At 42.0% G+C, this 71,135-nt stretch overlaps 3 protein-coding genes and 2 long non-coding RNA genes across 9 annotated transcripts in view; 3 read left to right on the top strand and 2 right to left on the bottom strand.

Annotated features, from left to right (window-relative positions):
- The window catches only part of txnrd2.2 (thioredoxin reductase 2, tandem duplicate 2), a 20,590-nt gene extending 10,696 nt beyond the window's left edge, over nt 1-9,894 (top strand). Inside the window, exons 12-17 of the mRNA XM_037098799.1 lie at nt 2,880-3,016; nt 4,092-4,187; nt 5,052-5,144; nt 6,488-6,559; nt 6,946-7,043; nt 7,539-9,894. Coding sequence (XP_036954694.1) covers nt 2,880-3,016; nt 4,092-4,187; nt 5,052-5,144; nt 6,488-6,559; nt 6,946-7,043; nt 7,539-7,662 — 620 coding nt within the window. The 3' untranslated portion in view covers nt 7,663-9,894. The remainder of the gene's footprint in view (nt 1-2,879; nt 3,017-4,091; nt 4,188-5,051; nt 5,145-6,487; nt 6,560-6,945; nt 7,044-7,538) is intronic.
- Nucleotides 9,895-20,157: 10,263 nt separating this feature from the next.
- gnb1l (guanine nucleotide binding protein (G protein), beta polypeptide 1-like) lies at nt 20,158-45,176 on the top strand. 4 transcript variants are annotated; one of them, XM_037098389.1, is made up of 9 exons: nt 20,181-20,293; nt 23,269-23,331; nt 26,271-26,418; nt 26,880-27,051; nt 27,428-27,553; nt 27,904-28,066; nt 31,405-31,497; nt 36,879-37,094; nt 44,325-45,176. In XM_037098389.1, the coding sequence occupies exons 4-9, from the start codon at nt 26,942-26,944 to the stop codon at nt 44,601-44,603; spliced, it is 987 nt and encodes a 328-aa protein (XP_036954284.1). In that variant the 5' UTR covers nt 20,181-20,293; nt 23,269-23,331; nt 26,271-26,418; nt 26,880-26,941; the 3' UTR covers nt 44,604-45,176. The 4 variants fall into 4 exon arrangements, with proteins under 4 accessions (XP_036954283.1, XP_036954284.1, XP_036954281.1 ...); XM_037098386.1 differs by having other exon boundaries at nt 20,183-20,293; nt 26,271-26,407; XM_037098388.1 differs by lacking the exon at nt 23,269-23,331 and having other exon boundaries at nt 20,158-20,293; nt 26,271-26,407.
- Nucleotides 45,177-45,179: 3 nt separating this feature from the next.
- On the bottom strand, nt 45,180-50,128 carry LOC119019619. Its single transcript, XR_005075108.1, has 3 exons — nt 49,653-50,128; nt 48,514-48,600; nt 45,180-47,449 (listed from the first exon to the last, which is right to left on the bottom strand). It is a non-coding gene; the product is annotated as an uncharacterized LOC119019619 (long non-coding RNA).
- Nucleotides 48,922-63,835, top strand: LOC119019618. Its single transcript, XR_005075107.1, has 3 exons — nt 48,922-49,445; nt 50,642-50,778; nt 62,920-63,835. It is a non-coding gene; the product is annotated as an uncharacterized LOC119019618 (long non-coding RNA).
- On the bottom strand, nt 50,761-60,986 carry tbx1 (T-box transcription factor 1). 2 transcript variants are annotated; one of them, XM_037098384.1, is made up of 8 exons: nt 60,463-60,986; nt 58,858-59,248; nt 56,548-56,649; nt 55,919-56,090; nt 54,679-54,834; nt 53,557-53,624; nt 52,872-52,972; nt 50,761-51,920 (listed from the first exon to the last, which is right to left on the bottom strand). In XM_037098384.1, exons 1-8 carry the CDS (start codon nt 60,644-60,646, stop codon nt 51,538-51,540), a joined length of 1,557 nt encoding a protein of 518 aa, XP_036954279.1. In that variant the 5' UTR covers nt 60,647-60,986; the 3' UTR covers nt 50,761-51,537. The 2 variants fall into 2 exon arrangements, with proteins under 2 accessions (XP_036954279.1, XP_036954280.1); XM_037098385.1 differs by having other exon boundaries at nt 58,858-59,197; nt 60,463-60,983.
- Nucleotides 63,836-71,135: the final 7,300 nt, after the last annotated feature.

Genomic DNA, 71,135 nt, shown 5'->3' with positions numbered 1-71,135 from the left:
CATATTCAGAATAATAGTGGAATATTAGCGTGTGAGTAAACCTAGTCAGTGTTTAGATTTAAAATAGTTTTTGGAAATTGTTGTAACACCAGCAGCAGTATCCCCTGTTTTAGTGCTACCAGCTAAAACCTGGGAAGACCCAGCTCTATTCCTGATAGCTTTTGTTCCCATACCGTTTAGTAAGGACCAGTAAGAACATGGCCTCTGCTCTTTGATGTGAACATGCAGGAGTTATGAGTACAAGGCCACTTCCCTTTACTGTGACCTTACACCAGGGGACAGGCAGCGTCCCAGGTCTCTGTGGAGTTATTAAAGGCCAGAGGGGACCGGGGGACAGTATCACCACTGTCTGCCACATCCTTCTCCACGGCCCTGCCTCCCTCCACCTTTCCCCTGCGCCTTCCTGGCCTCATGGCCGCTCCCCTGTCCAGGTGTGCCTGCAGAAACACACCAGGAAACAGAGCATTTCCACACTTCCTGTCTGCATGCGGACAGTGTGCACATTAGTCTTCCTCCTCACTGCAATCTACAGTACTTATTCAAAAACATTTCCTACTTCTTTTAAAAGGACATTTGTCTGTCTCAGTTTTATCAGTTACGTCCCAAATGTTGCTCTTCTGTCTCTAGATCTGATCGCATGACCCTGTGGGTTTGCAGTTGTTGAATGGGGAGATAGCTTTTAAAGTGACAGATGATAGTCCAATATTATAAGAATGATAGAGACAGTTTCTGGGCAAGAGCATGACGACTGTTAGTCATAGAATATCTGCTATAGAATACTAACGCAGTATAGGCATTAAAAACTAAACTGTAATTTATTTTTTGCATCCTGTACAATCTCTTCAGCCAAGAGAAACAGTGCCCTTTGTCTTTATTCATTTGATTGATCAGATAAGTGTCCAGCTCTCATTCCACAGCTTCAGGAGTGTTGTTGTGGCTAATTAGCCTAGCGGTTTAGAGGCTTCCGCTTGATGTCACAGCATACTTTGTTCAGATTGGTCCACAGTGTGTGCCTATCTTATCAGCTGGCCAACTGTTGTTGTGTCCTCGCCCTACAATTGAGTTCTGGTCACTGCTACAGTAGATAGGAAGGCCACATATGTAAAGAAAAAGACCATACTTACAGTCAGATCCTACTGCTACTTTTTTTTGTCAGCCACTACTGATATGATGTTTCAGCTTGAGAAATATATTCTTATCAATGTATTTATCATCATGTGAAGTAGTTGTATCTGGTGTATAAGGGTAATAAATAATTGAGATTAAATAAATAATGTGTTATAAATACATTACAGTTACAGCTGTATTGCTCCTTTTCTCAGTCATTGAGAAGTAAGTAAGTTAAATTTCACTGCAAAAGCGCAAAGCAGAATACCTAAATTTCACTATGATGCTCTTATGCCATTTAGAGAAGGTCATGTGTATGTGAACTGTTCCAGTGGACATACAGGAGAAGAAAATAGTCCCTCCTTTGGGAATTGATCAGGACTGCCTAACTTCCCCTCTCCCCTCTATCTCTGTGCTCCCCATGGCCTTCAGCCACCCATGCTGTGGAGCACTCGAGCACTAGTCCCTGTAGCCCCCCTGGTCTGAGAGCAACAGTGGGGGGGGGTTGTTCTTCGGCTCCAGCCAGGAAAAAGGGTCTCGGGGTTTGTTATTTTTGCTGTCCGATAGCATCTACATGGGTAGCTCAGGGCTGGGTGTTTATTATCCTACCCAGGCAGGTTGTGTGGAGCTATGGAAAGGAGGGGAGGGGGGAAAGCGGTCCACGCACCATCACCATAGAGACTCAGTGTCGACAGCATCAGTCAGCTGTCCCCCAGGAAGTGTCAAAAATCACACCTTCGAGTGTCCCTGGGGTCGATGGGATGCTGTTTCCCAGCTGCTCATCCGTTTCCCCTCCTTTCGAGCTCTCTCTCTCAGCTGGCCAGATGTTGTTGTTTTCTAATTTAAGAGTTCTAAATTAGGATTTGACCTTCATTTTTTATTTCAAGGCCAATTTTTATTTAAAGGCCAATTCACCTATACTGGTGGTTTAAGATTTCAGCTGGGAATTGTTGATAGTTAATTTCTAAAAATACTAAGAAAAGTAGCAACTTCTCACATTTCAGTCGCTGGTATCTGCCAGTGTTTTTCTTTTCTAGCTGTGCTAGTGGTAAAACTCTAGATATAGTAATGACCACCACTTTTGCTCACATAAAACCTGTTGAACCTCTGACTTTTACTGATCACCACCATCAGGTCAAAATTTCTGTTTCTTATACATGCAACCAAACATGCAGCACTAATGACATTCCCATCAGTGTCAGCTCAGTTTTGTACTAAATTGCAAATGTGCCAAAGGCTGAAATAAGCTAGTGACCATAGTAAACATTCCTCCTGCTAAGCATTAGCTTGTTAGCATTTGTTCAAAGCACCGCTGTGCTCAAGTGCGACATCATAGAGCTGCTAGGATGAATGTAGAGCCAAAGTCTTGTTGCTTGATATGTGGAAATTAATTTATGATTAGAATAGATGGCAGTTAATCTTTTTGTATCAGTAATGGTTAGGTTGTCCCCAGGATTTCAACATCAGGCTGGAAAAGCTATTATGCAAGACAGTCTGATGAAACTGTGGAGTTTGGAAGGTTTAAGTCTTAGTTCTCTAGTTGCATTCTACCATAGGGGTTAGGAACAGTGTACTGAGCTCCTCTTTGCAGTCTACCAGGCTTTTGATAACCCTTCTTTATTTGAATAAGGTTTTCTGCGTTGGATCAGCAATGGTGACCTAAAAAACCTCAGGCAGACCGTATAGAGAGCCTCCCTCCTCTTCTATACCTCTTTCTCTCCTGACTTGTAATGTAATATTCTCCTTGTGTTGTTTCCTCCCATTGAACTCAGGCAGAGCCCCTGAAACCAAAGCCCTGGGCCTCGACAAGCTTGGCGTGCAACTCGACAAGGAGACAGGGAAAATAGTTGTGGGCGCTGACGAATCCACCTCGGTGCCAAACATCTATGCTTTCGGTGACATCGGCGAGGTAGGCATTATGAACACCACAGTGACGGCAGAATCTGCCCTGATAACATCACTGGTAAAATATGGAAAAATGCTCCAAAAAAGCTGGCTAAACAAATGTTAATAATTACTTTAAAGCTAGGTTTCATATTTGCGTGCACATAAAAGACATCTAACAGCGAGTGCTTGGCAGACGACTGAGTACTAAGTGAGGTTAACCCAGCCTGCTGTCATGTAATCACTGGCATTGTCAATGAACCAGCCATGTTAATACTAGTTCTACCTGCTGCATGTAACGTCACTGTTGTTTTTGTTCACAGCGACCAGCTGTGTGCTTCCTTCCTGCCTTCCAGGCCTCATGACACACACATACACGTTTTGACTGACAGTTCGCTTTGATGAGTCGTTCCTCGCCCCGATCTGTCTGTCAGCTTTTCGCAGCTCAGACGAGGATTTTTTCTACTCTTTTTTTTTTAAGTAGGAGGGTTGATAACTCAATTTGTCCAATGCTTTGTTGTTGGGTTTTTTTTCATCTCAGAAAAGTGTGCCAAGTAATGCATTATTATAATGACGACTGACATTTACTGGAATACCAGAATACACATCCACTTACGTACATGCAGAGGTGCAGGAGATGTTTTGGACAACAGGATGTGTGGCGGTAATTTCACAGATTTTAGTCATGCCTTTAGAATTGCCCTGCAGCCCTGCTGTTTCCTGCACCACTCAGTTGAATATGTGTGTGTGCATGCATTTGTGTCTAAGTGGATGTGTTTGTCTGTTTTTGAAGTCATCCAAAACAATGAAGGTAAAAACAAAGTAGCAGAGCATTTTTCTAAGTGAGCCGGATGGATTAAATGTTTAGCCATCAGTCAGACAGTCACTGACTCACCTTGTCTGTTGTGTGTTTACATGTACACTGTTTCTGCACCGGCAATTAATGTGGCTGTCAGAAAAAGATGACGAAATGGTTTATACTTCAGACTTCCGTTATAACAAAGCCAACACATCTTTATAATGATTTGCTGTTTCACAAAGTAGACCTAGATCTTGTGTGTTTGATTCACAGAATTAATTAGTAATGTTTCTTGTTTTAGGGTCGTCCTGAATTGACCCCAACAGCCATTAAAGCAGGAAAGCTTCTTGCTCGTCGACTGGCTCGCCACAGCGCCGAGCTCATGAACTATGACAGCGTAAGTCACAGACTCACATGCACACACAGAAGCCGATCATTCCCCCCCATATTTCCACAGCTTTTGTTTATGCTGCTTTTTGAACCTTTTGTTTTCATATTTGAAGCTAATTATAAGGATCCATTGTGTAGAGTGGTTGGAGTCTCTGATGTTCCCTCATATCTCTAGGATGAGTCATGACATAAACATACCAGCACTTTCCTAATGTCATTTTTTATCCTTTCCTTTTTCTTCTGAGTTAAGTGTTAAAAGAGATTTCATCATATTGATAAGTGTGTTTATATCCACATATTGTCAGGGGGGTTTCTACATACTGATATTCTGATATTTCTTTGATAGAGTTTGGATTTTAAATTATTATAACTACGTTTGAAAAAGTAGCATCATTTGTATGGTGTATTTTGTGTTTCCCCCATTTTGTTGAAATGCAAAGCAAAAGTAATCATTACTCCATAACACATGACAATGTTCAGACCTGAAAAAGGCCCAGAAAAGGTCAGAACCTTGTTAGACTTAATAGTAGGGTTCCAATTGACAATCGTTTACAATATCCTCCCCTCAGCTGATTGTTTTCTCGATTAGTCAATAATTATTTGGTTAGTAAAAGAATTGTGAAAATTGTCAATCATAATTAATTACACTGCTTTACACTGTTGGCCCGAACAACAGTCTAAAACTCAGTCCAAATATTTACCATCACCTAAGACAACAAAGGGGGCAAAATCCTCACAATTCAGAAACTGGAACAAAAAAATGTTTTGGACTTTTTGCTTGAAAAGTGACTGAGGGAAGATTAAATCATGGTTCATCAATGGTTGCCAAATGTTCTGTCAAACATCGAATGTGTCTCTGTGTATGTATCAGGTGCCCACCACAGTGTTCACCCCCCTCGAGTATGGCTGTGTGGGTCTATCCGAGGAGGAGGCTGAGAAGAGGCTTGGTAAAGATGGCATAGAGGTAAGATGTGGACAGATGTGGTGGATGTGCTGCTGTAATAATCATTGAATTTCCAACTGAAAATATAATATTTCCAGAACGCAGTATTTTGGAAAAAAAGCCCCTCACGTGTCCACATTTCAAATTTATATACCATCGCAAATGGTGATATTTTTGGTCAGTTTTTAATATTGAACTTTGATATAGATTTACTTGTAGAAATGTGTTGTGGTAAAAAAAAAAAAAAAAAATGAATAAAAAATACAATATTTTTGTAACATTTATACTGTACATCCTGTCAAGAAAGCTAAAATTTATACTGTAGGCCTTTGTGAGACCTGAACCGATAACCTTATAAATTTAATTTTGAAATGCAAAATGTTTGATGTGTGTACTTTTGATAGTTGCTCAAAATGTAATTATTTAAACATGAAATTTCATGATACATAGAGGAAAAATATTTTCTTAATTAGAAATTGCTGATTGCTTTAAGTATTCTCTATTGTATTACAACACAGAACTGCTGTAGCATTGGTCCACACTTGTTACTTGTTCTATTATAGCTTTTGTTTCTCCTCCATTAAATGAATGACTACATGCACAATGAAAGGTACACAGGCAGTGTTGGTGGCTTGTTACTGTCATCAAGCTGTATAAAAGAAACAATGTTCCATAACCCATAAACAAACACTGACACAAGCATACAGTGCAACAGCAAACAGCTTCGTATTTTACGTGCTTGCATACATGAGCGGTGTGCCAGATGCTAGCCAACACCTGCGCGAGGCCGCTGATAAATGGTTTAGCCGACGAGGTGGGGCTCCTCGCCGTGACTGACAGGCGAGCAGGAGGCCTGATTGAGGTGTGTATGGGGTGATGACAGGCGCGCCGAGATCTGAGGAGGAGCTCTAGCACCGGCCCCCGACAGCTGCACGGCTCTCACAACTTGTGTCGGCACGTTCGCCAAAAGAATACAACACACTATACACACTTTTTAGGTGTGGAGTTTGAAATCAATCGCAATCATGAGCAAGCAAGAGATTTTTATTCTGTTTTTATGCAGTGTTTGAATCACTGCCATTAGTCAAACTGTTATCTACTACTATTATCCTATTTGGCATGATGTATAGTCTGCAGAATATTTTTGATTGCATTTTCCAGGAAGTGTGAATACTTTTGCAAAACATTTTGCATAATGTGCTCAACAAGAGATCATCATCATCGCAGAAAACTGTGAAGTCATAAGTGGCTGTTAGCAGAACACTAAATTAAACTGCTCAGTTTTGAGGACCACAATAGTTCTTTCTATATTTAAATATATGTCTCTTATTGATATGGTGTGTCCTGTTTGTATGTCTTTGTAGGTTTACCACGCTTTCTACAAGCCTCTGGAATTCACTGTGGCAGAGCGCGATGCCAGCCAGTGTTACTTAAAGGTACAGTTGCAAACCTGAGGTGTTTTTTGTTTGTTTGATAATTTTTCTGTGTTGGTATTTTGGAGAAGATATTGATGTCACTCAATACACCACCAAAGTTAGATCTTTGCTACTAGATTTTCAGAGGAACTGACTCAAGAAATGGTCTGAATGATCTGGCCATTAAGTAATCCTGCTCACCTTTAATTGTCAACCTGTGCTCTTGTTTATAAGCTTTGAGACCCATTTGTCCTGCTTTATCATTCCAAAAGCTACAGAAATCTCAAAATGTGATGGTTAGTTATATATGTTAAGCTATAGCCAGAAGCAGATGAGGAAGCCATTGAAAGGGTGCACAACAACCACCAACACCTTCTTTGCTTAAATTCAGTTTTCTCCCTCCTCAGGTGGTCTGTGCAAGAGATGATGACCAGAAGATCCTGGGTCTCCACTTCACTGGTCCAAATGCTGGAGAAGTCACACAGGGCTTTGCTTTAGGCTTGCAGTAAGTTTAATAAATCCTATATTATTTAGTTAAGGTAAAGTTGGCATTTTGTTTCTCCATTGCTTACAGCAAATCATGTTGGACACCAATGATTTATATTCATTTTACTCCTTTTGTCGGTTTTATTTGAACATAATGACTAAGAACACATGACTAATGGGAGTTTGTTCTGACCTCCAGTTCTGGCCCATAGGTTCTTTAAAATCAAGAATTAATAACACCTTACTGACAAGGTGCGTGTGCAAACAATGAACTGCTTCAATGGAAATACACAACACTTCACAGATACAGTTTATCACTGTGTCCTTCCTAAAGTCCTCAAGAGACAAAGGCAATTGTTTTAAAATAAAATACACAGCATACGGAGGACAAACTGATTACAGACAACTAGAGGAAAATACAGATTTATTAAATAATTATTATAAAGTTATCAGTCACAAGTGAGTAAGTAAAATCAACTTGAATGACCTCTGTGTGTGTCTGTGTTTGTCTTAGGTGTGGAGCAACATATTCCCACTTGTTGCAGACAGTAGGCATCCACCCAACCTGTGCTGAGGAGCTGACCAAGGTCAACATCACAAAGCGTTCCGGCTTGGATGCCACAGTCACTGGCTGCTGAGGTTAAGCACCTCGGTCTCTGAACATTAGTTAGCACGCAGGGTCCCTCTGTGGTAGAAAGAAGTTAGCCTGGGTTAATCCTGCTCGCTCTCCTCATCCCTCTCCTTCTAAATGACCCCAGTTTCAAAATGCACTTCCTGTGCTACAGGGTCTCCTCACAGGCCATCACTGGCTGCCCAGGTTAGTGTCACTAATATGTCATGTAATAACGTGACCATGATTATCCCATATACATTCAGGCTGTGGGTGTATGCTCTTAAAGCATGGAGCTATAGATCAGGTTTGTGAGAGCTCTGGCTGCAGAGCGAGTGTCTTTTAAATAAACAGGCTCATCAATCAAGATTAAAGCCTGCGCTCATGGTTTTGTTGAAATTGTACAAGAACCGTGGACCGAGCCCGAACGTTTTTCTGAATATATATTCTGCAAATATTGTTGTTTCTCCGGCTGTACTTCCTGTCCATTAGTCTTGGAGGTGACACATACCATACACCCCCCCACAAACCCTCTCCATGACACTGATGGATAGCCCCAGGGCCGTCGCCACAGCGACACCGCCCCATTTCCCATGGACACACACAAACAGTTGGCAGGCAGCCTGTCAGTCAGCCAGCTCAGACCTGGCCAGGGGGCCCTGGCTTGTTTAGGGCCCAGCAGACCCTTTCCTTTCCCTCCCATGCCCTTCTCCATCCCAGTGTATGAAACTACATGGGACTACAAACATGTGCTGTCAAAAGCGGTGCGGATGCCACAGCCCAGACACAGGATAACCCACTGATAACAGAGCTCTGCCATAACTGTACTACTCAGCCTCACCCAAAGGTGGCACTATTGCCCTCCAGTTCTTCCCTTTTTTTCTTAGCCAGAATAGAAGACAGGATAAGGTAGTCACTGGATAAAACATAAGCCTGAATGCATTCAGGTTGCACATTTAATCTCTTTAATCCCTATAAAAGATATGTGCTTTTGGAAGAAGTTTGACAGCAGACTGGCTTTATTGGTGCCAAACTGATAAGGGTTATCTGTTGTGTATTTTCACGGATGGCAGGTTAGGCCTTAAGAGTCATCACCCTTGGAGATAAGGTGAGTTGTTTATATCAATAAAGCAGTAATCGACCCTAACAGTTGGCCAAAGTGCCCAGATGTTCAACCTGTTGGCTGTACTGGACATCTTGGCCTTATTAAGTAGAGGATGAGGGAGGAGGAGGAGTGTCAAAAAGTGGGTTGCTACAGAAATTGGGGGACCTAAGAGGAGGCTGCTGGGTGTAGTTTATTTTATTTTGTACGTCTAATCTGCCCAGTCTGATTAATGATTTCGATGAGGGGACTGACAGTGTGCCAGGAGATGGGGAGAGGAAAAAGAGAGAGCGAGCGAGGTACCAGGTTTGTTTGGGCCAGGGCCAGCAGAGAGAGGGAGAGAGAGCTGAGTTTCAGCTCTGGTTAGGGAGGGAAGTGGGATTCCTGTGTGCTCTGTTCAGGGCCGAGGTGCTGACTGAAGGACCCTGACCTCCGCTCAGCAGGAACAGCTTGACTCTATCACTCGGAGCACAGAGGGCTCACATGCTGCAGCGCTGCACGGCAGGGGCCTGGGGGGCACAGGGCGGAGCGGAGGGGGTGGATGGCCAGGGGACGGACAGAGCCGACCAACCAGCCAACCAACACAACACTGAGCGGTAGCAGCGTGTTTGCCCAGGGTAATTGAGTCTATGTTCCTGTGCTTAACGAGCCACTTCAGAGACCTCAGGGTGGGCCCAAGGCTACGTGAGGGAAGTTATTGAGGCCATTAGTGTAACTGTAATGTCTGTTTGCTTTTTACCCTCTACTTCCCTTCTCCTTTCTCTCATCTGCCGTTATTTATGCACGGTATTGCTGCACACACGCACATAATCAAAGTCATTATTTGATTTGTTTTATTTATTCATTCATCTGTTTGAATGATATCTGTTCATTGTTGGTGATCAGTCGATCCAGGCCCAAGACTTAACCATTTAGCCTCAGCTGTGCCCCACGGAGGGGGTCAGGGTTCAACTTTCAGGTCGGCCAGCTAATGATGACCTGCACTAAAACCCAAAACTGGGGAGTGCAAGCCTGATGTCACCTGGCTGCCAACTTTAGTCATTGTAAATAGATAAGTTTAATTTTCATGAAAGCTTTGTATACATAATTTATATGTAAAGCAATAACATATTGGAATTCACAGTGTCACCATTAAAGTAATGATGCCTACTAACTGACTGTTCTGTTTCACATGAATAACTGTGTGGTTTCATTTTATAGTGTTCACCCAATGTGTATTAATTTGTGCAAATCCACAGTAGGCATACAGTACATTTCTGTTCCTTTCTCAGTTTCCACTGAGTTCTGCTCATTTGTAAAAACAAAACATAAGAGAGGATGGAACCAATAGTTGTGTTGCGGAAAGAAAAATGTGACATGCAGGAATTTGGAAAAAAAAAAACAGATATATCTAAAATAGAAATGTAACAAATATATTTTTGAGGCTCAATCCAAACTCATCAAATACTGACACTTTGGGATGGTAGGTCAGGAAGGTCGCCACCCCAAAGCGCCAGAGCTAGGAATGAGCCTCAAAAATAATCTTTATTTATTTATTTATTTTTTAATTTTACAAAGAAGACTTTTTTTAAAGTATAGTCAGTATTTTAAAAATATGTTCATTAACTTTATTGCCAAGAATTGGATAAGAAGAACAACACCTGGACGCTAACTATGAAGCGTCAACCTGCAGCCGGTTAGCTTAGTTTAGTTTAGCTTAGCATAAAGACTACAAATGCGAGAACAGCTAGCTTTGCTCCGTCCCAACTTAACATAATCAAATTAAATATATTCTTTCAATTAGTTCATTTGTTCAGTAATTCTCAAAATATTGAATTATTATTATAAGAAAATGAAATGGTATTGTTAAATTGTCCCTGTCATTTTCACAGTATTATTCAAAGAAAAGAATCCAGGGAACAACTGATGGTGTCGCTGTAAATATGCATCTCTGTGGTCTTGTACAGGTTTATCTTGAAATATGCTACATGGCTCAATCTGAATATTGAGTGGCGTAAGGGGTGGTCACACTTTGACCTGGAGTTGTTTCTGCTGACAGGCACCTCTGCTATGCAGCCCTGTCACTCAACCCTCTGCACCAACAATGGCAGAAATTCCACTGTGTTTGTTTGGTTAAGGACGGAGCTCTCTGAAACCCCTGAACCTCCTCAGGATCCACAGCAGCCTCACTCACCCTGAGAGAGAAGCTGGTGTCAGTCCTGGCCCAGACAGCGGGAGTAAAGTTCACCCATCTCAAGAATAGTCGGTCCCATTTAGCAATTGTGTCTCCTCTGTCCCTCCACAATGGAGCAAACAAGCTAAATCCACCTTGAAATGCACTTAGTAGAACATGTCAACATGTCAGGGTGCGCTCAGTTCTGCGCTCCGTCTTAATCCAGCCTATTGAACGCTGACAGTTGTCTGTGAGTCAGACATTCACGAGGCCTTTGTGACTTCGCGTCTTGAGCTCTAGCAGCCACGCTGGAGGAGAAGAGCGCTCAGACACGCGTTAAAACACACATGCGGGGTATACAGCCGGAGCAAAAGCCTCAGGAGGAGGAGAAACCGATACATACCTTGTGTAAACATTAGCAAGAAAATGAGGCTAGGAACAGAAAAGGCTCAACCTAGGCGAGGATTATCCCTGAGAAATGAATAGGGGCCAATTATGACTGCTCTGTTGTACTGCTGGTGTCTGGCTCAAGAACTGTCAGCCTGAGATGCCTGCAGGGCCGGGATGGGGTGCAGTGGCTGGGAGGGGGTCCTCAGGAGACTTGACGTTAGGAAAAGGGGCCCTTAGACCGGTAAGCCAAGGTGAGTCTCCGAACTGGATGTCGGTGCTCTCTCCCTCATCTGGCGTCCCAAGTTCAAGACGATTAGCTCAAAGAATCCACTGAAGCCGTGTACTAAGCCTAATGGAAGGCCCATAAAAACAACCTAGGAACAAGGGTGTTGAGATGAAGTTCTATGCTTTTCCTGACATCTGCCACTGAAATTTACCTAGGCTACAGACACTAAAGGCACATTTGAATCTTGAAGCTGGACGGTGACAGAGCCTGCAGTCTCAACACTCCCCATCAGGAATGTCAAGGTTGACCTGTTTGTTCCAAGGATCTAAAGATGACATATTTGATTTTGCTACAACTGTAGCTCCCAGAAAGTTTCAGTCAACAAGTTACCTCCCTTTTCAACCACAAACATTGAGGAAAAGTTTGATGATGTCAGCTGTTGTCAGAGCAGGTTCCTGTTGGTAGCCCGGCAGAGGTGAGGGGCTGTGAAATGAGCTTATCTGACCCCTGATAAGAACAGGATACCCGCAGGAATGGTCCAAACTCAATCCACATGGCTGCTGCAGCAGCGACCTTTATCTTGAGGAGACGTGGGCGTTTGAAAAGGAACTGCATATATAGAGCTGCGGTTAAGGTTTGGCCTTTCTCGACCGGTCCAGTCGACCACAGCCTTACGCAGAACACCAGTGCCTGTGGCTCGCAATAACAAGGATGTACAACAATGTCATAGTTTGTGGTTCCGATCCCCAGGCGACGCAGAGAGAGCAATTATGATCAGCAACCTCAAACCCTAAATCATTTAGTCGGCCACACAGGAAGCCGTCTTATCTTGAAGCTACACAGAGATTAATTGAGCTGAAGTCTGATGACGGCACACAACAAAGGGACAGTATTTGTTTGTGAGTGCATGCCAAACCACACTGATGGGGACAATAGCAGTCTGCTATCAAGACCAACACAACAAACTCTGATGTTTGGAAACAAACAAAATGTGTCTGGTGCTCTGCCTTTGGACTTGCAGGAATTATGACTGCGTTGTTGCACCTCTTACTTCCTTCCTCTTAATCATTGTCTGCACGACCAGCTACACTTAAATTCATCAGAACTGATGACAGGTAGATTAATTGCTTAATTAATTCCACAGTGCTGCATCGCTTTGTTGCTTTATGTAGGTGGGACTGAACATGGCAGCAGGGCTTGACATGAAAAGTCAGACATGAGCCTAAGAAACTGAGCCAAGATTGCGCCAGTTCAAAGCGAGATCAAGCAAACCAAAGAAATTCTACTGTCACTGCAAGGCTGTCACAACAGATCAAATAACCTGCTCTGGAAAACCTGAGAGAGTGACTTTACATTCAAAAAACAATTTGAAATCACCTCAAAATGACCAGAGTTGTCAAAACATTGCAGCTTGTTCCACTTTAATTAACAGTCTACTTTACTTCTGAGGTAATCGGTTTCCTGACTTGTTTTCTTTTTTTTCAAAGTAAATTTAATTTTCAAAGTTTACAGTGTAGGGCAAAAATCAATTTTTCAAGTACATGTGGAACTACATATGTGGATTATGACAAAACAGTGATTGACAAAGGTCTTTGCACTGCATTTGCAGGTTGGCAATAACTGCAGCTCTGTCAAATTGTGATGAATTAGATTTGTGCTGCAGTATGACTTCATTCCTGTTTCTGATCAGTACTTAGGAACTGCATGATTTATTGTCGAAGTGGTTAAGCCTTAAGTGAAGTTAAGCCTGGAAACCAGGCTGAATGGGAACAGGATAGTCTTGAGGGATGTGTTTCCATTATATAAGAATTATTTAAAGGAGACATACATTGCTCATTTTCAGGTGCATAGTTTCATTTTGGGTTACTACACAAATCGGTTTTACGTGTTTTAATATTTCTCATACTGTCCAGTGCCTCCTAAATTCCCAGCCTCCTCTGATTGGTCAGCTCACACATGTCTGACCCAGCACTGCTATCATCACGACAGCATTTCACGCCAAACTGTCTGCTAGGCATACATTCTGCTAATGTGCGACTCTGTGACACAGTGTGATTTCTGTGGGAGAGAAGAGCATCTGTTGGTGCTGACTTTGGCCTTTTGTTAACGTTAAAGATTAATATGCATTAAAACATATAAAAATTAAAAAAATTTAAAAAACACACAGAAGGAAAGGGAAAATGAAAAAGCTTGTCTACTTAGTTATTATAAAATTGGTGCCGATGTCTCATTAAATGTAATAAAACAAAACAGAACAAAACAAAAAAATCAGATGGCAAACATCAGCCTTTGATGGCTGAATTTGAAACATCAGCATTAACATTTAAAAGCTCCACCTGGATCAAACCTTGATCTTGATGGAGGCAGTTAGCTTAACAAGCCTCTGCACGGGAAATAACAGACTACTTCATTACACTTCCTAAAGGGTTTCCCAAACACTAGCAGAGAGCAGAGAGCGCATCAGTATAAACACCAACTTGACAGTTTCCTTCTGAATGTGTCTGCTCTGGGGCTCTGGTGTTATCAGTGTGAGTCACATCACATAAATCAAAGTAGCTTCTAGTGCCATGATAGCTTCCCACTGTGCAGCCAGAACATCTGGCTGCAGCGGTAAGGAACTGTCTGGGCCTGAGCTGAGCATGTCACTGGCACAGATTGCAAGTGCTGTCGATGGCCCTGTCCATAAACATGCACGTAGTAAGAATACACACACGCAGGCTGAGCTGCAGAGACAGTCTTGTCATGTGATACCGAAGGACTACATGCTGGGCTCGCCCTCGGGCTGCTGTCGATGCCCCTCTGATTGATTCTGTCTCTTCTGTTTAGCCAATAAAACCTCTGGGTAGTTTGGATGAGCGGCGTCTGAATGAATCACAAACATGCGCACATACACATTCTGCACGCAGTGTGTATCTGCTAGTTTTTCTTCTGGAGGTCAACGTTATGCCTGCCTGTGTTTATTTGTTGGTCACTGATCCGATGAGAGACGGCTCGCATGGTATGTTTTGTGTGTGTGTGTGTGTGGTGGGGGGGTGTAGGCGTGTCAGCAACGCAGCTCTCTTGTATATATGGCCTGTATTTGAAAGTCCACACATACTGCCTGTTTGAATGGCACGGTGTGGGTATACTGTAAGCCTGCATTCAGTACACATCAACGTTCCCTATAAATAAAGCTGTGGAGAGCTGTGCGTCTGCTGTGTCTCTCCAAAACAAATTTAACATTTTCAGACGGTTCTATAACAGGAGTGTCGCTGTCAAAAGCCAAACTACGGTATACACACATGCACAGAGACCAATGTATATATACCCAGCTTAGTAATTAGCCTTCACAAAGTAACCTTTGCCCTGAATGTTATCCCCGAATGACAAATGAAGTAGCAGGGGCAACGTGAAGAGTGGTCATTAGCGTATGTCGAGGCGTATGCTGGAAGAGGAGGCATGGCATGTCTCGACTCACTGATCTGGGTTCTGTCCAACCCAATGGCATTTTAAGACCGTCTTTATCTTTTTGTTTCTTTAGTGTTTCAGTGGTACAAAGATGTACATGTTACCATTACCAAACATTTTCTTCAATAATGAGTAAACCCTTTTCTCAATCAACTTTAGGACCAAAAATAAATAAAGACAGGCTAGCTGAACACCAACACCTGCCTGGTGACTGGAAGAACTTTTGAATATTTATAAGTTTATTATTTTAAGAAAAGCTCTTATTTGCTCTCTTGTCATGAGTTCAGTGAGAGGACTGATCCTGTCCTCATGTCTGTGCACTAAATCTGACTGTAATCTGGCGGTAATTCGCACAACTTCAAACGTCTTTAAAACCAGGAAGCTGGGTTAAAGCTAGCCTGAATCTCTCAGTAATTCTTATACCGATATAATAAGCAAGATTATTTTTTCAATCATCTAATTAAGTTTTAAATCAACTGTGTACAAGCCAAGATGCTTCTGTTTTTTGTGCATTGCTAAGCTAATCACCTCCTATCTTCAGCTCCATACTTTTGCTTTTGGCAGTATGATGAGAGCAGGGCCACCTTCTCATTTTAGCGAGTCATGCATTATTCCAAAATTGACTCCCACTGTTAGCATTGTTGTCACACCATTCGAAGAACATAAAGTAGCTACTTTTGTTGTGTAACATGTTTAGAGCAGTCGTCAAGTGAAATAATATACTTAAATATACTTATATTTGAATTTGACTAGCAGTGGGGGTGGATTTCCAGGAATTTTGCCATCCATTTGTTGAGACTTCAACGTCTTTTCAACGAGTAAAAGCGAAAAAGTAGCTGTAAGCAGAAATCCAACAAGGAGGCTGATGTTTTCATGAGAATTTTAAAAAAAAGTCTGTCATCAACCATAGGAAACCTTTAATCATACCTCGGGGCCATTAACCAAAGTTAAAATTCTACAATCAATGTTAGCCTATACAGTTTAAGGAGAAGTTCCCCTGAAAATGAAGACATTATCAACTCAACTCTGTACTGATGATAATTCACAAAACATTTCTGGAGCTTCGCAGCAAAACAGTGTTGCAGCATTGTCCAAAACAACCAAATAAAGAAACATCATTCATAAAGCTCATCTGGCCTTTTCCAGGTCCTGAGCAGTCTGTGTATTTGAAACTGATTTGAATAGGTGTTATTTACACCCTTCTTCAAGGCAAAATCTTCACCATGGATGCTAAGCTAAAATTGTTACCAGCACCCTGTCTGAAGTGGTTGCACAAGCTAGACTGTGCATTGAGGATGTAAATGTATTTTCAAATTTATTTAGGATCATCTGACTTGTTTTATGCCAGTTTCTTTGGCATGGAGCCATCTTATGGTGTTTCTTTCAGTTATTTTAATAAGTTTTAAAACAATTCTCCATCTACCTCAGTTGTTTAGGAGAATTGCTTCCGTGCTGAAATGTTTTATGGACTACAAAACTAAACCAGACTTTCCGCAGTAGATAATCATTGATTTGTCCTTTTTGGGTGAACTGTTCCTTTAAATAACATATTAGAAGCAAATGGACAAGCTTTCGTGTAATATTGAGACACATTTTTTCATCACATACATGTGTATGGGCATTCAGTGTATTAGTATAAAAGACAGTGTAATTGGTACCTTGGATAACCTTTTGAAAATGCTTACTCCTGAGTTTAACATTAGGAGTCCCAGATAATCATTTCCCCTGCCCACTGCTCCCAGTGGACATGACCATGAGAAACAGCTTCATCACCGTAGAGGAGTTTCAAAAAGAACTGATAAGAGCATTAACTTTAGACACTGTCTGCCTCCCCTCCTTCACTGTTCCAAAGGGAGGATGGTTCTGTGGTGCTGATAGTGCCCGTGCATCAGACTCTCTCCTTCCTGCTCCACGCTGATTCATTAAAGTTGTGTTTTGTTCTGTGTCTCAAAGTGACAGACAGGCCGGTCACTCCTCGCCCTCCCTGAGATCTCTCCAGTCACACCTGCAAAGATGCCCAAGGAAAACACGAGCTGGGGAGGACTCATCATCACCACATTTTATGATACCTGCACATTCAACACACACTCCCACACATATTATCTTCTCCTTATGTTCTCATAACTTGCAAACGCATCCACTGACATGTATGAAGTTCAGGCAGATGTAAAGTTGCACGTACTCATTAATGTTTGTGTCCAGGTGGTGGTAGAATGCCACTAATGGGTAATGTGGTAACACAGAAGACACCATATCAACGTATACCACTGGAACTTGCTGGAAGATTGCTTTATCAAAAACATCAACAGTTTATGATAACATTTGTGGAGCTGTCATAATGTACCGACATCTATAAAATACACATTCTTAAAATCATTTGAATAGCCTCTGTTAACCAGAATTCAGTGCAGTCACAAACATATTGTTTATTTGTATTTGCAAATCTGTTCATCCTTGCCTAAAGTAAAAGACGGTCATACCACTTCATCAAAAGGGATTCAGGGAGATGTAGGAAACTGCTCACTTATGAATGAGATGGTTCAGTGGGTTGAAGGCCAGTAGGTACAACAAAAAATAAATATGCTGGTAGTAACATGAACGATGCCTGAATCTGAATCTCAGTACACCAGTGTAACTCACTATAACTTACCACATTCTTCCCCTTATCCACATGTTTATTTTGCATTCATAAAAACATTATTGAATCTTTTAAAATTTCTTCACCATAGTGTGGCCTTTTTCGGGAAATATGCGTATTCGCATTCTCGCTGAGTGCTAGATGAGAAGAGTGACAGCCAAGGTTAGCTTAGCTTAGCACAAAGACTGGAAACAGTTCAAAATGTAAACAAAAGTAAGAAAATCTGCCTACCAGCACCTCTAAAGGTCAGTAATTAAAACAGTGTCTATTCTTTTTAAATCTGTATAAATTAAGGAGTGTATTAATAACAATTTGGATGGAGTCAATCTAGCTAGTTCCTGAACTTAGCTAGCAGCGGCTGTCGGGAGCTTCATATTTAGCTTGCAAATATGAGCCATCAGACTTATCTGCAAGAAAGAATCATTACCAAAACATAAAGCCATTGCTTTAAGAAAGTTTTTAGATTTTTTTTTTCTTGGAAAAAAATAAAATAAAATAAAATAAATATACACAATTTTTATACTGAATAAAATCATTGTTTATAATTAGCCCAAATTGTCAAGTATGGAACTAGTTAAACTCACACCCTCTAGAGAAGTAGACTTTATTGCATGCACTGTGTCATTGGATCTTGGTGTGTAGCATATATCTTAGGTTGCTTGAATGCCATGTATTTTAGTAAAGCAAATTCCCCCTGCTCATCAGCAGCTTGTTGTGTCCATACTATGTATTCATTACTTTACAGTCAGTCTCGTGGGACTTCAAAGCCCTCTCCAGTGATCCTCCCTGGAGTTTTGCTCTCCACAGTCTACAGCGCAGTCATCTACCTCTCCATGATGAGAGAGGAGCGTGGTCGCACTCCGGTCTATTTCTATCTCTCTGTGGTCTGGCTGCTGCTCGGGCTGACCCACAGCCTTTCTAATTTGGTGATGAGCTGTAAAGTGACCTGCCTGCCCCCACGGCTGGGCGGCTGGAGCGAGAGTGGGATTCCAGGGATTTCCTTACCAGGCAGTCTCTTGGGTTGGATGGTTGATACTGTATACACACCCCAACCCTGTCACACACTCCCACCCTCTCCTCCTCCTCGGACCCACAGGGAGACCGAGGCTCCAGCTCTCAAGTGCACCCTGGCATTGTCCCGTACACCCCTCCCTGCCCCTGGGTAAGCTGAGATGCCAGGAATAATTGATGATGATGTAGGCCATCGTATCTGTCCTTGCAGGGCAGCAGACACTTTCTCCCACCTCCTGCTGAGGGGTTACCATCCTGCCACCTCCATTTACACTAATTGGTTTAAACTCACTGCTGCTCTACAAGTGAGACTCACCCTTTTCATGTATGTCATTACGTGCTTGTGTTTTTCATCAAGCTCATTAGTGAATTAGATACACTGGTAATCCGCCACTCGAAATTCAAAATATTGCATGTCTCATTTACTATAATTTGAGTATAGTATTTCTAGGAGGTGAGAATGTGATATAAGTGGTTTCACAAGTAGGTTAAAATAATGCAATGCATCCCAGAAATACACAAAATCACTGGGGTGTTACCCTGATGAAGGCAGCATGTAGTCCATTTAATTAGCCAAATAAAGTCTTGTATGTGTTTTTTTTTTTTTTTTTAAGTTAAATGAGTTCAGTAACCTGTTTGGGTTTTTTTTGGTTGTTCATATGACTATCAAGGTTTCTAACTCACGTTGCTCTCCATGCTGTGCACCCTCTCCCACTGAGCCACCTGTACTCCTTATTGTTTCATTTCAGAGTGCAGCAGCGGGACTGGCTGACTCTAATCCATGGCCACAGAAGAGGTTTAAAACACTCTGGTTTCATCTAATCTTCCAGCTCAGACCTAGCCGAGCTTGAAACCCGCTTTCTCCATGATAGGAATGGACAAATAAAGGTCTCTCCCAGTGCTCCCATGAAAGGGGCCTGTGTGCTCTGTGGATTAGGGCCCTGTGTTTTCGCTGTCTCTCTTTCTCCATTAGACTGAAAAGGATGGGGGGAAAAAAAGAGACTCTCCTCTTCGTGCAGTTTTGTAAGGCTTTTCAAGTTCTATACTCATTGCTCACTTGTGATGGTCTTTTAGGTGGTCCGTGTTAATAGATCATTATAGAAGTAATAGAAATCTAGAGCATATAAATGTGTGTTTTTTCTTACTGAAAACCCCAAATTCTTCTCTTCTCTTTGACATTTGACCTGACAATTTAACACCTGGCAATTTAACAGCAATCATCATGATCAGATTTCAATTAGATGTCAGAGTGTCCAACCTACATCTACATATTCAATTTAAGTTTACCTAGAATTTTAGAATTACTTTAGAATTTCTATACCCTCATTTTCAATCTTGATACACCTCATGATAGAAACGCACATTGACGCATATTTCCCAAAAGTAAGTGAATACAGTGTCGATAATAAAGAAGGCTAGCTGGGCAGAGAGAGAGAAAGAGTGGTATGACTGCTTGCCTGGGTGTGTGTGTGTGTGTGTGTGTGTGTGTGTGTGAGAGAGAGAGAGACAGACAGAGAGAGAGAGAGAGAGAGAGAGAGAGAGAGAGCGAGAGAGAGACTCGTCTATACAGGCACCTCCGCGGGCAGCTCATCGGCTGTAAACAGAGGTCCTTCCACTCCGGCGCATGTTTTGTATCCCTTCTCTGCCAGGCTGACTCTGACAACTGTCAGAACACCGATGTCTGACTGAAATGGTATTTTATGAAGTTTTGTTAAAGCTTAATATGTTTTATTACTATAGCGACGCTACTTTACTCAGAAATAACGCCTCTGATGTAATAACAAGGCGTCTGTATTGTTGGCAGCTGTCGTTGTAGGTCGTTGCTAGCTTGATGCTAACATTCTCACAGTACAGATTTAGGTGGTTATACACATAAATTCTCCTCTTACCTTTTCTGTTCTAAGCCCAAGGTTTTAGCTAATACTTTTGCTTCAGAATGGGAACAAATGAACACGGTTTGGAGGATAACGCCCTGATAACGTCCAGCTTTTTCACATGAACACACGAGCATGCCAAACTTCATTCAAAAATGTTCCCATTTAACGAGAGTACACTGTTTATATATTCTTTCCTCCTCGTTTGATGTGTTTGAAGCCCCCCTGTCTCATTTTTGCATCATTAATATAATTTAGAAGTGACCCTAACCTTAACTGACCATCTACTAAAGAGAACATTACATGGAAAGTAAATGGAAGTCTTGTATAATTAGCAGACCAATAGTAGTTCAATAACAAAACAAGAGCAGTGAAACGATGCCAGTACAATCTCACTTTAATGTAAAGTGCTTGATTAATAATCATGTATCCAAGACACATACTAAACCTTTCTATCATCCTCCAGCAGAATATAATGTACTTATCTTAAAATGTAGCTTTATTCAAAATAAAGGTCTTCTTCTTGGTGAAATCGGCATATGTAATGACTCTCGTAGTTACTCTACTTATATTCGTCATTCTATGCCAAAGCAATAGAAACAGATTTTTGAATGAGGTTTGGTGTGACTATTTAGAGTTAAGATCATTAAATGAGTATGCATCTTTGTTTTCTAAGGAAAGGATATGTGTGAGAATGCAGAGCAGATGGAGAAATTACTTGATGGTTTTCTTTACATTAGCATCATACACTTTAAAATGATTTGCCGATTTTCTCTGCACCTAACTCTTCCGTCAGGTGCATGTTAAAGCAAATATCAGCAAATCAGATTTAAGTTCTAAATATTATCTGTTATCTTTTGTGATACTTCATATAATGTTATCTGTTGAATTAAAGTAGCCCATTACTTTCTGCTTATTAGTTGTAGAATTGGTCATGGAGCTGCTTTGATAATGCATAAATGCCCAACTTAGACTTGTACTGCTGACGTTACCCATTTATAAGAGCTTTTTAAAGTTGCTTGGACTCAGGAAGCCGTCCACTATGTACAAACAGTTTGCACTCTGTCAAATCTTTCACCATCCATTACTTAGTCTTCATGCAGTCACTCATCACACCCTGTAGATGACTGACAGTTGTAATACTAGGGGATGTGCTGTTTGACAAAGTGTAACATCTTGTTGTTTTCTGTGTTCTTTATCCCCTGTTGCGTGATGCATTATTGGGATTATAGCACGATTAACTTTAGCTTGTTTTCATATCTTTGCTGTATGGACAGCAAAATGGCTATGAATCCAAAGCCCCTGACATCCGTGATGTGTGGAGATGTATGACACTTGAGCTGTCAACCCTCTTGTGTCCCTTTATCCTCTTGTGTCCAGGTAAATGACCTCATGCAGGAAATGGGTGATAATGCAAACAGATAAGGCTCCTGGTACCTGTTGACCACAGTCGGGACTTCCTAAAACAGGACCCTCTGACACAGTGCTCCATCAGTGCCTGCCTCAATGACAGCCACAAGGCATTTAGCCCTTATCTGCAATGGCCCCTGCTCAGCATTCACGCCATTCACGCGAACAATGCCACCTCTTCCCACTCATTGGATCTGTGACTGACAGTGGGTGTTGGTGCACTTGTGTCTGACTTCAGCCTCAATCCGACGCTGGGGCTGTTTATCCAGTCCAGATAACCTCCACCAAGACACAATAAAGGGCGTGTGTCTTCCTTGCCACTTCCCATGTTGTTTGTGTAACTGGACTTTTATAATGGACCCCGCTCTCTATTTGGCAGGTTGGTTTCCTCCTCAGAGAGATCTGTATTAGCTGGGGGAGGGTTAGGTCAGAAAGGCTGACTAATGATCACAGAGCCAGCTCACCACCCACTGACCAGCCAGTGAGGTGGAAGTGCCCCCTTGGCGAGACAGCAGATAAGACCACAGCAGCAAAATGACTAATAGCTGAGGTATGAAAGGAATGGACAGATTTAGGTGCCTTTTTCTCAAACATTCAGATTTTTTTGCTGGCAAAGATGTTACAGAACAGCAATACTGTTGGTCTGAAAGGATATAAAGTTGGCTTTTCATTGGAAGGCCTATCTAGAATGCAGCTTTTGAGTTATGTGTAATCTGCTTCCAGTTTTCATCGTGCAGCTCAGATCTCATATTTGATGAGGCTGATATCAGCTGGGGATCTTGGGATCCCATGCCTCTATAATGGCTTCTGTGAAACTGGGGAATTATATAGCTTCTGTAATAAACCCCTGTGATCAGTATAACCCCCCCCACACACACACACACACCGTCCCTGCTCTTATTTATGAATGGCAGAATTTGACAAGGGGGCAGTTCAGGTGGGTAGCTGCCTATCACATGATACCAGCACTAAAGAGCCAAGCAAGGAATGTGGACAGGACTCCCCCCCCCTCACCTTTTCTCAAAAAAACTTTGATGCCCCATATCACCACGAATACCCTCTCTATCCCCTCCCTCCTCAGGCCCTCATATGCGCAGCGATGCTGAGGAGGAGAACGGGTGCCGCAGTGGAGGGTGGTGGTGGGGGTGGGTACACAGATAGTGGCTGCGTTTGATCTGAAGGTCGCCAGCCCCTTGCTGGTGTTGAGAGATCCTTGGCGGACGAGGCTGGCTCTTATTTAATAACATGAAGGGGAAGCGGACCTTTCTCTCATAATTAGGCCTAATTACCCACTAGGTGTGGACAGACGGCCCAAGAAGAGACAAACTGCCTTTATCCATGGACTTAGAGTCAGATTACCCCAGAGCTGTCTTATCTGTTACAGGGCCAGCAGGAGCCTCAATCCTCCTTTCCTGCCTCTTCCCACTGGCTCCCATATCCAGCTCAGGTATATTAATCAGTCACTCTGATTTATTATGGCCTGTCCACCACACACAAGTTTAATTAGGCCCGAGATAGTTACCCCATTCTGTGATTTCTAAGAATGTTCCTTCCAACATGTTTAATAAGAAAGTTTACCAACTTATTGGGTTTTTGTTATCTATCACTCGATCACTTTATGAAAGCTACTCAGGTTAATTAAAGGGATAGTTCACCCTCAAATTAGAAGGTCACATTTTTCCTCTTACCTGTAGTGCTTATTTATCCATCTAGATTATGTTGGTGTTTTTTTTTTTTTATATATAAAGATGCCTGCCATCTCTCTGATGTGATAGAACTAGGTGGTATCTCAAGAGCAGCAAAACAGTCTAGATGGTTAAACAGCGCTATAGGTTAGAGGAGAAATGTATGTTTTCTAAATTTGGGGTCAACTGTCCCTTTAAGCTGTTGGGTGGAGAATATGATACTTTTACCAGAGTATCTTGGACAAGAGATCATTTGCCCCACTACTCCAGCAAGGTATGTTTGCATTCACCCAATAGACTATGTTTTTTTGATGTCTTGACAAGTGACAGGCTTGATTGTTTGCTCGGCCTCTCTCTGTTAGCAGGGAACAATTTAAGGGTCCTTGCAAACAGATTTGAGTGACATCCTGCCAACATCTTGTTTGTTTACAGTGTCTGTCTCTCCCTTCCTGAGCTGCCTGCATGTTTGTATTTGGGTTTGTGGGCAACTCGCTTGCAGCCACCTCAACAGACCTATTGTTGGGGCAATTCAGACACTGGAAATGCTTGACGCCTGGAGAACAGAAGGGACAGTCCATTGATGAAGTAGTAGCAGGGGAAAGTGGCCTTTATAATTCTGTTTTGGATATACGTTTGTTTTTGCATTCCTCAAGTGACATCTCCATCACTGTCCCCAACTGCTGTCTCTCGTTGACAGTGAGTTGTTATTGCCAATGGAAGGTTTCAAAGCCCCTTGCTTTGAGACAGTTAAAACAGCCAGTTTCAGGCTGCTGTGTCCGTGACTCACAGCTCCATGCAGGCCTGCTTCAATAGGACAATAAGGGACACTTAATCCACCTGTTATCAGGGTGAGCCTCACCCCGTCACACACTGACACGGGGACAGGACTCTTGCTCAGGAATGCAGCCTTAACCACCCATTCACAGGAGAAGCATCTTAACTGATAGACCCTCACAAAAACACTGTTGACGTTTTTTTTTTTTTTTTGCCACATTCTTCAAACAACACAAAAACTTGTCACAGTTGTTGGCTCAAGCATATCCTGTTGGCAAAGCGCCATGATATGAGTGATACCTAATGGTTGATGTACCATATTATGCAGGGATATGCTTTGACCCATTTTTGTCATCTTTTCTACAGTGAGCAGAAAAGACAATATTCTGTTTTCCAAGCATGCTGCGGTAAATTGAGAGTAAAGTTGACGGGGTGACCATTTCCTTGTGAGTCCTTCAGACTGCAGTGTTGTGTGCTTAATTAGGCGGGCTGGTCAGGGGTCTCCGTCTCTCCGCTCCACAGATTCACATGGACAATTTAACCACTAACCTCCTGAAATGAGTTGCTCCTGAATGCCTCGGGCTCCAGTTTCAGCAACTGCTGATTGCAGGGATCAAGGGTTATGATAAGTAAAAGTGCAGAAGGGGATGATTGTGCGTGGGTGGAGGTGAGGTTGTGCTTGTTGATGAAACATATAGCGCCCTCATATCTGACTGTGAGGAGCTTGAATGAAGAGACAGGTTAGCGTATCGCAACGACTGAAAACGGCAGGAAACAGTTGGCCTGGCTTTGTCCAGGTAGAGGTTCGCTTATAAGATACATGTGTTTTTTTGTTTTTATGTAGAAATCTGCATCAAAACTATTATCTGACAGATCAGATGCCAGACTGTGTGGAAGAGACAAGAATCATTCTTTTATGTGTAATGCAACATCAGGTCAGACTTTGACATTACTTGCCTAACTTGCATTAACCTGCATTAAATGAAAACAAAACGTCTACATGAAATCACAGTTAATAAAAGTTCTGTGTAAACATTCAGTGCACATGGCATATAGATCTAATCACAGAACTGAATTGAAACGATTGTCTCTGAGTTTGACCCCACTGGTACATCCCGAGTTCTTTGCTGGGATACTTTTTGGCTGGGAGCATTGACTTTCTTAAATGTCCCTATAGTTAATGGGATTTAAGGATGCCGGTAACCAAATTTTTAGACTGAGCCAGGCTCTTTCACCATTTCCAGTCTTTATTCTCAGCTAAGGCTCCTTGCACTGGCTTCATAAAGAATGGAATGACATGGCGGTGGCAGAAATCTCTTCATCAAGCTCTCAGTATGAAGACAAACAGAATATTTGCCAAAATGTCAAAGCATTGCCTTAAGGGAAAGACACCTTGAGTGACACCTGGGTGCTACTTTAGTTCCAAACTTTAAGTAGTGTGGTTTGGCTGATTTTGGTCTTTTCTGGAAAAGTCATGTTTAGGATTTGTTGTTGATGTTGGATGTTACTGCAGATAACCAGGTGAGAAAATGATTCTGTTGTGTTGAGGGAGGAATTAACTTTTCAGCCTCAGGAGTAACAGCCTGCAAAAGGCTTTGATTTTAATTAGTAGGTTAATTACTCTTTTATATTTGGGCAGGTTGTTATTTTAAAATCACTTTTTTCCATCAGCAGTTGTTTTCCATAACACTGAGAAGGTGGCATGTGTCATCCTTAATTTTACAGCCTGTTCATTCTTATTATTTTTTATGGTATAAAAATGGTCTAATGTAAAAATATTACACATTGGCATAATCACCTTCAACCCATCTATGATTCTCAATGTGAGAGATTGAGAGATGGATATTAGATATCTGAAGCAAGTCTGTATAAGTCACTTATGTTTGATTGTGCTGCAGTTTAATGTTGACGCATCATTTCCTCGCAGAATACCTGCGGTCGGTTGGGTTTCCTCATCGGCCCGGTCTACAAACGACATGAAAGCCTGAGCTGTTACCTGTGCCTCTGGGACAACGGCTGTTGATCACAAGAGGAGGGAGAAGCCTGAATCGCCAACTGTTTACTGTAATTAAGCTGTCAGTGTTGTGATTTATGACGTATTGAGTAAGAAGGGTGCTAGCATGTAGACTAGGAGCAGGAAGACAGAGAGAGAGAGAGATAGAGAGACAGACAGACAGAGCGCCACAGGGTTTGTAGCTACCAACAATAGAGAAAGTACAGACGGTGCATTAAACACAACTGTCTGCTGTGTGGAAGAAAAAAAGGCTTCGGGGCAAAATAGAGCTAATTTTTGCTCAGTGTTTGTACAGAAACAAAATGAGATGATTCTTGATTTTAGGCTGCACTTAACTTCCATTTTATGGAAATCATATGAAATAGTCCAATTAACCTGAGTTGAATGGAACATTTTTTATTGAAAGGTTTTAATTGGAGAAGAACTGACTGGTGCTCAAGCTTCAGCTGCCACTTTTCCAGTTCTCCCAACTAATTCCAAGTAATTCACGTCTCAGCTTACATTTCATGTTGTCTGTTTTAGTTGGTGTTGTGATGTGGGCCTGCCGCCTCCTTGCATCTATACCTTGATTGCATGACCCAGTGATGTCACGTCCTGCACCGTGCCCCATCTACACCCTGAGGGGTGCTGGTGCGCCCCTAAACACCCTCCACTTTAGCTGCCATGGAGGGGACACTCCCCTCCTTTACTCTGGGTAAGTCATTTATCTCAACGTTCATAATTTTAGCACTTTGTCTTCCTCAGGCAGAGAAGATTTCATTTTGTTTATCTCTTTGAGCTGAATGCCTCCAAACTTTAACTGTTGCCATGTTAGTTAATGTTCAAATCGAGCTTCTCTAAGGCTTTTAATTAGTCTCTAGATCTGTGCATAGAAACCCTGGTCTATGCATGAGATGCCAGCAAACATTAGGCCAACATCACACTTCAAAAGCTCATTGTTATCACAATATATTTGAGTTTAAAGCAAAACTGTCACATTTCTTTCTATGGGTATAGGTGAGAGCCGAGCAGTGATATACTGTTTGAGTAATATAAACAACCTTCATAAAGCAACTTGTTTGGTTTTGCAGGTCAGGGAAGGGTGGCATCCATATCTGGAACCTGAGCACCAGGAGGGCTGAGAAGATTGTGGAAGGTCATTCTGGTAACTCGGTCATCTGGGTCAGCACACTGAAGGAGACAGGTACCCTCATCAGGTGAGGAGGACCTCTGTCTCTCTTTCTCATTTTACTTGCTCCCTCTTCTTTCTGTTTCTGTTGGAACATTTGTTTTTTTGAACAATTTTACATACTAGGCAATTTTTTTAATCTTTCAATTTTGGCTCAGTGGTCAATGACACGTGGTGTGACAAACTCATTACGCAAATTTCTTTCTGCTTTACACGGACTTTAAATCATTATTTGTACTTTAGATGAAACTGGGGTGTAAAACAAATGTAGTGTTAAGCCTCCATTATAACACAGGTTTTAAGATGACGCAGCCACTAAGCCACCTGGCAAGAAACTTCAGCTTTTGCCCGTTTCTGTTGTCTCTGTTGGTGGAGCAGTCAGGGACGGGACATGCAGGTGTGTCTGTGGGATCTGAGCGAAGGTCGCAGTGAGATGGTCGACTCTGTGTGGACCGGCAGCGTTGGATTCTGTCAGTGCTCCACGCTGGAGACGAGCGCTGGAAACTACCTGCTGGCCTTCGCCGGACAGCAGACAGAGGAGGTGAGACATTGTGTTCAGCTATCTGTGTATAAAGTGTTATATAAATAGAAAAAAAGAAAAAGGATGGAGTCAAGGTCAATTTCCATGCCAAGCACTTCCCAGTGCTGCAAGGTTTTCTGTAAGCTTTGAAATTATACTCTTCACTTTGCAGATTATGGTTTGCAATAATTAAAAAAATTATAATGATACATATTCATCAGGTTTGCAGCAATATACTGGTTCAAACTACACTGTAGACCATTGGATCATAGTACAATGGAAGCCCTTAGAGGCAAGAAAGGAAAAACTTGAGAAGATTATCCTGGTGAAACAATTTTAATGCCGCATACCGTGTAATTGTGATGTTCTCTTGGATGATTATTATACTATTAAATTCTAACAGCGTTGCAACCCTTTTATTCATGCTTATTTGCTAAATCTGATCATAAAGTTAATGTGTGCACTTCTTCCAAAATGCTGTAGGCTTAAATTTAGAAAAATGACTTTCTTCAGGCAGCCAGTGTAAAACTGATAAATTATAATGCTTTTATGGTTTCTTATCCTTTAAGTATATATTGAGGGTTTTCAATTTAGTTAGGAAGAATTAATCAGGGAGTCTCATGATCACAGCATCCACTGACACACGTGGTTCTATGTTCAGCAGAAGGAAACATCCTTGACTTTATTGGCTGTTGGGATGTGGGATAGTTAATTGGTTACACCGACTGACTTGTGTGTCAAAAAATGCCAACCTGTATGAACCTGACCAGACTTGCTATTGCCAGTTTGATGGATTGACTTATTTAATAAGTGTTCATACATATTTGTGGCTTTAAGCCCTGTTTAGAAGTGAATGGAAAATTGGAGATCCCACAGCAGGAATTCAGTCTCTGGCACTATCCATACCATAGTATAGGTTGAATTAAATCCGGTGGCCAACGTAATGCTTCTGGTGGAGTGTCTATGAGTCATCATGACATGTAAGCATGAAGTTCAGCCAGGAACCGTCACACAGCAAGTAGAACAACATCATTAACAAACCGGCCTTCATTGTCATGAGTCAGAATGACAGCCACCAGCTAAATGTCGGTTAATTTGGCTGTCTCTAACATGCCAGTGAATCTGTTTGTCCTAAGCACCTAATAGATCTGTCAAGCAAGTGAAAGCAAGTTTAATTGTTCTTTTCAAAAAGTAGCTTTGGCTGATTGAATAGTGGCTGTTTACATGTTTAATCCCTGACTGTTGGGTGACAAATAGAATTCCCAGGCCTGAAAAGATTGTGCTCTGTAATGAGAACATGGTTGTGTCTGCACAGTACTGGTAGTCTCGTAGTTTAATTCTCAACACCCACAAGCCTGTACCATTATTGTGTGGAGTGAGGGCGGATGGGGGAGAGGGCAGCTAGTGATTCAGCCATCTTTTATTGCCTCCAGATTCATGTTACTTGCTCCGCTGTGAAGGAGCCACACTTGAAAGGGACAGACTGGTCACCTGATCCAGCCAAACGTGCCTTGGCTAACCTCAGTCCAGCAGGCCAGGCATCAGGGCGCCTGTGACTCCCAGCACCTCAATAATGCCATTGTCCCAACAGACACAGACAGACAGAAACACACACACACCCAAACGAGGTAGACCAAAACAGACCACAGCCGATTTTGTCATTCGGTCTCCCCACCCCATTCCAGAGACAAACTGGCCAAGACAAATGCTTATCGTGTATCTGCAAATAAAACGCCCACCTAAACCGAGTTCCCTCAGGAAACAACAGATATGCTCTTACCTCAAAACATGCACAATAGCGTGACTTAGTGCCAATGCAGATAGGTTAATACTTAGGTATGTAACCAAGAAAACAGAGTAACTGCTTCCTTATCGTAGCTATTTAAGGTGGTTTCACTGTTTACTGCTCACAGCAAGATTCCTGCCAGCAGATTGCTGCCACAGCAGAAACATGAATTAATAGTGTGGGTGTTTTATTTACGGGCAGTGTGATGCCACACAAGAACAGTGATCACCTGAGGCGCAGAGGAGTTCTTAAAAGGCCCTCTTTGTCAGGCATGCAGAGGTAAACACGCAGGACAGATGTGGCCTTGCGCTAAAATACGGATCGCTTCCCTTAAAGGGCTGTTTAATGTGAGGCCTAATGAGGATGAATATGTGGATCATCAGCAGTGAGGAAGTCGAAGGAAAGAGTTTTGGGAGTGATCTGGGTACACACATACAAAGAAACACACTTGATCATTGGGTTCATTAGGCTGTGTATTTTATCAGAATCAGTGCCAATGTGTGCAGGAAAACACCATTCATGTCACAGGGTCAGGCTTTAGCAGGATTTATTATAGACAATGGGGCGGCCGCTCTGCACTGATGGATGGTACTGTACCGCTGGTTGGAGGCACTCTGATCTGCGGAGGTCCTGAAACACAATGACAGATTCAGGCTGCTGCTTTGTTATTTGAATTCAGAAGACAAACAAATCATGACTTGGCACATAGCTTTTAGATAAATAAACGAACAACTGCAACTTGTGTGCATGATTCTAACTGGGTCACGAAAAAATGAAAACAGATAGATTAAGACAAAAATACATTAGGGTATATTGGATAAATTCCTAAAAAATGTTAAACAAGACACTTTTCATATGAAGGTCTCCCTGCCAGCTTTTGGTAGCTCCCTCAGAGCCTGGGTGGTCAAGTGACTCAGTTTGGTTTAGCCTAAAAATGGAACCACAGGAGAGTATGAGCATGGTATAAGTTTAGCATTTTGAAACCCAAAAATGCACAGAAATCATTTAGTGTTTGACAGCAGGCTTCACACTACAATACACTAACATTATACCTGCTTCCCATTACAACTTTATAAGATTTAATTACAATTACATTAACAATGGAAACCACCTTTATCCCAGTTCCAAGAACTAATATTGTCCCTAATATAAGCCCTTTGAATTAAACTTGATACTAAGGACATTACACAAGATAAGACTACGTTATGCCAGCTTATCATTAGCATTTTGGCGTTGTCATTGTGAGGATGTAAGAAAACTGATGTTAGTATTTTACTCCAACCACCACTATGCCTACATCAAAAGCAATTATGTTTTTCATGCAAAAGACGGTCATATTACTCTTTTTAAATTGCAATAAAGGGCTGAATTACTTGAAAACCCTTTTTTTTAAAGATTTCTTTGTATCACTGCCATAAATACTTGAATAAATAACAACAAATACAAAATAAAGCAAACAAAAAAAAACACTGGGAACGTCTATCAGCAAAACTTCTTTAAATATTGGTATCTGCCAAGAATTTTCCAATGGAGGCATCCCTAGTGAGCTCTAATTGTCATGTCCTCTCTGCAGATCAAGATAATTGAGCTTTCCAGCAAGACCCCAGTCTGCACCCTGGTACCAGACGCCAAGCTGGGGATGGTCATGTGTATCAAACTGTGGCAGGTAAGCAGCAGACAGTCCTCTTCAATGCCACGTGTTGCATTGACTTGAACTTAACCGCCAAAAGCAGCAATGTGTCCCTCTACAAATACATCTCCAGCTCAACGAGTCCACCTTGGCAGCCATTATCATGAGCACGAGATTCCCCCCCTTCTCCCCCCCTTGTTTTACATGTTGCTTTTTCTGTGCTTACCTGCTTTATTCAGATTGGCCAGCAGCTCATAACAAGATGCAATAATAGAAAAGTCAACAAAAATGCACATGAGAGACGTGGCACATGATTTACAGCCCAACAACTCGTCCTGGGCCATTTTTCCAAGCGTTCCTTCTCAGCTGGCAGCAAGTTCCAACACTGTAATTAGAGCGTTTGGAAGGGCCGGGGGTTCACAGCCATATATCAGCCTGCAGCTGTGCATCCAATCTGATGCTGAGCTAAAAGTTAGCTTTCTGTTTTGTGAATGCTGTCGAAAGTTTTATTTTCCAGCCATTAACGAGAGCCTGTAATTATTTTCACGGTTAATTATTAACTCTTTGGGTTTGGGGCTTCAGGGGACAGAGTGGGGTTTTGGCCTTACGCAATCCTGTGGATGGTTTGAATACATTTTATGAGCTGTGCAGTTTACAGGCAACAGTAATCAAAACACAGCTTATCATTATGAAGCCAGAGTGAGGCGAGTTGCTTTCCTGTGCACATTCAGCCCTTCCTGTGTTCCTGTAATACTAATTAGCTTTACCGTAATAAAATAAAGGTTACATTGTGTTTATGAAATTATAAGACACTCGACCAGTTTGAGTCTCACTGTGCATGCCGACATCGTGTTTGTGTTTTTCTTTCTCTTCCTTTGATTTCACTGTTACACCCACCTTTCATCATCTGATTTATGAACCAATGCTGGTTCAGCGTTGAGTGCCAGGAAACATAATGATCAATTATATCATTATAAATGATATAATATCATTGTAATACAGCACAGGCAGCTGTCTGACTTCAAAGCCGAAGGGCCCAGGTGATTCTAAATCATTCCAGGCTGATTCCTTTCAAGGCCGAAGCATGTTCATCTGTTACACTGACTGACTGAGCGTCTCGAGAGGTCCTTGATGTGAGACTGAAAACCCCAGTCTGTGTGTGTGTACCCTTCAAACACAAATCAACCTACACATTCTATCTGTCAGTCACAAGGAAAAAAAAAGCGCTCATGTTGTCTTTCACATTAAATGCTCATGTGCGACCCACTGCTTCCCTAACCTCACGCAGCAGGAGGCAACAGCTCACGCCGTCACCCCTCTCTCCACCCCGTCTCTATCTATCACACACACACCAGAAAGAAGCCACTGACAGTCATCTTCCCTCTCACCATCCCTCGCTCTTCTTCTTCCCACCGTTGAGGCGAGAAGTGATTATCCTCCATTATTTCCAAGACAGACTCACCAACAGATTTATTGTCGGCCTTCAAGCCCTCTCTGTCGGAGTTTATGGAAAAGATTAAATGCGGTGTTAAACTGCACTTTCTTCTCAATTCAGCTTCACATCGTCAAAATCCCACCCAGACCTGAGCTCACATGCTGGGCTGTGTCTGAAAGGTGACAGAACTATCTGATTTCTCTGAATCTGACTGGCTGTGAAGCAGTGAACAATGCAGGGGAAGAAAGTACCTCCACATGTGGGTTTTGACGTGTGCAGGGATGTACGGTTTGGCCAGGGGGACAGTATTGATGTATGATGTGCAAGGCTTTTAATGTGAACAGAGGCTGGCGGGGAAAAGGAAATGTTCCTATACAGATATCCATCACTCTCAGCTCATCACCTTGCTGCCTCGTGGCCATGACATCATGGAGGACCAGGACAAAAACCGGAGGAAACGATTGGTTCCTTATGTCGAAGCAGTGCCTGCCTGAGGCCTGTGGCAGCCACATCAGCAAACAAGCTGTTGGTCTCTGGGTTGTTCATGGTTTTGGAGGGACTTACCACATAAGGAAATGACATAGTGTTTGCTGAATATACAATGAATTCAGGATGTCACTCTCATATTTCTCTCTAATTACATTTAGATTGTGATTATTTATGTTTTTAGTTATTTGACAGGGACAGCGCTCATTAATCAACAGAGAGAATACTGCAAATGAGCCAGAATTAGTCTAATATTCAGCTGTTATCACTGGCCAGATGTTAAAAAGGCCGCCCTTGAAATGAAATAAAACTGACATAGTGTTTAAAATTCATATATACAATATAATATGTTTACACAAAATGGGACTGCACACATTCACACAAACAGTGCCACAGTAAGACACATAGCAGTTTGCTATAATCCATACAAAATGATGAAGGTAATAAGAAAGATAAGCCTTTGATCACTCACTTGGAGACTAGAATATGTCTAGTGTGTATTTGAAAAGTTAAAAGATTAACATATGAGACAACAATGATGACCTCATGTCAAAGATGTCTTTGTATTTTGCTCACATATCTTGGCATTCTATCCAGCTAATCCTGTCCCATCCTGTCTGATAATACCATTTATCATGATAGAATAACTCAGGACTCAGATGACTGAGGCCAAGCATCTCTCTTGCTTCTCTAACTCTCCCCAAACCCGCCATGTCTTTGTGGTCCCTGGATCTTTTAAGTAATTTTTCATGGATAGGATGCAGGGTTCCCTGGAAGAGTGTCAATCAATCAATCAATCAATAAATCAGTAGTCCTTACTGGGCTTTCTCTCTCTCTCTCTCTCTCTCTCTCTCTCTCTCTCTCTCTCTCTCTCTCTCTATATATATATATATATATATATATATATATATATATATATATATATATATATATATATATATATATATATATATATATATATCTTTCTGTCTCTCTCACACCCCAATGTTCTGTCATTTTCTTCACCTGTCCTGTCAATTAAAGCTATGAGGAAGAGGATAAAAAAAGACAATTTAAAGATGAGACCTTGGTCTTCTGGAAATTGTAGGTTTTCATTTTTTTCTGACATTTTCTGACCAGACATTTAATGGATTAATCATCATTAAGCTGGAAACTAAAAGAGGAACTAAAACTGCTTGGATCTAATTTGACTCTATGTATTACAGCTTGTTTTTTGTTATGTTAATGTTTTAGAAGAATAAGAGAGAAGGAAGAAAACAAAAACATAATTTGTACAAGCTCTCCAATCCTGCCTTTTCTAGAGACCATGTTGATGACCTAATTGGACCATGGTCCAAGCTGAGCCAGTGACAGTCTGGACACAGATCTAAAAGTAGGATTTTTAGTCTGCAGGCTTAAAGTGGTTGATTGAAATAATGATGTTTAGTGCACTCCATGAACACAGTTAATGGAAAAATGGCACATTACTATTAACAGGTCAAGGCCCAACTAGACAAGTAGCCATTCCAGAAAACGTCAGCCCTGTTGCTCCTCCACTGATCCTGCCTCTATAAGCAGCTTCCATCCATCTGTCTTTCCAGCTGTTCTGTGGTGATGAATCTGCTCCCAGAGCCCCAGCCCCACTCCAGCAGAGAGCCCTCTTGTAGAAAGGCCTGCGGAGGATATAATGAATTAGGTGTCTACCCAGGGTTCCCCGACCTCCGACCCATGACATCATCAATCAAGGAGGTCCTACACTTAAGTGAAACGGTGGGCCCCAAGCCTGGAACGCTTAGCTGGGCCCTGCCGGCAAGCAGGGGCCACTGATTTTCACTTGTTTTTATTTGTTTTCATAATCCCTTAGTGTTCGTCCTCGCTGATGTGTTTGGAAGGAATACACGGCTCTGTCTATAATTTGTTTAACGCTGGAAGAAGAGAAATATAGAGCGTTAAGTGAGAAGAGGACTTGAAGATGGATGAAAGAATGGCAGACGTGGCCCCTTTGCACATATGGAAAAAATTTCTCTAGCTCCTTGCTTCTGCAGGGCACCGTGCTTTTTCTAGGGGCCTGATGGTATTTTAAAGTAAAGGCATGAGTCAGGACAGTGTATATGTGTGCTGTGTGTTCATAGCTCTTCGGTAATGCATTGTGGTATTCCACCAGCCGGGGTGAAGCCTTTTAAGTTTGGAAAAATTTGAATCATTGTTTTGGATAACACTCCAGGCATATGTGGATATGAAGGGTGGTGCTGGATGGAGGTTGGATCTCACCAACTGTTCCTGCTTTCTTCTTCTTTGTGCTTCAGTTCTTTTTTTTTTTTTTCCAGCATTGATAAGTGAAGCCTTCAGTTTTTATCAGTTAACCTTAATGTTCTCATCCACAGAGGTGATTTACAAGTGTGCTGTATACATCCACACGACCTCTCAATACCTTCCTTTCATATATTGCACTTCTTATGTTTCTCTTCTTACATGCAAGTAACCACATATTATGCTTTGTGCAGGTTGCTCTCTATATTTTTAACAGAGGCAGTCTGGTTTATGTTTTGCGTCTGATGCCTGTTTGTGCACCTGGTTTCATTTCATGTGATCTGAAAGATTTACTCTGATGGTTTCACCAGTTGTAAACATCGTGGCCAGATCTGATGTCCCGGGGTGAAATGAGGATGAAGCAAGACATAATGTGCGTTTTTTTTTTTTTTTTACATGAGGTTGTTTTAGTATGTGAGAACAAATCAGTTGTGTAGCACTGAAACCAGAAGTTAATGAATCAATCAATCTGTCAGTTGACATAAAATGAATACATATTAGTTATTTATTATTCAAGTTGCCTAACTCGAAAAGATTTATCTAATATTTTGGGAAAAAAAGCCGTTTATTTATGAGTTTTATTTGTCAAAATGTACCATAAAAATAATTCCAGTGTTAGAATTTGGAAGTGGAGGTGGCTATATTTTAGATTAGTTTTAAAAAAATAGACTGCAAATGTAGGAAAAATTTACTAAAAATTTAGTGTGAAAAGTAACATATAATTACAAGGCTATGTTTAACAAAAGAAGTAAGGCATATTTAGTCAAAAGTAATGCTAAAGTGTATATATAAAACATAAAAATACAATCAAAAATAGACTCAACAATGGGTCTGTGAATTTGAGTTTTAAATTAATAAACAAAGTTTTAAGTCAAACAATAGGTTTTGCTGTCTATTACTTTACTATATATCCTAGTGCCAGCAGTGAGGCCTGTGGCTCAGTGATATAGATGAGGAGCAAAGTGAGGAGTAGTGTAATGGAGTGCTGCAAAGAGCGAGCAGCAGGCTGACGAATGGAGCCCGCAGCGCCTTTCCAAGTGTCAGCGGGAGCTTCCAGGATGATAACCTCTGCTCTGTTCCACTTCCAGCACCACACAGTGGTTTCTGCGGTTTTTACTGCACAGCTCTCATCTCACAACTTAGCTTACACTCCTCTCTGTGCTCTCTGTCCCTCCTCCATCCTCTTATCATCCTCCCTCACTTCCAGCCAGACTCGGGGACCGGACCTCTCCTGTTGGCTGGATACGAGGACGGTTCCCTGCTGCTGTGGGATGTAACCCAGAGGTCCAAGCTGAGCCAGGCCAAAGCCCACCCTGAGCCTGTCATGTGTCTGACCTTTGACACCAAGCGTCTGAGGGGGATATCAGGCTCCTCTGAGAAGAAACTCTCCTCCTGGATGCTGGACAGACAGAACAACCTGCAGGTCAGCAGAGGACAGTTTTAGAGAGGCTAGTAGTAGTGTTGTCTCATCCAGTGGTTCCCAAATATTTTTGTCTAATGAATCCCCACAGCCCTGCCGAATGAACTAATGTACCTCAACATCAACACCACCAATCATGTTCCAAATGTTGTTACTGGAATGGATTTTAAACAGGTTGTTATTTAACACAATTAATTATGACAGTCATTAATACATAGTAAATTATGCCAAAAGTTTTGGGAGCATATTGAAGCTAGGAGTGGCCAATTGGACATTTAACCACTAATTACTTTCAGCTTTTTCTCAGTTTTTCCATCACTTGATGCTGAACTGTTGATCTGGTACTTTTAGCTATCTTTTTTCAATTATCCATAATGACGCTGTATGAAGGAGCGAAGTAGCAAAAATCAAAAATAAATTCAATTAAACTATAAATAAATAAGTAAATAAATAGATATACCATTAAATGTAGCAAAAATCATATAAAAATAAATGTAGGCATTGATGCATTAATGCACTGTTTTAATACACTTCTGTATTTGTTCACCTTTGTATTAATTATCCTACTTATTTACCTCCCATTTCAATTTCCATTTTCAGTGTATTAATTTGTAAATCTATTTATTTCAGTGTTTATTTGTGTATTTTTGTTTTGCATTTGGGGAGAAATGCAAAACAAAAATACACAAATAAACAATTAATTTCCCAAAACTTATTTTTTTCTGTGATTTCTTTTTGCATTTTATGCATTAATTCTATATGCAACTCTTGCCAATTTATTAAGTGACATCAGAGTGCATAGATCAACTATATAATCCTTGTACCCACTATGGTCGGCAGGCTCATCATGGGTCAGGAGGAGCTCGCTCAGTATCCTCGGGAGGCCTAGTATGTGTCTATCAGAATCCCAAGTCCAAACTGTTGTATATTAACTTGGTGAGCCTTAGACTGTCTTTAAATGGCTTCATTTTTGTCTCCCACTGCTGATCTGCCAGGTCCCACCCAGCTGTGCTCTGAAGAAAAAATGAATAAAGATATGTAATAGAAAACTGCAAAGGAAAAATAAAAATACAAACAAATAGAGTGAAAATGAATAAATTGATCAATTAAATGGAAAATTAACAGAAAAGTTGAGTTGACAAATAATATAATAATATTGATTGAACTACTATAAAAGTGTTAGTTACCACACTACCACACTATTTAAATTGGATATCCATTACTTTCACCAAACCTTTTTTGACCTCTCTATTTGCGCTCTACTTTCCTTGCAATGTCAATCACATTATGTAGTCTTCCATTGTTACAGACTGACTCAATCTATGGATTTTCAAAATTAAATTGTAACAGCTATTTTAAGACAACCTCTCTGACTATGGGCAGTAGTCTACTACCTTCTAGGGTAGAAGGTATGTTTACGTGGCCTACTGAAATGTTAAGGTCCTGAACCCCCTACATGCTAACTAATTGTTGCACAAGAGAGTCTGTTAAATAACATAAAAAAGTACAGCAAGGTAATGGTGGGGATGGAAGGAGAGGAGTGTTGCCTTTCTCCAGGCTCTCTTGGAAAACATCAGGGGCCAAAGAGGAAGAGGCTCAGCGGGGCTCCAGGGGCCATAAATCAGCTGCTGGTTACACAGCGTTGGCAGGGCCAGGGGCCAAGGGCCGGGCTGGAGCTGTCACTCCAGACTCAAGCCACCCACCCACCCACACACACATACTTACGCACACACGATGTATATGGACACATCACAGAATATAATTCTACTTATTTCTGCATTGTAATGAATAGGAACACATGTCTCTTTTAGCATGCAATACAACATCCCTGTGACTGGGACACTGCTGAGATGCATACTTACCTTGTATCTTGTTCCTTACAGAACATACAGGTTCTCACAAACACAAAAATACTTGCGAGTGGTCCAAATCAAACACTAAAAGCCCATACCAGAGCGTCTTCTGTCACACGAGAAGAGATCACATCAGCTTTGTCCCGTAATTCATTTTACATAACAGCCAATTCTTCAGAGAATTAACGCCTCATTTGAAGCTCATATTTTCTCTTGATTTCATGAGCAAAAGGGAACGCTCCCATTCTGCAGCCAAACCCCATGAATCAGAGCAGAAAGGAACCTCAGGCTGATATAGTACACTCCTGCACAGTGAAGGGGTATTATTCTTTCCGAGGCTTTTTACAAATGAATGCTTGAATTAGAAATATTTGCAAAGCCCTATTTTTTTTTTCACCCCGAAAATACGTCTAGAAAAACACTACGAAGGATTTGATTCAATATACCAAAAAACAGGAGGCGAGCGGTTATTTGGTTTATTTTGCTCGAGCAACAAAATATTGATTCAGCATGTAATCCAGGATGAGGATGACAGGAAAAAAGCACAAGGAGAGGGAAAAGATCCAACAGGGACTTTTAAATTATCCTGAAGTGCAGCTCAGTGTGACGTCCAGACAGCTATCCTCAGTTCTTCCCACAAAAGTATTTTTGTGTGGCAGCAGTAAGGGGGCGGGGGACCTGCCGGGTGGTGGGCCTGGGCCCCGGGTCCTGACGGACGACCCGTGAGAGGTAATAAAAATATCAAAACCTCGGAGGCCCCTTAACCAAACAAAAAACACATCTGCAGTAAAGGGAACAGTAGTTCACAGTGGGAGGCTGCAATAAAGGCTGAGGAGGCTATAAGTGCCACAGCATCCCACTTCCCACAAATTACAACTGCGATACAGTCCAGTGTAGTGGAGCTGGCTGGCAGGGAAGATAGATGCTTCTTGTGAAATGGAGGGGAAACTGAATGTGACACAACACAGTGCAGTTATGAGTTAGTGAAGCTGAAAGGCTGTGAAGTGAGCTTATCAAGCCCAGATAAAGACAGATAGCCTCAGGAATGGAGGTTAATGTATTACACATGGCTCCCAGAGGCCTTTATCTGCTGTTTGACCTGGCTGGCCTGATATCTTCTCATAGCAGTGAGGCATCATCTTCGGCCTTTTTTCTCCTTTCCTTCTAGTGTACGTGTTTGGGAATGTGTCAGGGTGAGACTATGAGTGCGTGGGTGTGAGGGCTTACAAGTCGCTAAGCCAGATGGACATATATTTAGGCGGCCACTCAGAATCTATTGACAAGTGCGGTGACGGGCTCCTCCAGGACAAAGAAAAAGCGAGAGGTCCCTGGCTAGAAAAAGAGAAGCAGGTATGGACAGAGGAAGATTAGCCATGTAAATCAAGCATGGCTGACAGTAAAATATTTCAGAGACTGATGACAGTTCTCTGCAGGTGGAACTCCTGCCTCTCGTCTTCACTGCAATGTAAAGAAATCCCTACTGTCTTCCCCCAGTAGTGACCTACACTGTGTCTACACGGTGAATTCTTGCACCCGTCAGCCAGAGCTGACCTCACTTATGGGTCAGGTCATACCAGACTCAAGCTCAGTCTGCTGGTGGACTGATGTAGGCATGAGCTGCTGTCATTAAAGGTATTGCTCTCTTGACGGAGCACCCTCCCTCCACCTCTCCTCTCTTTTCTGAATGGGACTGCTCACCTGTTTGACACATCCATCTCCTGTCAGCCGGAGCCAAGCTCTGACAGGCGAGGTGACAAAAGGCTGTAATCTCCCCGCCGCCGAGTGTGATTCAGGGACAGGGTGTGTCAGAAATACCTGCGAAAAGCCTCCCAGCCGCTAGGCTCGAGTGAGTGAGCGATGATGGGACGTTTCAGTAGACGAGCGTGAAGGCCAAGATCCGTGCCAAGACAGAGGAGAGAGACGGGGGGAAAAGTAGAGCGAGGCTTGAGTGAGATCTGCCAAGTGGACGCTCCTTTTGAACGTCTGCTCTGTCGGTGAGATGCTACAAAAGAGGATCCTGAAGTGCGAGTTTGTGTTGGATCTGTCGTAGGCCACAAGAAAGTGTGGTGGGCCCAGCTGCTGAGCAGAGCTGGTAGGCTCCTGACAGCCGAGGAAGCTGGCGTTTAGACAGCAAGCCCGCTCTGTAAGTGTGCGTCTGCGTGCTGTAACACAGACAAGGAAGGAGTGTTCAAACAAAGAAAAGATGAAGCCAAAAAACGAGTTTTGTCTGTGATGAGATCGCAGGGAAGTCTGGAAGAAAAATGGGGCGTTAAAATAAAACGAGCCAAGACTCCCCGAGTAGAGCAAATGGATTTCATTACAGATTGAGACCTGGTTAATGGCAGCGCTGATAGTCAACAGTGTTGGTGTTCATTCAGCAGTGGTGTGAGTCTGCACCAAGAACAGCAATGCTGGAGAACATGGAATTACAATGAGGGGAGAATTTTCCCTCTTAAAACAAAGAAGCGTTATCTTGAAACCCAGCATCTTTCAAAGCCTTTTTATGATCCATTAATCTACTCATTATTTTCTCAAAGAATCAATGGGTCATTTAGTTGGTAAAATCATCATATTTTCTCAGAGCACAAGGCAACAAATTGCTTATTGTGTCTCATCAATGGTCAAAAATCCAAAGATTATCGATGTACTACCACAAAAGACCAAGAAAACTGGCATATTTTCACACTTGCAAAGCTGGAACCAGTATATTTTTTGGCACTTTTGCTTCAAGGATTTGTCTGACGTTTTGGGAAATGTGTGTCTTTGTTAACACTCTGTTTGAAAGGTAAATATGAAGCAGCCAGTTAGCTTAGCTTAGCACAAAAACTGGAGACATGGAAACAGGTAGCCTAATGACAAAGTATTAGTTTAGAAATTGACTTGAAATCATTTACATGATGAATCTGATTAATTAATTATTAATCTATTATTCATATTGACTATATTTGTATGCGCACATTTTTCTGTTTTTTGCCCTAATATCCTACTAATATTCCCATTAACATGCCGTTGGGCAGACTCCGATTAACAAGCACAGCTTTTCTCTTTTATATGTTTAACCATGTTCTTGGAAAGGCCAGAGTTGCCACTGTGTAATCAAAAAAACTTTTTGTAATAGCCAAGTCTTGCATAATGTTGAAAATGAAGTGTGTTTCTCCCTCTAACCTCTGAAATGTGGGCTTTTCTTTTGTGAAATGCATTTCAACTCCTGCCTTACGTGCTGTTAGCAAGGCAGTTTGGAGCGCTAACTGCAAACAAGCAATAGGTGTTGCAAACTTTGTGAAATCCCATATGAGACATTTTCAAAAAGGTCTAAAAACCTGAATAATGTCGGCATATCTCTCAAGTCTTAATTGAAAATAACTACATTCCTCATAAAGCCTAATATGGAATTCGCAATCTGAATAACAGCTGATAACATGATCAGGATCAAATTGGGAATATTGTCATATTCTGAAGGATATATGTGCATGTAAACATTGGCACTGTTGTCAGTCAACTTTCTGTCAGTGAATTAATTAATCATCTCATCATTCCAACTTTAAAATTTTTATTGTTATATCAATCCAAATCCAAAACTCCATTTCCTGTTCAGTTTCAACACTTGCTTGATTAATCTGTCGATGATCTGGGAGGTTAACTGATGAATTAGAACGGTGAAAAAAGCAGATCACAATCCTCCAAATCTTCAGGTGATGCCTTCAAATTAAATGTTATTTTTCTAACAACCCAAAGGTATTCAATTTACAGTGATATAAAACTTTTTAAAAGTTTAAAAATAGTTTTTATTATTTAAATAGTTTTTACAGTGAAAATGAAAATGCAGCTCAAGAACCAACAGAGAGTGATAGCATGGGATGACCTTTTTCTTCACTTTTCTTTCTTTTTCTCTCAGATTGTTGAAAGTAAAATAGCCAGCCCTGGTGAATGAACCATTACTGCACCATTAGCCATTTACTACTTCCAGTTGACCCTTTAATGAAACAAATGCCTTTCCCTGACACAAACTAAGGGTAGCAAAACAAACAAAAACAGACACTTAAACCCATCATTATCAGGCCTCTAATGCAAACCAGATGGAGAGAGGCAGGGGCATACCAACTTCTTGAGGTAATAACAAAGCACTGGCCAATCTTTCACCCCCCAGGTTGCTTTGTATCAGTGTATCTAGCCTGTTTGTTCTTACCAGCCCTTCTCTTGTTCACACCAGTGGCACTAGCGATGATGGTTTGATTAAAAAACTGAGATGAAATCGCATCACCGCCTGTTCTGAACATAGCTTTCTCACTCTGATTTGATCAATGACATTCCTCCTTGCTCCCTCTCTCCCTTGCATTCCACTTTATCCACTTGGGCTATGAGTACCTGGCTTATATCTTCCACATGCAGCTTGTGGATGGTTCCTGGCCGGAACAGGAGCATGCAGATAAATTCTCCACCGTCTACTCCTATCCGAGGTCATTAGTCTCCCTAGACACGACTTATGAAGTCAATTTTACGCTGTCCAGTTTGATTTCAGCTCCCATATCCAGATGTTTGTGTCCTCATCACCAGGTCCAGCAGAGATCCCTAGTATGCAGGAAGAGCACGTTCGCTCCCCAGGAATGCCCACCACAGCAGGCCCTTTAGATAGTTATCTTAGCTGCCATTCATTCTAATATGTCAGAATGTTGCCCCTTTAGGGAGATTGATACAGTCCTTGGGACACTGTAGATCACAGGGAGAGAGCGCTGAGGCTAATCTTTAGCAGGCAGACGTTACAACAGTGTATTTATCGGGTCTCTTTTCCCGCTGACCAGACCTTTCAGTGTGAATGTAATTCATCAGAGGCGCTTAAAGCAACAAGGCCTCCACAAACAAGCGTTTCAGCGAGATGGTCTCTCTCTCTTTCTTGCAAACTGTGACAAAGGTAACTCAAGCCCCATTGTGCTTCCAGAGCAGGCCCCCATAACTCCAAACCAAATAGTGGGACGCAGAGAGATTTGCTCACGGCCCTCGTGCCATAATGTTTTATGGCCGATGATTGAGTCCCAAGAGTCTACAGCCAGGTTCAACAGACATCCAGCCTCACACTTGGACTTCAGTCATCAGATCAGCTGATAGTCTCTCCCTGTCAGTGTTTGTGTTGGCCTCAGTTTTCGTAGACGGCAGTGATTAATTGACTTACTGGCCTAATTTGTTTGATTATTTTAGTCTCCTGTTTGCATTAACAATAACTTAATTTGGTTTTATATTTCGCTGACAATTGAGAAACTCCTACTAAGCATCTTTGGCATTAACTTGGCCATCTATTGTGGATTTGTTTGCAATACAAGTAAAGGTACATGGTTCTCACCTTCATACACCTGTTCAGATCCTTTTCTTCTTTGTGTTGTTACAGCTTCAGGACTGTGTGACAATGGTCAACCCTGGGGTGTCCCAGCTGTGTATCAGGGGGGATGGCAAGCTTCTGGCGTCAGCGGGCTGGGACCATCGGGTCCGGGTATTCGGGTGGAAGAAGCTTCGACCGCTGGCTGTGCTTCAGTACCACACTGACATGGTGCAGAGTGTGGCCTTCTCTGACCACCAGGACCCTAAACAAAGACTGCTTGCTGCTGGATCCAAGGACCAGCGGATCAGCCTGTGGTCGATATACAATGAGGGAGCCGACACTGGCTGAGCATCTGAACTCTGAGAGGATATTTGGACTGTTAATCAATTCTTGACTCTCATCTGCACTGATGTTGGTGGCCAACAATTCAGCAATAGCCCATAGCAGTGGTAGATTAATAAGATTTTGTCTAACCAACAATCCAAACCCAGAAGAGTCTTCACTTACTATCATGATGACAAAAGAAGCAGCAGATCCTTACATTTAAGCAGCAAGTATTTGACATTTTTCATCAGGATCAAACTTATTAATAATGCCTGTTGAGAAAATGTTTATTTCTTTATCAATATATAGGCTCAAGTTCATCCCACACAACAAGCCTGGTCTGTTCCTTAATGAGCTAATGTGCCTTATGTTGTGGTAAATATTGCATAATCAGCATAATCTCCTGAGTAAGGACTGGTGTTTGAAATCAACCTTGACTGATTAAATTAAGTCACACTAATAGCTCCATGAGTGGCCAGTGTTTACTGACTTATTGTTCCATTTTGTCTAAATGCCATTTCTCAACCTTTGTCCACAGTTTACACCTGAAAGTTCATTATTTGTAACAGACTTTTAAATAAACTGGTTTCATACTTATTATTTTTTTTTTTTTGCAAAATGTTTCTTTGATATTAGTATTAATACATTTAGTATTTTAAATGTGTATACAAATATTTCATCTTGAATATATCAATCAACGCCAGACAGGCAGACACAGTGTAACTTAAAATGTGCAGGTAGTTCAAATATGTGCTACTAGTTCATCAGGCCATTTCTGACTTTTTAGCCCGCTGTTTGCTGAAGCCTTTTGTGATGCTCTGTGTGCCTATGTGATTGTGTTGACCTGTCTGATGGGAGATTTGCTCCAGTGGATTTGAATTTGAGGTGCACGATGCACCTGAGCAGCTATGTAATCTTGTGTTGTTATTCTAGCAGCTCTTAGCCTAACACATGCCAGCCCTCTGGCCTGACCTGAGCTGTATTTGTCAAACAAGGTTAATCACAGCAGGGACATAAAGGACAGAGAGCTGTTGGTTTAGTGGAGATGCTGATCTGCCGATTCTCTCCTTGGTCGGCCTTTCGTGACCTTTTCTAAGATCAGAAAAACTCAGAATTGACACTGACTGGTACAAAACTGTCAAAATTAGTAGAAATTAAAATAAATGGATGGCATCCTAAAATAAGACTGCCATTGCCTTCTACATTTACCTCATATGTAATGCCAAATATAGATGTCTTTTTTTAAGAAGCAGACATTTGTCATGACCGAGGCCAAGGGTCCTGTTGTGAAAGTCCCAGAGAAAATAGAAATATGTTGTTTTTCTGTCCACTGTCTCTAATAACATCTCTGTGAGTCAATGAGCAGCATGGGAGCTCATGTGTTACAGCACCGTGCCCAGGGGCCGGGGGGGCCAGGGCTTCAAACGCTAGATGTTCTGCTTCATAAAGGCTTTGTCTCCTGGGATGACCTTGAGTTGAGAAACTCATCATGTTGTACAGGAAAGGCCTGAGAAATCAAAGGGCCAGACTAGCGTAATGGCCACGAATCATTAGTGAGCAGAGGAAAGACGAGGTCAGTGGCTAGACAAGCTGCCATGCTGTGACGTTACTGTCACTGAAAAAAGTGTGTAACTTTTTTTTTTTCTGTTTTGTTTCTATTCAAGGTTATGTTTTGGATGTTTTTACTTGAAACCTGTTGCCATCATTTTAAAAATACACTGAATAACAATTTTTTTTGCCTACTTATTTTTAATTTTTTTCCCCAGGTCCCTGGGTTTAATGTTTTCCTTGCTCCCTGCAGAGCTCCATCCATACCTTTTGTCCCTGACCCCACCGGTGACATCTTGCATTCATAACAGCTTCCTAACTCTCCTGTTGGCTTTGAACAAACACTAGAGGTGGCATGGGCCAGCTTCCGTCCGTTCTCTGATAAATCAAATGCCGCGTCCACTGGTGCAGATGTCTGCTGAATGGGGCAGACAGCAACCCGCCGACTTTAGAAGTGCCTTGTGGGGTGGCGGTGGACCTCGTAAATCACCTCATAATGGATCATTTAGGAAGTCAATAAATGGACGAGGAGGCGGCGTGCACAATAGGCCCTGAGCTTCACTTATCACCTAACGTGTGTCTTCCTTGGCCTCGAAGGTCAGAGGCCGACCTGGCTTTGGGATGGGACATAATCCGCTGGCGTGTGAGTGTGTGTCGTGGTTGATGCTTTCATTCCATGGGCCACTGGGTGTATTCACAGACTTAGAGGCCGCCACGCAGAGCCTGACTATTTTTAAGAACATTAATGGTGAAAAAGAATGATCTGAGGAGAATTATCCCCTCTGTATGAGCCAAAACCTGTGTTTCGCCTCACAGTTAAGTTGGTTTTATTTATTTTTTCAAATATGACTTAATACAAATGTATCAAGGCTCTTGGCCAGTGGTGATGATGTGTTTTGATGTTCCACATAAAATGTCCGTCAGCAACCTCATGAACACCATAAACCGTGAGCACCCTTTGTATTAGTCGAGAGGCCAAAGGGGGAAAATGTGAAACACGTGTTCTGCTGTTTAGGTGTAGGATTCTGGATGGTTTACCTGGCTTGTTTTTAATAACCAGTCCCAGATCTGGCAGGCGAGGCTCAGCAGCAGAAATGTACACAGAGGTGATGGGAATGAATCGAGACCCTGATAGGCCTGTCACAACAGATGTTCCAGATGCAGCTGAGTGTCAAATGATGCCTCAGGTCACATTATCATCCATCCTCTGCTTCTTCATACTTCTATGGCAAGTCATTGGCACCATGTCTCCTGGAGCCTGAGACATCTGGGCACGCGAAGTGTTCCACACTGTATGAGAGTCGGAGCAGTTTGCCCTTTTCCTTAGTGTGAAATGAAGAATAAATTGAAATAATGTGCCTGAAAATGGCCGAGGCCTGTTGAAAACTTGCTGGAGCCTATTTGGGTGCATGTGCAGAAATGTTATTTGGAAATGTTGTCTAATACAGGCCCCATACTGACAATATCAGATGGTATAGAGGTGCAATTCGTAATAATTCCTCCAGTAGGCGCAATTTCTCTGATTTTGAACTTCCACCTCTTTAAATCAGCTTGCAGGGATGTAAAATCCACATAATTTAGGCCTTATAAACAATAATTTCATATTAAGTAAAATTAAGTATCATTAAATTGCTGAAAATAGAAACTCATTTCTCTCTACTCCTTGTTTATAGAGGCTCGTCCTTCATACTGAAGGACAAAGTTACAAAATGAGGGGAGCCTCAGGCTTCTATATCACATCACCCCCGACTGATGCATACCACACCAGGGACACCATTTAGTAAGAGCGCAACATATGAAGAACATTTTCATTGCTGGATATGGTTTGGTACAAGACTGGCTACCGTTAATAGTGCAGGTTGGGAAAGAGGGTGAGAAGGCCGTCTCTTCATTGCAGTGGAGAGATGTAACTAAGTACATGTACTCAAGAAGAGAAATGTGTGGTACATGTGCTTAATTTGAGTATTTGTGTCAAAGTCTAACTTACACTTCACTAAAATTCAGAGGCAAATATTGTAATTGAGTTTGTTAATGGAATACGATTGTGCATGTTATAGATTAAACCCAACAGTAAACTAAATATATTTTATAAAATTGTAATAAATTGTATCCACCTTTACAAACTACTACTGTAAAATACCACTTAATGTGATAATGATCCAGTAACTAAAGCTATTACTGTATGACCGTGTGGGACTTTTGATACATTACATACATTTTACTTTAAATAATACTTTAACTTAGATTGCATTTTTCACTGCAGCTTTTTTTTTTTTTTATTTGTAATGGAGCATTTCCATATCGCAGTGTTGCTGTTTTCAAGGTTTTCATTTCTTCCTCCTCCCTAGTTTATTGTTACCTCACTGTCCTGCTAACTGTTAATTACCTTGTATAATGAAGGTTTCCTTGCTTTTACAGTGGAGTGGATCCTCATAGTAGGTCATCAGCTCTGCCCACGACACAAGTCTCAGACCTGGATATAAGGGAGTGATGCAAGGCAGTCGACCTTTTAAAGGTGCATTATGTCGTTTTGAGGGAAGAAATCAGTGCAGAAAGATTTTCATTGTCTTTTTATGTCCAATAAAAAATAAATAAACAAACTGTCTCTGTTGTCATGACTTGATGAACTGAATAAATAAACTCACCTTAAAAGACAACATAGTTTCACACTGTTGTTCTTTGTTCATATGTGGCAGACCCTGCCAACAGTGTTCTGTGGATTCTATTTTCCTCTGCTTGTTTATTCAGTTATGGAGATAAACATTATTTCTGAGTTTGTGTTATGACCTCATTAATAATGAAAATACTAACATTCTGAGTTTGTCTTCTCCAAAACTACACAGTGCCCCTTAAAGTAGGCCCCGGATTTTGACCTATGGTGGAATGTATTGGGGCCTGTGCTAATTTGTATTAATAAGGAGACACTTGCTTTGGTCTATTAAATAGTGACTTTTTTTTTCTTCCTGAAAATACAGCGGATGGCAGTTTCCCTTTTGCCTTCACTGGCATTGGTCAAAGTTATTCTTATTAAGATAGATTATATAGCCCAAAAACAACGTGCATTAGCGGTCTCTTGGAAGTTTCCTCTGTGTTGTGAAACCTATAATCAGTCCGGATCTCGCCTTTTGACCCTTCTTTCCTCCACGCTCTGCCCCCCAATGAGCCGCAGCGGCGCGGGGATAAACCCAGCAGCGTCTCGCGGTGCTTGACCGGCGGATCGTCAGCACCTGCAGGCCGGCGACGGAGCGCAGCAGGCGGCTTCCTGAGCAGACTGCACAGGAACATGGAAGTGTTAAATTCACCGGTTCCATACGGCAGGTACAACTTTGATTTAAGTTGTTAAAAGTGGTTCGTTATTCGACTTTATGACTCGACGTGAAAATAAATAGCCGTTTGAGATAGTACAGGCTAAAGTAGCAAACAGGCAATACAAATATAAAGTGCAACTAAATAAGACAGCGAATTCCTCAAAACGGAAGGTTAACCTAAGTAGTTCAATTAACTGCGCCCAAAATTGGTTCTTACCAACGCGTTTTTGTCACGAGGCTGAGATATTCCACCTTTCAGGCTAGCTGCATATTAATTGTTGAAATAGTTAAGACGTCATCGTCCACAGTGGTCCCATAATGAAGTCAACTGCGTCACATCTTCAGACCAAAAAGTTATTCAACCAATTAGTCGTAGTTTTAAATGAGTGGAAACATTATTTAACCTTTGACACCTTTACAAGCCATTAAACAGTCAGAGGTCAGGCGCCCCCGGCATCCTTTTCCCCTCTGCTCTACCTCCATGGCAGCTGGGTTCAAGGAGAAAAAATACATTATTGAAATGAATCATTAGGCTGCGTTTCCCTTCTGTATGGTGACAGCCACAAATCCCAAAGCAGACTTTTTTTTTTTTTTTCCCCCTTTTTTTCTTTTTTCTTTTCCCCCAAACGAGATTAACCTTGACAACAAAGCATTCCTCATAGGACTTCAAATAGGAGCTGGAAATGGCTGCAGAGATAGGAGAGGTGACATTCTTAAAATATCACCCAACTGTCCCATTAAGTATGAGCAATGATATCCTCTCGGGTGAAGGGGAAATTTAAAACATGTCCTCCCCCCAGTTTTTATGACACCACATGTTTTGTTTTTGTTTTTTTATTTAGTTTAGTTTTTTTTAACACGCGACATTCAGAATGTATTATAATCACACAGAATTATTATTGAATACATTTTTACCTACAGATTTTTACTATAGCATGATAACTCAAGCTTAGCAAATGAGTCATGTATTATTCCATTTTACTTAAAATGTCCTTAATTTTCTAAAAATCTTTGCCTGCAATAATACAATTTTAACTGGATGGCCTCAGCAGAAACCGTCACTCTATAATTCTGTAATGTAACCACAGCTTCTTCAGCCGAACACGTGGTTTATCCAAACTAAGAAGGAAGTGTGTGTAGAAGTAGGAAGTTTGGCCGATGACTGCATTTTTGCGTGTTCATGTGCTTTTTTTTTTTTCTCCGTAGAGCCAGGTGCAGATTTCAACATTTGAACTGTAGTACAGTCGAATGTTTGGACAGCCTCCGACTGCCAGTGACGGCAGGCGCAGCGGACACCTCGACCCAAATCCGGTTGGAGAAACCTGAACAATGCTATCAGTGGGGTAAGCTTTTACATACCCCTCCCCCTCGGCAGAGCAACAGCAGACAGAGCTTTGAATGGAAGATCTGCTCAAAGGCCGTTTTCTTTATGAATTACAAGAATTTAATGTTTATTTTACAGATACAGAACAGTCATTCTGCTTCATTTATTTACTTTGAATTGCTGCAAGTCAGTGCCATGGTACAAGCTTCTCAGAGCGGCTCAAGATGTAAAGAACGTTTCAAAATCAAATCCTTTTTTTTTTTTCCTCAAACAAAAACATTTCGATGTGTTTCGACACCCTCTCTGATGAGCTCAGCATGCAAAAATCTCGTCTACCTAGAAGGTTGATGGACTATATAACATATGGCTTTTTTGAAAGCAATAAAAACAAGGCAAATCAAAAAGTGCATCCAACACAAAAAAAGAATTCAATTCCAGTCTGTGATCAAAGGTGTTGTCCGTGTTAAGGAAGAGGTCCCTCTGTCTCCTCCGCTCACTGGCTCAATGTCTGCACCGCTCAGGTAAGAGGTGCCCTGGTGTGGAGCTGTTGCCATTTGAGTTCAAAGGTCAAAGCAGACCCCTTAAAGGAAAAAGAGCAGGTGCAGAGGCATTTTCCTTTAAATAAATACGGCAGGGTTTATCCAACAGAAAGGAGTTCCACCCTGTGAATGCCTCCCGCAGGTTGTGTAAGCCATCAATAGACAGGACCGAGTTGCTTTTCCTGCCTGTTTCCACTCCAGCAGTGCTGTGCGCCATTAGCCCTGGTGGACAGCAGTCATTATCTGGGCCCGTAGTCATAATTAGAGGGGCCACTGGTGGCTGAGTACATGTTAGCTGTGGCGGGGTTCATGTGGTGATGGTATGTGTGTCCTCTGATACTGGGTAAAGGATAGGGCGACGGCCTGGTCTTGGCTCCCAGGTAGTGTTCATAGGTGGTGGGGTACTTGTACGGGTGGTGGTGCAGGGTGTCCGGCGGTAGAGGGTGGGGGTCTGACCGAAGGTCATGAGGAGGGCTGGGTCGGCCGCTGGTGAGGGGGACGGCATGGAGGCCTCCTGGGACAGGCAAGGCGGGGCTGAGGACCCGGGACATGAGCTGGTGAGCCGGGTCGCCGTGTATGGGCGTGCCGCTGGGGTCTCGCTCGTACTCCCGCCTGCTGTCTTCTGTGTGGGAAGACAAGTGAGAAGAGTCGGAGTGAGTCAACATGCGGTGCTTACTTTGTACCAACAGGTTGAGTATAGTTTCATAAACAGTGACTGTGTTCTGTTCTGCTCTCCAAACTGAATGCTCTTACTGATACCAGTTTATTTGGGACCTGTTTTGCTTAAAGTATTGATGCATATACAATTATTCATTTTACTTAAAATATTGCAGATTAATTTTCAAACAGCTCCACAACAGACAACGTTGCAACTAAAGATTATTATCATTGTCAGGTAATCCAAAAGAATCTCTTTAAAATTGTGAAAAATGTTTAAAACGCCCAAAGATATTCAACTTGCTGTCATGGAGGAGTCAAGAAACCAGAAAGATATTTTCATTTAAGAAGCTGAAGTAAGAATTTAGACTGTTTCCTAAAAACAAACAAATTAACACATGCAAAAAAAACCCCTCAAACTGATTAATCCATTCTCAAAATGAATTTAATGATTGAAGAATAATTGATTAGTTGTTGCAGAAATCATAGTTTAGTTATGAATTCCTTCAGAAGGGATTAGGGGCTTTTTAAAGGTGAAACTCTATCACATGAATATTTTTTTCAGCAATTCACTGTTATTAAACTAATAAATAAAATCATCACCATGTCAAGAAAATCTCATTTTCAGTACAGGTTTGACTGTTATGAAGCTCTGGTCAGTTATACAACAGCATAAGATCTCTGTTATGTCAGCAGTAGATGACTTTGACTGGCCGATATTTGATGTTTAATTAAAAGTCAGTATTGGCCTGATACTGTGAATGAGAACACTTGGTGGAATATGCCAATAGTTGAAAGAACTATCATTTCTTGTAAAGGCTGAAAAAGTTAACATGAGTATGTTTTAAATTTTTTATTTTTTTTAATGTTAGATAGCAGGCATGAGTCTTGATGAAACAAAGAGTGTGCTACAGACCTTTCTCCGTGCCGTTCTGCTGAGGGGGAGATGACATTGGGTTTCTTGTTCTGGCAAAGGCACTCATTATTGGCAGAGAGCCTGGCCTGTGATTCCTGGGCCTGGAGCAGGGAGAATGGATTCAGTTACATACTCATTTAATGAATGTCATGGGCACAATTTCTTTATTATATTTAAAAAATGATGAATGCACATTTTAAGAGTTTACATTGATGCATGTAATGAGAATTTACACATTGACAGCTACCAATTTACAGTGAAAGAAATGCGAAGCAACCTATTAGATGACTCAGATTGGCCTGTTCTATGAAATAATCAAAAACATCAGCGTAATCACTTCAGTTACTGCTTTTAAGGAAACAGAAAAAGTAATTTGCAGGGCTGGGTAATACATCTTTGCACTGCTTTCAGCCACCAGTGCACGCCAGATGAGTGAGGTTTACTCCATTGTGACAATTACGAGAGTGTCTGGTAATTTGTCAATGACAGAAAAGCACAGTCTATTGACTTTCAAACAATATCCAGTGATTTCAAAATGTCATGCACCCATTGTGTTCTTTTGTGCGGTAAACTCCACCCATCTGGTAACGTGTGTGAGATAAAACAAACAGCAGAACTCTCCGACATATTTTACACCGCATGGAAATATGCCAGCAAGACTGTACAGTTTGAGTGAACAACTCACCAGTCCTCTGGGTCACAGTCCCTGAAGCCCTTTGCAAAGGGATTGCTGGCTATCTTCAGCTGTGTGATCTGAAATGCAGTGCACAACATGAAATAAACCACAGTGCTGCACACTGTAGCCACACACACTGTCATTTTCAATTGTAAATGGTTGTTGGGTTTGATTTCTATTAGAAAAGACAGCAGTGATTGGCTGACATTGTTCTGTCTTTTGAAACACGCACACATTTGAGCACACTGCTGACTTTAATAAAATATGGAAGAGACACAGTTCTGTTGTTGAAGGCCATAGTATCATTCAGTGTTGTTTAAACCACAAGTGGATTCATAGAACTGTCAGATAACAACTCTTATATTGTTGTATAGAACTCTTATACTGAGCTCTTTTGTAATGTTTACAGTTACACAGCCTCTCATCTGTAGGCTCACAATCCAGCTAATAGGTTATTCATGATCAGAACCCAAATACCACCATATTCATTGTTATTTTTAATTTATTGTTTCAAATTTAATTAAGCTAATTTTGAGTCACATGATTAAGGCGATATTTGACAGGCTAGCTGTAACTGTGACCATCAGGGCTTCAGGTGTAAAAATATTTTTCCAGTTTGGAAAATCTGCGATATTTGACATTAGAAACATTTATTTAGTTATCCTCCGGCCTGATCACCATGTGGTCAAGGGAATATAACACACACTCACAATAACGCATTCGCTCCCGCCCTCTTCACGGTAACTAAATTGCTGATCGGAACTGAATTTGTTCCAATGTTTAAGTCGTTGAGAGTCGCTCTGAATAAGCGATGAATGCGCTGATGAGTGAATCTAAACAGACTGAGAGAAAACAGAGCAGGAGCACAGCTGCGCGCACAGAGCAGAAGCAACATTTACGCGCAAAAGGCGCGCAGTGGAGGAGATTTACCCAACTGAACTTTTATTTTTAATCTTCAGTTATTGATTTACAGTTGAGCTGAAACCAACTTCTTGGTAGGCTTTCCCTTTATGTACTTCTTGGAATCACCTAACCCATAATATTTAAGCACATACAGCCTGTATTTATATCCCTAGAATCAGGCCACATCTGCACATCATACCATCTCACAAGGTAATAAAAGCTCCTTACCCGGTGGTTCTGGTACGCTGTGACCGCTGTGAAGCGGGTCTCCTCAAAAACAAAAGTTTTGTAATTCTCCTCGGCATATTTCTCGCTGTCCTTGCGGGGGTCCACGTAAACCACGTGAAACCTGGGCTGGTAGCGGTGCATGGAGTTCAGGATGATCTGAAAAAAACAAAACAAAAAACTAAAGCTAAATAAAAACACAGGATTTTTAGGAGAATTATAATACAACGTTGCGCTGAGAGACTGAAGACTTAAATTGAGCCGGTTGTTTTTTTCGGCCTATGTTATTATTGGGCTGTAATAAGCTAAACTGCCAATTTATGAATAAATGTAAATCGGATAAAGAGAAATGTAATAGCCCAGAAAATCAAAAAAGCCAACCTTAAAGACCAAACGTGATTTATGATTTATACCGATTGAAATTATTTTTACTATTTACAAAATCTATAAACTCAGCACCAACTCCAAGATAAATATCAGTGGATAGTCAGGTTTAGTAAGAAATAGTAAGAAATAACAGCAGGAATTACCCGACGATCCTAAATGCGCCGATAGATTTGAAAATATAACATTCATCTAAATACATAAAGGCCATCTGGGAATATTTTCTTAACATCGTTCTCATTTTAAAGCCTATCCATGGAGCAATAATGTCGGTCGTTCTCCATCCAGCTGTCCTGGGCATGTCTCTTTTCAATATGCGCTAAAACATTCGCCCCCAAAAGTCGAAAATCTCCCGTTTTCTTTCTGATTTCACAGCTAATGCAGCGACACAGAAACCCTCAGGCAGAGTGGAAGATCAAGCGGGGAGGGCTGAAATAATTTCCAGTGGTGAAATATTCCACTTCCTTGCCGTCATTGTTGGAGCAAAGCCTGATATGCAGCGCCATTTTTGTGGATTGAAAATAGTCTTTTGGCAACATCTGACTATTAGTCAAAATATCAGGATTTATTGGTGTTAAATCACACGTATCAATCAGGCTGAGGGTGCGTAAAAATGCACCACCTCTCCTTAACTGTGGTTATCTTTCCTCCTTTCTCGAAATGGTGCGTTTACGGCTTGTGCAGTACTCGTTTTAGTATTTTGGCGAGTACATTTTGTGTCGGTAAAATCTGTAACTGCGATGCTGTACTCGTCGCAGTGAATAGCATTGCTTTACATGATTTGCGTAAAGCTTGTTAAAGCCTTTAATCTGTTCGTTCGTTCTTATCTGCATGCATGTATTTCCAGCAGGGTACTCACATGGCCGTTATCGTCCAGCAGGTTGTTGGTGAGTTTAAGTTTATCGAAAGAGACGATCTGCTTCATCCACTGGGCGCCTTTAGCCGGAGAGTCCGGGTGGTAGTGAACCCTGCCCGGCGTGGCGGGGTCGGCTTTACCGGCAACCAGCCACGATGAGCTGTGGAAAGCGTACCTGCAAGACCGGAGGAAGTTCATTATAAACATAAAGTTCCGACTGGCCGCCATTATTTACTTAAGTTGAGGTTGCCCACTCATGCATGCAAAATAACCATGCGTGCGTGGAGACACGCTGAAGCTGTATGAACAACGACAACAGGCCTCAAAATGGGGAAAATATGACAATGGATGTATGTTTAGTATCGGCGTGTAACACCAACATATACTGGGCATAAACTGGTGAATTGCGGAATGATTTAAAATATTCTAGTATGAATCCATGCGTGTGTGTAGGTATTAATCTGTTTTTTTTTTATTTCTATTGTTCATCTTTTTATAGGCTATGTCGTTTTTTATTGATGTATTGATTTATTTTTTTGCAAGTGAAATTAAAAACTGCAAAGTGTGAGTCGTGCAGCTGCGTGAAAGCCTTGAATGTCTCACATGTCGTCTGAAGACATGCAAAAAGTTACCTGTAACGTTTGTCGTCTACAGGCAGGAAGTCCATCAGGAGCATGTAGTCTGCCATGGGATCCATCCCAAATATTTTCACTTGGAAAGTTGGAAACATTCGCCTGGCAAAGGAAAAAAAAAATCCAACACGGGGCGACTGTTAAATGTAGGCTTTAAATGGCTGCTCGCATAGGTGCACATTTAGTTTTTGTGTCCTACTTTTTCAGACTGTGTGTGGACGGTGGTGTTCAACTGCCATTGTTTGAAAGTGACAAATGATTTATACAGCCAAAACACTTCTCGGGAAATTCAGCATGTTTGCAGAGACACGCAGCTTCGGGCCTAAAGACTTTCATAAAGTCAAAGAGCGACCTGGAGGCTCCTAGAAGACAGAAGCATCAAGCTGTCGCAAAATGACGTAGTTCCGTCCGTGCGTAGCCAGATAAAACTCTCCCAGGTCTGAGCGGACCTGAGCTGTGCGTCCGCTGCCCGTTAGCTCCGCTTTTTGTAATTTCTGGCAGGCCGCTTTAACTTCTCCTCTGCTGCTCGTCTGATGAGTTCCAGACACATGAAGGCCTACACACGTGTAGTGGAAACACACACGCAGCAGGCCGTTATTTAGCTCGAGGTGTGGCACTGCTTTTAAGAGAGCTCAGTTTTGAGTGTTTACGTTTTAATCATCATCCAGAACTGTACTTGTATATTAAAAAAAATACACCAGGGAGCATTTTTAGGCAGTGTTCTCTGCATACTGATGACTTGTTCAGTTCAAATATTTATTTTTTTTTAACAATATTCTGCTTTGTCTCCTGGAAGTTTCTTTCAAACCCCTCTGGGAGTTTTGCAGGATTTTTAGGTCTTAAACCTTTGTTCTTCTCCTTCACCTCATTAGGTTACTATGTAGGGAACATCCATATAGCCCAACAACATCAGCTGAAAGTTGAGTAATCCGCCAAGTCAGTGAAAGGGATCCTAAAATCAACGCTCAATTAACGTCAGTGTTGTGGCTAGGTGAGGCTGAAGGAGCTCTTAAAGTGCTCTGCTGCGGATCTCCTTTCTCCTGTCACACGGCGCTGTGTGAGCAGGGAAACTCAACCCTCACTTTCAGGATTAAATCAATTCTCTCATGCCTCTTTAAATTACTAGAATACAGGGAAAACTCCGCATTTGGAGACGTCCCCATAAATAGAAAATAACAATACTAGCACATTCGATTGGCTGTCCACGAGGGTCAGAGGTCATTGCTGGAGGGATTTGTTTTCTGCCTGAGAATACAAGCAGTTCCACAGGCTTATCATTTCTGACACGAAAAAAAAATATATATTCTGGAAATCTTTAAATGATCAATATTCTGTTTTTTTTCTAATTAAAAGTATTCATGGAATTTCTGTCACCAAGTTGTATTTTTGCGAGAATGGAAGGGAAGCAGAGAGACATTTCTAAGAAAAAAAAAACAAAAACAAAAAAAAATGAAAAAAGGTAAACACGTGTCGAGACCCGAATAAAAACAAGGCTGCAGCTCTGTAATCAAGAGCTGATCTTCGTTCACACATGTAAAGACTCCCACAGACTAAGGGTAGTCATGTTCCGTATTACAGCGGTGCGTAAAATGGAGAGTGACGGGGAAGAAAAGCAGCCGTGAGTCAGTTATCCTCCATAAAACAGCAGGATCACATCAACATGGTGTTTACAGCCGGCGCGCAAAACGCACACACATCCACAAGCCTGCACGCGTCTGTCCTTAAAACAGCTGAGGAGCAAAACTTTAAATCAAGTGAAAATAAAATGTAATTCAGAACGCAGAGTGGTTCGATGCGCCGAAACCAGGATTATGTCAGTGTTTGTTGTATTTAGTTATTACTATTATTATTCAATCTGTCCGGATTGAAAAACAAGCATTTAGGCCAAAGTGTGCAAGAAGTAGGATTATAATTTTGGTTAAACTGTCATCAAACACGATTGTTTTACCAGCGTGGAGCCATAAATATGTTACTGGAAGTAAAAAGAAAAAAAAAAAAAGAAGAAGAAGAAAGAAAAAAAAGCGACTTGAATAATGAAAAAAGTTTGCTCATTCTGAACTCCAGAGGAAGAAACAATGTTCTGAAAAAAAAGTTATGGATTGTTTTGATGATATAAGCGAGTAAAAAGAAATCTAAATTATATCCTGCATATCAGATTTTTATGTCAGATGTAAAATGAGTAAGACTTTAAATTACAATAAAACTAAGTCTCTTCTGTATTACTTGTCTGGTCTATACGAATGTCCATAAGAAAAACGTCAACTTTCCAGCCTGTGGCCTGTGTGGATTCTGTGTAGATTCTGTGCTTACCTGCCCGCCTTAGTGACGATCATCTCCGTGCCCAGCTGATTAAACTCGTCCCATAACGCTTTCATCTCCAGCTGGACGTTAATGTTGGCCACTTTGGGGTTCTTTTTCACTATAGTTTTGCCGTTCGGTGTGGAGTTGGAGGACGACGAGGAGCAGTTGGGAGTCCCGCTGTCACTCGGCGGGGCCTGGCCCGGGTTAGACCCGGGGTAGTTGTAGTTGTGCTGGGCGGCCGGGCAGGGCTCGAAGTGGGACTCATGTTGGCTGTATGGGTCCCCGGGGGACGGAGAGAGGTGGTAGCCCCCCGGCGTGTTGAGGCTGCTCAGGCTGCTCGTCGTGAAGGCTGCAACATCGCAAAAATGGGACAGCTGCGTCAGCCACGGACTGGATATGGCTGAAATCATCCCAAAAAACTGGATTTACTAAATATGCCGTGCACTTAAAGTCGGTTAGAACACAGATAGCAAAAACAGAAGCAGGACTCGGTGATCTCCAGATGAAGATGTCACGCATAAATACACCCCTTTCGGTTTAAAAGTTTCCGTCTCGGCTGTTTATTAATCCCTGAGGTCGCATCCACTGCCAGCATACTACAGTCTGCCTGATCTAAAACAGCAGACGTCCGAATAGTGACGAAACGTTCCCAAAAACCAGCGGTGCCCGCGGAGAATCTCGGAGCTGTTCGCAGAAACGCGCTTCGAGTGCGTGTGAATTAGTTTGCGGTGCGGATCGATCGCGCTCTGAGCGGCCTCTGTTGTGCGCTGCTGCAGTGTGTCACACTGCAAGCCAGTCTCCTCTCTTATCTGACGCAGAGGGCCTCCCCTTTGCGATAAAACCGGTTCTTATTTCTATTTAGATAAGGAACTGCAGGTAATGTGCCTTTTCCTCGCCTTGGGACGGGACTGATTGACAGAGAAGTGCGCCCCTTTTTAATGGGCTTTCCGGCACCCATTTAACTTTTTGGATAAGGGTATCGCCCACATCACCCCCGTTAGCAAACAATAGAGGATCTGGCCGGCTGAGCGGAGTGTAAACGGTTTACGAGGTAAACACACTGATTTGCATGAACAAACAAACAGGCGGCAGGTGACCGTTGCTTGGTCGTTATTGGACAAAAAGATCCGTGGAGTGGATTTACACCCCCCCTCCGAGCTGGATATGCGTATTATGGTCTGTTTTTACTATTACGCACTGGGTGCCCATGTAAACCCTCCTCCTCCTCTTGGCTGCATTTTCAATGTATGTGATCCTGCACGAATTAAAGTTGACTCTTTGTCCAAAGCTTTGGGGTTTTGGAATGGGAAACTTTTTTTTTTTTTTTTTTTTTCCACTCTGGCTACTTTCTATGCAGACATCTCCTCCCTGCTACGACTGAATTTGCATTATTTCTCGCACTGGGCGAACCGTGTCAGAATTTCTTTTGACAATAATATCATTCATGCATTCAAAACAACGCGCCCATATGTGCTTTTGGTTTTGCGCTGTGAATTTACTTGTGCGTTTTTGAAAATGTCGAGTAACCGAGCAGACGCGAGGGTCTCCTATGGTTTTCCGTGTGAGACGTATACATGCTACAGCAGCTCTACGGGCATCAACAAACAGATTTACCTTCCATTTCCCGGGTGACAGTGCTGTAGTGCATTTTAAAGGAACTGTGGTTGTGCAGGTCTGGCTTGTCCAGGCCGGCGCTCTGTTTGTCAAACGATGCGTTTCCTGCTTGCTCTGCAGCCGAAATCAGAGAGGCAATACTGAAAGCATTTGCCTTTGGAGAGAGGGGACCGCCGTCGTCCATAGGCAAGGGATCGAGTCGGGAAAAGCCGTCCCTCCTCCTCCTCCTCCACCGCTTTCCAACCGCGCAGAAAGCAGGAGAAGGCTCCGCACAATGGGGAAGAACATGCGCCAAAATGGGGTTTTCACATTCCGCTACCGGCGCTCCGTGGGTGCGAGGGTCTGTTTTGGACTGTTCTCAAAGTATTCCCACGGCTATTGTGAGGACGCGAAAAGCTCTCCGCCGTTCAGATTCATGTGATGAACCCCCAAACACGTCCTGGTGTCAAAACATAGTTCATCCGCAGAGAGAGAGAGAGAACGCTTCCCTTGTTTCTCCTCCGATCGTTGGCGGGGTGGTGTCATCTGAGTCCTGCCTTGAGGAGAAGCTACTACTGCTCCGAGAATGTCAAAAGTGAGCGAGATCCACGCCTCCCCTGCACCACTAGGAAAAAAGTGTCTGCGCTCTGCACTGGTTGTTTTATTTCAATAAGACCGTGTCAGTCATTTGAATTCAACTCCAACGTCATTGCCATGTCCGGCTTCAAAGTGCACTACTTTTCCAGTAAATTATGGGCCTATGTATGCGTTTGCATATTTTAGCTGTCCAAGCCCAGATAGAGCTGCTGCTGCTGCCACGAGTCTGCCTGGAACATGAGGGGCTGCGGCGCAAAAAAACAAAAAAAAAACCCATCTGAAATGTGTGAAACTTTTACGCAAAGGTTCACTCTGAAAAAGTTGTTTTTCTATGAACAGCTCGAAAAATGTCAAAGAATATAGTTAATGCAACTTTTTTTTTTTAACCTCAGTTTCAAATGTTTTTTTTTGTCAAATCACAAATGAATATTGCTTTTAATGTCAGAACAAATGAAACACATGGAGATATGCAGGAATGGAAAGAGCTGGCAGGTATCTACTGTATTTAAGGAATGATTCAGAAGACATCCAGGTGACACTGTCTATTCTATAAGAGCTGTCTGTGTCCGGACACAGACTCATCTGTCTACTCAGGCACATTTCCCCCCAAAATATTGGGGAATTTCGCGCGATCTTATGTGACATTTACGCAGCGCCTTTCCTCTCGTACACCTTGCCACATGCACACATTTCACCGAGCAAAAAGTCATCCATGCAGTCAGTAATCAGGGAGAATAAACACACGTGGCACTCCAGTTCAGACCGGAGCTGGACTTGACCTCTCCGCGTTGCGGCTCCACACCATCGCCTTGTTGGCTCGGAGCTTATCGAGGTTCAGCTTTAATGTGCGGCGACCGGAGACGTGTTTTGTTGGAGCCTCTGCGATAGCGAGCGGATAGTCTTAATTTACACTGGAGCCATTGAATTAATGAGTGTGAAGGCAGCAGCGGGGTTCTAATGAGATAAAGCAGTTAGAGGATTAAAGCCCTATTTGTTTTGGATGTTTCTCCATGGGAGGCAGGAAGCGTAAATAAACTACTGCAATATGTTGCCAAAAGCCAGTGTAGATAGATAGATAGATAGATAGATAGATAGATAGATAGATAGATAGATAGATAGATAGATAGATAGATAGATAGATAGATTACGCACACTCTTGTTTATTCATTTAATGGAGGGAACACCTAATGATTACAATATAAAAGAAATCAGGCATGGCGCAGTCAAAACCAGTGTAAACCGTCGCCCACATGAGGTATCCCTCCCAGTGTATGCCGGTCTGTTTTATCAGATATGATGCCATCGATACCGACTCACTTCATCATTGCCAAGTCGGAAGCCTCCTTTGTAAATACTCAGGTGATAACAGACAGAATACAGGAGCAGATCAAAATGGGAAGAGACTGTGTTGGAATTCGCTCGCAGGCCTCAGCAGCAGCCAACGCACAGCGGAGGCATTCACAGCTGCGCGTCTGAGCATAAAGACCGACTTTTAGCTGAAACTTTAAAATACGGAATAAAAACACGCTTGTTTGAGCAGGAGCAGAATTTTAATCGAAAGCAAGCAGCGGATAAAAACGTTGGTTCAGTGCGTAAAACGCACCTTAAAGCTTCATACGAATGTAAGAATGCAGATTATTTCATGGAAGTGAGTGAGCGGTGAATCAGCGAGGAAACACAATCTGTGCAGCGGAGATAAAAGAGACACACGTTTACAGAAATTGTAAAAATAGCCGTAACCGTGTGAGTTACTACCAAGGTATTGTTGTGATTTTCGTTCAGCGTTCAAGCAGATTTAAGAGGAGAGACACGTTTGCTGTGTTAAAACAGAGTTCTTTCACGCACATCTTTGACTTCACTTGAAATATCTTTGCTCCGCAGGACTTCATGTGCCGCACCAGACTCCATCCAGAGGAGTTCAACACGTACAGCCCAAAGCTGACAACAACTAGACAAAGTGAGCAAAGCATGTGAACAGCTCTCACTGATTAGAGGATACAGGCCTGAACAGCGACTTCACCCCTTTTCTCATTCATTGACTGATGGACACAGAACAGCGTGGACAGTCCCATCTCTCTTTATAGCTTGTTTTTTTCCCGAACCAGATCACTGTTTGTTTGTTATTTTTATTGAAAATGTGATGTGTTAAAAATTGCTATTCATTATGGCCAGTGATTATGGCCACTGTGGAAATGTATGTGGTGTAAAAACCTGTTGTAATTATTGAAAAGCTTTAGTATTTCAGCTTTGGATTCAGTGATCGAGGAGAAGTCTATTGTCGCGGATTTTAATGTTAATTAAATTACATTTTCAGACGAACACTTGTAGTCCACAAAAGTGCGTGCGCGCCCGGTGGCCCTGCTCATGTGGAGTGATATTAACTGCGACATGTTATTTCGTTGTTTAATGTAGTTAAAATAAATGTGCTCGCATTTGAGCCCTCGGAGTTTTGCTGAAGTCATATTTTCCGTCCTAACATATAAACCGAAACAGTGAAACGTGAAAGTCCACTGTGGATTTTAGGGATTTGGTTTACTTTTAGGAGTTAAAATGCTGGAAGTGTACGCAGGAAACGAGTATCCACTCTTATCACGCATTATTCTCTGCTTCATGTCCGTGAACCAGTGCTCTTGTCCCTCGCTGGCACACAGTAGTAACTGACAGGCTGCTTCACAAAGACGACCAAGGCCACCAGAAGGCAACCCTGTGGGCCCTCGGTGCCATTCGGCGTGCGCTTTTACGCACTTAGTCGAGCGAATAAACGTACTTGTTTGATTAAAAGCATTTTAAAAATGTGTTTGCGTGTGAGTAACATTGGTTTGAGACATTGTGGAGCAGTCGTTCAATCACAGCATGGATGTGACACGTTGATGGGGTTCTTTCTGTTGTCTTGTGGAGGCTCATGTGCAGCAGGAGAGGCCTGTGTGGTCCTGTTGTGGTTTCATGACAAATCACCAAACCAAGAAAGGAAAAAAAAAAAGAAAAAGAAAAAGAAAAAAAAAAACTCCCACCCATGCCTCATTTAATGGCACAGATCTCGTAAACGTCAAGCCCCGGCTGCTTATTTCTGTGTTCATATTAAACGGAGATGTGATTAGGTCACCGGTGTATCTGGAGAGATCTGTGGGCGCGCTCTCTTCTTCCTCTTCCTCTTCTTCTTCTTCTTCTTCTCTCGTTCTGCCCGCGCTGCTCTGCCCTCAGACACAATAAAACAGCGTCAGATCTGCTTTGATGTTTTCACGCTCGTTTGGCGGAGATATTTATTTCTCCACTCTTTAATTTAACGAGCCTGTCTCCGCCACAATCAGGCCGATAAAATTATTAATTACACGCTCACATCATTTAACGGATAATAAATCACGGGTTATCCCCCCCCTCATCATAAAAAACAATGATTTTCACATTCATGTTGCGTGACTGAGGCTGCAGGGACCGCAGCGGCGCGCTCCACGTATAAAACCCTATCCTATCTAAATATTGGTGTAAATCCCTGAAGAAGAGGGAGAGGAAGTGAGCAGTTGACCGCTGACAGCGGAGGGCCCGGGGTGTCCCCTCTCTCCGCGGGGCTTTAGGAAATGCTCGGAGAGACGCAGGTATGCAGGAGGAAACATTCAGAAAGGTGCCTCAGCTATCTGGACTTCCGAATGGTGCTCACTGTGAGGCAAACAATCATAGATATGGAAGTTTATTCTATATTCAGAGGGGGAAAAAAAGCCCCATTCAGCAAGTTATCAATTAGTAATGAGTTTTTCACCTCATGAGTATCCTTAATGAATAAACGGATATATCGGTACAAAAACATTTTATTTAACCATGGTATTTACGCACACATTATATATTCAAGCATCGACGCAATTAATCAAAAACTTCCTTTACTAATTCTATAGAAATTCTACAGGAAACTGTGATGGTTAATAGTGACTTTAGTCCGTTAAATTAATATCAAGAATACTGAACTATCATCCCTGCAGGCCTCGTCCTCGTCAACATAGGAACTCTCCGTTCGTTGTTACATTACTATGAAGAATTAAGCGTTTTTTAAGATGTCGAAGATTTAAAAAAAAACAAAAAAAAAACAAAAAAAAAAACTTTTAGCAAAATGCAAAATTACATCTCTATATATTTCTTTTTGGGCAGGTGTAAGCAGTCAGCGGTCTAGTTTTGTCTGTTGGTTAAATTCGTGAATGCCCTCATTCACTCCTCCGGTTAAAAAAACAAGTTCACCTCCTTTCCCGAAATGAAATGTCCACATCAGCGCAAAACCTAATTGGATTTCTTTTCAGTCAAAACGTCCAAACATTTTACCACAGTGATGAATATTTGCCCGATGTCTATCAGTATTTGTTTTTCCTTATTTGTAATTTCATTTCTATCGTCTGTCACTGAGTGGTTAGTTGGATATTTAGAGGAGTTTTTTTTTTTCCCGTGGTTGCCATCATAAATAAATCCTAAAACGGTCGCATTAATGGCGCAGAGGGTAGTTATTAAGTGCAAATGTGCACGCTGACATATAAAAAAAGAGATATTACAGTGCAGAGTGAGTTTATTTGTTCACATGTGCGTTTGGGATCCTAAATACTGATGTTTGCAGGCCCCCATCGTCCTTCAGTATCCCTTCAGCCATGCGTAAAGGCGACCACAGTGCACTAATCCTATCCTCAGTCTCAGTAGATGTAACTTAATTTTAAATATATAACAACAACGCTTCAAGCCCTTATAGGAATGTTATAGAAATTATATGGTATGAATCTAAAATATCATGAAATCTTACTCCAAGAGCTGAAGTGTGTATTCATAATGTTTGTTTATGATTTTACAAATATGTCAGACCGTTTTAGGAAATTTAGGCTGTATTTCTCTTCTTGGAGATTTATTTGTAAGTCTGTAACTTCTTGTTGATGCCACAGGGAATTTCTCAATATATGAAAAAAAAAAAAAAAAAAAAAAAAGACAATAACAATAAGTCCACACACATTTCCTTGTTGGCATATAAATGTGGTTTTTCCTGTTCAGCCCGGCCCTCTTTGTATTTGCGGGGTCATCATAAAAAGACATGTGCATAAAAACACAATGGAAGTGAACACAATGCTTGACCAGAGGTGAAAATCATGATTCCCTCGTGTGTGTCTCAGGCAAATTCCAACATATATTCCCACACACGTTGTAAAAACATGGAAAAATGGGCCGTAGATTTTTTTCACATTATTTGTCTAAAGAGCTCAAAGGAAGCACAAACATGCTTTAAAAAGAGCCATAATGGAATATTATGTTTTTGGATTATTTAATAACACATTTCTTAACATGTTCCACCCAATGCAACTTTTTTGCTACTTTCAGTAGGTTTATACGTTAAAACTCACAATGTGAGACCTCTGTTTTGTGGCTGTAAACCAGTTTCTCCTCTTCGTTTTGGTTTGACAACTTTCACTACCTGCTCTATTTGTCCAAGCAGCCATGCAGAAGTAAAAAGACAAAAAGAAAGAAAAGCCACATTTTCACTTTCTCCCTCCCCCTTTGCAGTTGTCTGGGAAGATGTGTGCCACCGCTATTTGTTTATTTTGGGAGGGAAGGTCCTCTCTCCACATGTCTTCTCTGAGTTAACGAATATAGGCCCGACAGCTGCCAACTGTGCCCTTCAACAGGCACTGAACAGCCTGGTCCGAGCAGGCCGGCTTCAACACTCTGCTCACCTCAGCCCTGACACACCTGAAGAAACACTGTAAAGGAGGGCGAGGGGGACGGCTATCATCCAACCACCAGGACATCACTATAAGATACACACTATCACATAGGAAAATTCCTAAAAGCATAATATTTATTTTATCAGGACAGGCAAATGGTAGTGTAAGTGTTGATGTGTACTGTTATACTCCCGAGTATTTAAAATGTTCCTTTTAGAGTTGTTATCAATATTAAACACGTTGAATTTCTAATGGAGCGACCGGGAGAAAGCAAAAAAAAACAGTTTGGAATGTCTGTGTCAGACATAGGAAGGGTGGGGCGGGGTGGGGGGTGGGGGTTTGCTCAGAGTCAGATCCCTTTTCAAAATCACTTCTTCCCTTACCCTCCCGTCTTTGTTTTAAAACTGGGAAGCTTTTAGCTTTTGAAAAGTATCCTTTCCCTATCTGTTGCGCGGCGGCCCCAGTCGTCATCACCTCGCCTCTCCCCTCAGCCCTATTGGAGCGCCGGTAAATAGCTGGCATTCCTGCCACAAAGAACCGATGATGTGGGCGCGGGGCCTCCGTGATCTCCCCAAATTAATTAAGGCCTTTCTTCTCCCCCTGAGCAGGATCCCCGGCCTTTGTCTCCTTAATACATCTTAAGCCCGGTATTAAATGCAAGGGCAGAGTCTATGCTCATTATAAATCTTTCACTGCCTGCTTTGCTCTTCTCGGCCAGGCCTGTGATCCTAAATAGGCTTCAGTGTAGCCGCAGAGAAGCCATCCTCCAGTCTGCCTCTCGCCCCTTGCCTCCTCCTTATCTGCAGCCCCTCCATGCTCCCCACTGGCTTGGTATTTATTTGAATATGAGAAGGCCTGCTTGTTGTTTCTGGCAGAGGGGGCTCGGGGCTGAGACCCCCTCCTCACCACTACCACCACCACCACTACCACCACCCTTTTGCCCCTCAACCCCACCACCTTCTTCCATCCATTCGTCCCAGCTCCATCTGTCCCTCCTCCGCCACCCTGGCTTGCTCACTCTACACCAGCCGCTGCTTTTAGTGAACTTGAACCACAGACCTGTAGTCAAAGGCCGTTACAGACAGGCTCACTGTGCATGTGCATGACTGTGTGTGTGTTTGAGTGCACGTGTGCATACACACAACGTTCCCACTCTAGCTGAAATTAATAACTGTGTTAGCAGAGGTTATTTCCAAGCCAGCGGGGTGGCCAAAACTTTCCTTCCAAAAACTCAGCTGAGTGAATATTTCCTGTCTCTTAATGCTCCTTTCAGAGGCTGATCCTGTTTCCTCCCCTCGTCCTCCTTCACATTTCTGCTCCGTCCCTTTGGACCCTCCGAAAAGAGGCTTAAACCTCAGGGGTAGGTGAGCTGATGAGTCCTGCAGTACGTCTCCAATTCGAAACGCTGAAGGTGTTTAGTGGTGCTTTAACGTGGCAATTCGCTCTGTGACAGCAGGATCAAGATGGCTTCCTAACCAGCAGCAGGAAATGGATAACATGTCCATTAGAGGAGCTCCCACACTAGCCCCAGACAGTGAAATTAGGGGATCAGAGGCGTGCAGAGATTTGACCTTGAGGAATGCTGATACCACACCCCCCCGGCTGGAAATGTGCAGCGGTGGAGACAGGAAAATGAGCTACAATGTGGCTTTTTGTTTGGGCGTACAGCAGATTTGCGTTGAGGGGGGGACTATCGGGCCTTCCTGTGCTCCTCTTCCAAGATGAAGAAGCAGGAAGTCACACAGGAGGTAAACAATGTGCAAAATGGAGCCGATACCAGGGACTGAAACCACCCCCATCATTCCTGATGGCATGGCTCTGGGCCAGTTGATAATGGACACAGCGCCCACCAAACACCCCGCTTCCATGTTGCAAATATGTCCCCACCAAGAAAATGTTTACATTCAGTGCAGCTCAGGCCTGCAGACTTTGCTGGTTGACGAGTTTGCTCGGGTCACATGTATCTCAGGTCTCAGGCTGCACTTCAGGTCACAGATCAGGCTCTGTGTGTCTTGTCACTCAGTCACGGGGAGAATCTGTCGAAAGCAGCCTCCACCAATAAGATCGAGCGCTGGGCAGTCTGATACTGATTACAGCGATTCATCATGTCAGGAACTCCCTGCCACCACATGTTTGTTTTGATCTCTTCCTCTCTAGCATAGTGACAGTGAAAGATGAGGGACCATGTGGCAGCCTGGAAACCACCAGCACAAGCAGCAGCTCTGGGTCCTAGCACGGAGCTGTACACACTGGACACAGCCTCAGCTCGGAGCTCCATATCGAGAGTGGGGAAGAGTGCGCTCAGTAGGGCGTTGGGGAGATTTGGCCGGCTGGCTAATTGCAGACCCGAAAGTGTAACTTTAGGTGATGGGGGGATTAAGGCATGTTGACTTGTGTTCACTGGGGGGCTAAACCGACACTCAGTTCCCCCAGAGCGGACAGTTCCTGAAACCCCCTGGAGTTGGCTGGGGGGTCTGGGTCACATTAAGGGGGTACTGTGTGGCCTATGAGGGCAGACCACATGACCAGCCTCCTCTAAAACAAGCACTGCTGTGTCCATAATGTCAAACACTTCCTCCATCTGCGTCCATTAGCCAGCTCTTGAGGTGGCGAGGAACATTTGAGAGCTGAAGGAAAACAAAGGGTCGAGAGATTACATGGCCCTCGTATAATGAAAAAGTTCCCTCTCCCATTGTACCAAAGCAGTCAAAGACTTTACTTGAGGATTCCATTCATTTTGAAAATACTGATAAGATTTTCTGTTAGCAAGAATACATGTTTTTATCCATTTTTTGTTTTACTATTATTTGATTATATTGATATATAATAATATAATTATTATATAAACAGTATCCAATAACAGGAAATCACAGACAGTTGTCGGCATGTCAGACTATATTTAAAATGCACTGTTTACACTTTTATTAGTTTGATGATCATTTTTGAAAATGTTACTAAACATTACATTTTGTAAAATTATAGTACAAAACATTTAAATTGACTTTTTTCAAAACTGAACTTTTCATACAGTCCATTTGTTGACTTATTATTATTTAAATCGAAAATGATATGACATTTCTTTTGAATTGAAATTGTCTAAAAATATATATTTTTTCTTTTAAAATGTATCCTTATGAAATTATAGTATATATTTTAAAAGGAAAGTGTAGGTCACATTAATGTAATCTTGAAAAATAATTTATTTTTTGGTTTATAAGCCAATGCAATTATAACACATTTTCCAGAATAGATGCCAGTAATTATTTTTTTAAGAATGATAGAAAAAAAAAATACTTAGATTATTAGAAACATATAAAACTGGAGTGATAATTATGTAGAACCTTTGGGAGTAGGCCTTTATATACATACACAACCTGAGATTCTGTACAGTCATGTGACATCTAACCAAATCTCTAACAACAACAACAACAATAATAATAATAATAATAATAATAATAATAATAATAATAATAATAATAATAATAATAATACATGTTATTATTACTATTATTACTGAAGTTGGAGCAAACAAAATCTGAATGATGAGGCCTTAAATTGTTATGTTATATATTATAAGATAAATGCTTTATGACATTATTTACAATCATTCCTAACTTTGGATCCTTTCACAATAAAACTCTTCTATATACTTTGGACCCCTTGGATCACCAAAGTTTTATTTACTGTCTTGTGTTTTCTGCTGATTCAAAGTTCATCAAGTGTGTCTGCCACAGCACCTTTATTTACACTGATATGACTCTGCCTCACCCATACCTTCACATAGGTATTCCACAAGCCCCTATCGTCCACACTGTAAGCTATGGGTGGAGAGCTGTTCTCTGACAGATGAGCCAAGCAGCACCGACAAGCGCAAATCTTTCACATCAGACATGTTGCTGCAACCTCCCATGTGGCTTCAGCTGAGAGCGCCTAAACACTGAAGAGAACAACGGAGGAAAAAAATAGCCCTTGTGTTTGGGTCTGATTTCTCAGCTCATTAATCTTGACTTTTGTCATACGTTGAGTCTCGCTGGTTGGCATTTTTTCAGCCTGCTTGAATGTAATGATATTTATTAGAACATGTCCTCACACGCTGGATGTCTCTTACCGTATCTGACATCATTGTCCTGGATACCGAGTTGTGTTTACATACGACTGAGAGGAGAGGAAGAGGGTTGGACATCGGTATTACTCACTTTGTGATTTTTGTCCCTCTTTGCAAAGATTTTTTTTTTCATTCCGTTGAAACCAAAAATCCTTTTTGCTGACCTGTCATAACAGCAGCCTGATGTCCAGTTGTATTACACAGCTACGTAAACAAGAGAAACTACGACTAAAATTACTTAATAGACCAACTTTTAACACACTAAATTAATAAAAACTTTAAGTCCCGTCAAAACTTAAAATCTTAGTAAC

This window comes from Acanthopagrus latus, chromosome 5 (genome assembly GCF_904848185.1).
Source record: "Acanthopagrus latus isolate v.2019 chromosome 5, fAcaLat1.1, whole genome shotgun sequence".
Lineage (NCBI taxonomy): Eukaryota > Metazoa > Chordata > Actinopteri > Spariformes > Sparidae > Acanthopagrus > Acanthopagrus latus.
Note: the sequence above shows the minus strand (reverse complement) of the source record. Positions and strands in the feature narration are given on the sequence as shown.

What these genes read in the sequence shown, in the direction of transcription:
- tbx1 (XM_037098384.1), bottom strand. Translation starts at nt 60,646, where the DNA reads ATGGACGACGGCGGTCCCCTCTCTCCAAAGGCAAATGCTTTCAGTATT. An exon ending in ATCGTCACTAAGGCGGGCAG is followed by an intron (nt 56,650 to 58,857) that starts GTAAGCACAGAA and finishes TTCCTTTGCCAG; the next exon opens with GCGAATGTTTCCAACTTTCC. An exon ending in CAGCGTACCAGAACCACCGG is followed by an intron (nt 53,625 to 54,678) that starts GTAAGGAGCTTT and finishes ACTGCATTTCAG; the next exon opens with ATCACACAGCTGAAGATAGC.
- gnb1l (XM_037098388.1), top strand. Translation starts at nt 26,942, where the DNA reads ATGTCACGTCCTGCACCGTGCCCCATCTACACCCTGAGGGGTGCTGGT. An exon ending in CCGGACAGCAGACAGAGGAG is followed by an intron (nt 28,067 to 31,404) that starts GTGAGACATTGT and finishes TCCTCTCTGCAG; the next exon opens with ATCAAGATAATTGAGCTTTC. An exon ending in ACAGACAGAACAACCTGCAG is followed by an intron (nt 37,095 to 44,324) that starts GTCAGCAGAGGA and finishes GTGTTGTTACAG; the next exon opens with CTTCAGGACTGTGTGACAAT.